We start from the raw sequence: 69,535 nt of genomic DNA, 5'->3' as shown, positions 1-69,535 counted from the left end.
CAGTCTATTATAAGCAGACCTAACTGTGTATATACCTTCCCCTTCTTCCTTCCATTTCCACATATCTGGATTCCCTTTAGTAGGGCTTCGGTTGATGAGTATTTGAAGGAATTGTTCCTCCAACACTGTCTCCCATAATAGTCTCTGTCTCCTCCAAGTTAGATCCCAAATCCATTCGTTCTCTTCCCAATGTCCTACCTCTTGTAGTGATTTTCCTTTACATTCTGATATAGAGTACAGTCTAGGGAACTTATGACAAAGTGATTCTTCCCCTATCCATTTATCTTCCCAAAGTTTGACCTTTTTTCCTTCACCAATCACCCACTCTATGCAGTTGTCAAACCAACGCCCACTCTCAGTATTTCCACACACTTTGTGGATGTCTTTCCACCACTTTGAAGCTGCCCTAGAGGTATTAGCTTCATTGAGTACCCTCCATGAACCATACTTTGAATCCAAGATCTGTTTCCATACTCCATGATCTTCCACTCCCAATCTCCACTTCCATTTGGCTAAGAGCGCTGTGTTAAAGTTCCCAATATCTCTAATGCCTAAACCCCCCATCTCCTTTGGCTTACAAATATTTTCCCAACTTACCCATGCTATTTTCCTAGCTTCAGATCCCCAACCCCAGAGAAAATTTCTTTGTATTTTGATGAGTTCCTTTTCAACACTCTTCGGCATTTTAAAGAAAGACATATAGTATAACAGGAGAGCAGAAATTACCGATTTTATGAGGCACACCCGTCCAGCTACGGAGATTAGTTTTCCTTTCCAACTAGAAAGCCTATCTCTAACTTTATTTATCACTGGTTGCCAAAATTGACTCCTCCTTGGGTTTCCACCAATTGGCATTCCAAGATACATGAATGGGATTTTCATATGTTTACAATTTAAAATATTGGAGAATTGTTTAAGTAATGTTACCTCCAAGCCCACTCCTCCAATTTTAGTTTTGAAGAAATTAACTCTAAGTCCTGAGGCCAATTCAAAACTTCTCAATATAGATTTTATGACCCAAGCATTTTGAATCTTTGCTTCACACATAAAAAGGGTGTCATCTGCAAATTGTAGTAGTCCCACGTTAATAGCCTTAGATCCCACATGTACTCCATAATACAATTTTTTCTTTACAGCTTGTCTGACCATCCCTGCTAGACCCTCTGCTACTATAAGGAAAAGGAAAGGTGCCATAGGATCTCCCTGTCTAAGCCCCTTTTTAGGACAGAACTCCTTAGTAGGGCTCCCATTAACCAAAATGGACACTGTCGATGATTCCAAACATTCTTTTATCCATCCAATCCACCTAGCACAAAACCCCAGTCTAACCATCATATAGTATAGAAACTCCCAACTCACTGAGTCGTAGGCTTTTTCATAATCCACTTTGATTATTGCCAGCCTCTTGTTCTTAGCTCTATATTCTTCCACCACCTCATTGGCTACCAAAATGCTATCTAGTAGTCCTCTTCCTTTAATAAAAGCTGATTGAGAGTAATCTATTATCTTGGGTAATACACTCTTTAGCCTATTTGCAAGGATCTTAGATATAATCTTATACACACAACCAACTAAAGATATAGGTCTATAATCCTCCATACCTAGCGGGTTTCGTTTTTTTGGAACAAGTGCTATGAAAGAAGCGTTACACCCTTTTGGAATTTTCCCTTCAATCTGGAACCATCTTATCGCTTGACAAACATCCGTCTTTATTGTGGCCCAATTATGTTTTATGAATGAGAAATTGAAACCATCCGGGCCTGGGCTTTTATTTCCTTCACATTCATTTATGGCTTCCTCTATTTCATTGTCGCTTACATCCTTTGTTAAATGCCTATTGTCATTCTCTGAAAGGTTTGGGAATTCAAAATTGTGTAAATTAAGGCTCAAGCTCTTGGGTTCAGAAAAACGTTTTTCAAAGATTTTTCTTACCTCCTCTCTTACCTTAGCTGGATCCTCACACCACACTCCATCCATATCCACTCCTTTTAACTCATTCATGCTTCTTTGCCATCTAATCTTAGAGTGGAAATATTTAGAGTTTATATCCCCTTGTTCAAGCCATTTAACCTTTGCCTTTTGATTTAACAGAGAGCTTTCCTTCTGTAGGAGTAATTTTAACTCACTTAGAAGGTGCATTCGTCTTGATCTATCACCTTCATCTAAATTACTTTCATCATCCTTCTGATCTAGCTTCCCTATTTCCGAACTGAGGCTTTGTATCTTTTGTCCTATTATTCCAAATACCTCTTTGTTCCAGGCCTTTAAATCATGTTTAAGCTTTTTTAGCTTTTCTTTTAGAGTTGTCATTGGATTTCCTATCCCAAAATAAGACTCCCACGACTGTTTGACCGTGTTCTTAAAGGATGGATCCGAAAGCCATATATTTAAAGATTTGAATGGCTTAGGTCCCCAATCCATTGTAACCGATTTAAGCAAAAGTGCACAGTGATCAGATACTTGTCTACCTTTGATATATTGTTTACTGTCAGGCCAATACTCTAACCACTCTGGGGAAATCAGTATTTTATCTATTCTACTCTTCGCCATACCGTTATCCCTATACCATGTATATTTTCCTCCAATTAGCGGGACGTCTAGCAAGTCTGCCGTTTCTATAAAATTATTAAACCCTTCCACTTCTCTCATTGCAGTACTACCTCTATAATTTTGTCCTCTTCTTTCACTGGTTTGTCTTACCGCATTAAAGTCACCCAACACACACCATTGTTTACATTCTTCCCCCATCTTTATATTTACTAATTCCTCCCACAAGCTTACTTTTTCATTGAATTCACAAGAGGAATATACATTAAATATGGCTACGGGAATTGGATTGACATTATTACTGCTGTAGAAATGTCCTATCACCCCTATGTACCTATCCCGTACTATTTGCTTTACGCATTTGAATTTTTCCTTATGCCACATTGTTAGAATGCCCCCTGAATTTCCCATTGCTTGTTTGCTCACCCATTCTACGTTGTTATGTCCCCACATATTATAACAGTTGGATTGTTTCAGAGCTTGTATCTTTGTTTCTTGAATACATATCATATCTACTTCCTCATTTCTTAAAAGTCCTTTTAAGTACTTCCACTTGTAACCCCCTCCTAAACCTCTAATATTAATACTAATTATTTTCATGTGACACCTTACATACCCCAACACTCATCTTCCCCTGTTTTCTATCTCTACGTTCTAAAATTTCTAGTTCCTTTATTATTCCTTCCTCATCACCTGAAAATGTAACACCTAGTGCTTTTGCTATATCCCACACTCTAGCACCGTCCGAGCCTCCCGAAACATTATTATTTTGCCAAAATAGTCTATTACAATTAATAATGTTATCATCAGATAAAGAACTGCATATAGAGTGAATTACTGACCTAAGAAGCTTCCTTTTCTCTATCTTCCCACCTCCTTTCATTTTGTTTTTCAATGAACTTTGCTTCTTCTTGCTGGACTCGCCGATACAAAATTGGCGTCAGGCCAGGAATTCCTCTGGGTCCATATTAGTTTCATTAACCAAAATCATGTGATTGTTGGACTTTCTTACCTCACATTCTTGCTGCTGTGACGCAATTACGGGATCCGTGCAAGGAATAGCTTCGTTTGTGTAGTCCAGACCTTCTCTAATTTGGTCGCCACTGTTGTCCACCTTACTCGAGAGTTTCATGTGGTCTTCAGCCCCTTTGCTACCTTGCTCCCGTTGTGATGAGCGTGTCCTGCACAATAAAGAATTTCGCTCCAGCCCTAATTGTTTTTGGTTGCATTCCTTGGTCGCATAAGGAAACATTCTTTTTGTGAGCACCGCATTAGAGAAGTCTAGTATTGTATTTACTGGGCCCGCTGCCATTTGATTATCAACTTGGTTATCTGTTGACAAATTCTGCGCGCACCCCCCTTGTTGGGCTCTTTTTTCGTTAGGCCCACCTTTCAAGCTGCATTCATCATTCATTAATTGCTTGCAGAGTGGGCTGTCTTTGGTATTACTGTCATCGTGAGTTGTTTCTGACTTCCCATTCTTTGCACTATTTTGGCATTCTACACCTGTTACTGATTGTGCACCTACTAGGTTAGATTCAGGCACTGCATTAATTGTTTGCAATCCCCAACGGTCAAAAAATGAGTCGTTGCCATCACCATCAAGCTTCTCCGATGATTCATGGATTTTCCGATCACCATAGACTACCGGCGTTTGCACTGTGCGCTCCTCATTCTCCAATTCATTTCCATTTCTCAACAGGATTTCATTTTCACTCCATTCAGATACTGAACTGGATATGTTCATCCCTTCACATAAAGAATTGCTTTCTGAGGAGGAATTACACTCATTTACACAACAACAAGATGGTCGTGATTCTACAGTAGATTCTACTTCCAGAGCCAAATTGTAAACTTTCCCATTTATCTTCATTCTTTTCTCTGCCCAGACATTGCAGCCAATCGAAACTTTAACAAGTAGTCTTGCATATTCTAAACATTCCCAAGATATAGTTTTCTCATCCACGGTTATCAAGGTCCCTAGTGTAGCCACTACTTTGCCAAAGCATTGTTGTGACCATAGATTAAGTGGTAGACCCCTGCATTTTACCCAGACAATCTTATGTTGTAATATTTGTGCAGAGTTCCATTGAGAGATTGATTCAAAATTTAATTCCCACCATTCCTTGTTTTCTTCGATAAGCTGCTCTAAATGTGTTCCATCCTTGCCCTGAATTTCATGTTTATTTTATTGATTATAGTTTCTTTTTGACTGTAATCTTATTTCTGCAATCGATTTTTCAAATGTGTAAATTATAATGAAATAACCATTTAAAGAAATAATAATAATAAGTAACTAATAATATGAATAAAATAATAATAAATAATAATAATAATAATAATAATAATAATAATCTTTTTCTTAATTCAAAACCCCATTTTCCACTTTCTTCTCTTTTTTTTTTCATTTTTGTCCTTTTCAATTCCTCCAAATATATTCCAATCCAAACACAATGTAAAGGTTGTGTTTGAACTTCAAAGATCAAGTCAAAACCTTAAGCAAATTGAGTTCATACTCTTTAAATTTTAAAATGAACAATAAATGAGATATGCAGATTAACCATAATAATGTTATTTTAACACATTTAAAGTTGAAACAATAATACCTTGTGAGAACAAAAAAAATTGTTGAAGATCTCACATTAATTAGATATAAAATGAATCTATAATATATAAGTGTGTACAAATCTTAAATTACAATTTAATTTTGTAAAGTTAGATTAGATTTAAAGTTCACTTTTTAAGATGAAATATAAGAATCATAAAAAATATATCGGTATGAAATTTGTTATTTGTTGAATCAATAATATCGTTCGTTACTTATTAATATTTAGACTCATTCTTGATGTTGGATATCTCACCTTATAAACTGATTTTATTAAATTGAATCAATAATTCATAAAGTGAACATTTTTCCATCCTTTAACCCTTACCCTTAACTTTGGAACTTGTTTAAATATATTAAAAGTCTCTTTATTATGTTTTTCACTTAATTCATTAAGATACATTTTAAAAATAAAAACACAATAGAACGAACTACAAGCTCTTAAACGAATGATCTATCATGTAATGCTATTTATATATGATGTTATATGATGTTGTCTTAATTGACTTAAAATGAAAATATTACACACATAATTTTTAAATGGTCAAACAAACAAGCTCTAAAATAGTAGTCCAAGTTTTGTAAAAGAAAAATATATTATCAAAGTAACATCGTTATGACTATAACCTAAAAGAAAATCAATTATGCCAATGGCAGTCTTAGTAGAAGTCACTCTAGGTCCTACATATTAGACAAAGTCTATTTTGTGTCATTTTACACAAATCTGTATGTCAAACAGAGGTGAATGTATTATTATTTTGTTGGGGAGACAAGAATATGTTCTTATCAACCTATTTTTTAGGTCTTCTTGATATACATGATTTGTATATAGTTTGAAAAATTCTAGGTCTTCTTGATATCAACATGTTATGTAAACAGGAAAAGAAAATACTCATTAGTCAGACTTAATTAACTAAGTGAATTAAACTTCCACCAATAATCAAGATGAACTAAGTTTTTTTTTTTTTTTCCTTTTTCATCTACCTAATCCCCAAACAGTAGAAACTAATTTATTATCATAGTTGTTTGAAATATTGGACACAAAAAAAAAAAATAAATCATCAGAGCAGAATCAATTGAGTCATTTATTTGAACAACACGATTGTTCGGCCTTTAAATTGTGCATTTGATTTTACGCTATTGAAAGAACTAAATTATATTGGGTAAATTTTATTATGAACTTATTTTTAAAACGTAGAATCAAGAACAACTCAATTTTAACTAAAACTAATTTTGTAATTAAAACCAAAATGTAAATTCCATTTTACTAATATGTCCACTTTGAATCACTATTGATGATTTGTTGAAAACACCGCAAAAAAAAGAAACGATATTCCGCAATAGAGATGTTAAAAAAATTTGTATCCGCAGGTATCTGCGAATAAAATCCACAACGGATAGAAAATAGATATTGTAAATAGATATCTGTAGGTAACGGGTACGAGTATTTTTAATACTCGCATTTTAACGGGACGGGTACGAGTATCATATTATCCTGCATATCTGTACCTGCTATACTCTAATTTAAATTATAAAAAAAACATGATCAAAATATTAACATATTGATTTTGAACGAATTATTTTTTATCAATTAATTTAAAAAAAAAAATCATTTCTTTATAAACTGTCATTTAACAATATTTACTATTTAAATAGCTTATTTGGACTTTGTTTAAAATTTATGAATGATGAATGTTATGTATTATATTTTATTTAAATTTACGATTAAAATATATTGTTAAATATTGTATCAGACATATGTCTAATTTAAATAGAATTTATGTGGATATTTCCACAAGAACATCTATATATCAAATATTATATCAAACATCTGTCTAATTTAAATGGAATTAAATAAAATTATTACAGTCAATAAAGTGTTTTCTTAAATTTTTGAACTACTCGGTATTACCGGAGAGAAACAATATCAATGAGACCTGAACCTAATCACATAAGACACTGACACCACTCTCAACCCAAAACCTTAAGGCAATGAGTTTATGGGCATTGATCCTTATATAGTGTTCTACTTTCTCATTTATGGTCAATGTGGGACTTAGACTCACATTTGGATTCCTAACAACTTTGTCATTCTAATTGTTGGATTATAAAATTATGCACGAAAAACTTGATTAAATATCCATTTAAGCAGTTGGATTAGTCAAAAAATTATATAAATTAATTGAAGTATGGAAGTTATTAAATTTTCCTATTTCATAAAGTTGCTTGATATCATATATGTTCCAATATTCAGTAATGTGAAGATTGTTGTTTTGGCAGAATAAGAAAGTAATGTTCACACCTACACATTAATAAAGTTTGAGAAAATGAAAAGGAGAAGAATACCCTAAGAAAAAGACTTTTTGTTATTACCTTTGCACAAGGTATACGTATAGAAAGCGAAGGTAGGGATATCTATAGCTACACATTTAAAGAACATATAAATACATATGTGGTAATATTTAAAACCACAAGTCTCTGTCTCGTCATCATCAACCAATTCTTATTATTTATTGCACTTCCAATTAATTATTCACTTTATTATGGGTCCCTGTGATCAATAATTCCCCATATAGCTTTGTTTATTACTTTATTTAATTAGAGAATGATTTTATGATCCCCAAGAACTTAATTAAATATTCTTCTGCTCCATCAACATGTATTTACTATCCTCGTGATATCTCCTTCAGCTCTCTTCAATTAATGTACAATGGTCTCTTTCTTTCCAGCTCCATTAACAAAATCCAAAATTTGGTGTGTCAAAGCTTAATTCTTTATACTTTCTCTGATTTGTTCGATCTTACACGAACATTTTCGAGGGTTATGTTATGAACTAAATTTAGTAGAAATTGTGAAGGTTGGTCCAAATCTTGATATAGTCATGTAGAAAGGTACACTTATATTATAATTGGTGAGACGAATTCTTGGTCGGATCCATCTTCTGTTGGCGTATTCCTTAGGGTTTCATTTTCAAACTTTCGACCTGTCTCATTCTTTTTCGGGACAGTTGGGCGTTTCAATTATTATTTTTTTTTCTAGGGCTTTGTTTTTTAGTATATTGACATAATTAAGGTATATATTTATTATGTTATTTGAGATTTTAGTTTTTGTTTATGATTTTTTTTGTGTGAAAGTTTTGTAAAAGGTGTAGAAATGTTGTAGGGCATATCCATGTATGTTAGGGATGGATGTGCATGTAGGTGTTGTAGCTGTCATGGTCCTGGTTGCAAGGGCAAGTGGCTCCCAAACCCATATTTGTCATCATTGACTTCAAAAAGAGAACAAGTAAAAGTGTGGAAGAAAGGGTCGTCCCCACCGATTAGGTCAAACCAAGAACCCTAAAAAACACTTTTTTGATTTGAATCTAAATGAAGGATTTGGCTTGTACCAGTTACAAATTTTGAATTTCTATTGAAAAATGATGAACCTTTATTAGTATCAATTATTATTCTAATAAGATGATTACTTTTTACAGAAAATACATGTAAAGATGGTTTTGATATGTCAAAAAACTAATAGTTTATACTAAATATGATGTAACATACTAAAAATGAAAAAATAAATAAATAAAGGAAAACAAGTGAACTCTTTCTACTATTTCAGGAGGAAGGTCATTCTTAAAATGAAAAATAAATAATTATCATATTTTATTTTTAATATAATAAAAATACTACAGTCTGTTATAAAAGCTTTAATTTTGTTTAAATTTTTTAAATTTAATGTAATTAAATATATATTTGATTTTTAATTTTATTAAAAAAATAATGTTAATAAATAATTAATCTTGAAAGAACCATTAAGTATTTTAATTTTTTTTTTAAAATAGTTATAATTGCATATTAATATTAATTTTGAAGAGTCTTTAGTTATATTAATTATTAAGGACATTTAAACGAAACTAAAACAATTCAAATTTTTATAATAAGATTGTCATTTTTTATTGAATAAAAAATGAAATATACCAGAACTAAATATTTATAAAAAAAAATAATCACTCCTCTTGACATTTTTAAACTATATTCATTTTTTTTTATCTTTACAATGATATCTTATAAGTGTGATATTTTTAACACTAAAACTATAAAAAAAATTAGTAAATAGAAACAAATTTTAGATATAAAACATAATTAGTTATTATATTTATTAAGCTAGATATTATCTTATGAATTAAAAATTATTAATATCTAAACTAGTTTATAAAATATTGGTGTCTAACATTATAAATTAATTTAGAATTCAATTATAAACTTTTTATATATAATAAAAATATTTTAGATAATAATCATTTTAATTTATAAAATAGTTTATAATTTAATTAATATAATATTTTTTGTCTCTAAAATTATTGAAAATTAACGAAATAACCTTATTAAAAAGAGAAAAAGAAAATGTGTGTAATTTAAAAAAGAAAATTGAGATCTGACCCTATTTTGAGAAAATCCAATAAAGTGTAAGTGTAGTTTACTTTCTAAATAAGGTTGAGTCTCTGAGAATGACTTAGTCAGCCAAAGACTTAAAATACGTCGCCATGGTAGTTCACCGGCGTAATTGAAGGCTTCTGGTTGCCATTAAATATAACTACCCATCTCAACATATGCAAACAGACCTCAATCTTCATTTCTTCTTCTACACTCTCACTCTCTCACCTTATAATTACTTTTTCAATTCTTTCTTTTCTATCCGCTAAATATCCACCCGATTTGATTAAGACGATTCCAGATTATTTATTGGTATTTTGATGTTGTATTTTGCTGAGCATTTAAAATATACTGTATTAGTATTTTAAATATTTTTTTAATAAATTTTAAAACATTAAAATTAGTGATAATCAGTGTATTATAAAGACACAGCAGAAGAATAACACAAAAAGATTCGATTTAGATACAATGAAACTTATTGCTTATAAATAGTTATTAATTATAACCACTTCAGGAGGAACAATTTCAACATGTTCTGTTCCATATCAACAAGAAAAAAAAAAACTTAGAGATCTAGGGAACTCATAGCAACGTGACATAACTCCTCCTACATATGTTCATGTTTCCTTAAATTCGTTGTACACTGTTACGGCTTGTTTTTAATTAAATAATGGTTTATAGGAAATTATTATTTAATACTCTAATTTTAATTTCAAATTAGAAAAATGTCTTTAATTTTTTTTTTTTGGCTTTTAACACGACTTTATACGTAAGGAATGACAGTACTAAAGAATGGAATTAAGGAAAGCTACTTTAATGTAACTAGGAAACTTTGCATTCTTCAACAAAAAAAAATCGTAATAAATATATATGTATATTAATTGTTAACGATATTTAATGTTGTATACATGTACACACTTCTTTTAATACTATTATTATTGAAATAGGTATCGTTGGTAGAAGGTAGATTATGAATTTAATTTTTCTTTCTTGTGTTTTCAAATTTGCAGGATGTTGCTTATCTGATCTTTAAAGAGATTCAATTTAGGAATGGATTTTGTTTCCCTACAATAAATGAACTTGGTATGTATAAAAAAAGTGCAATATATATATATATATATATATATATATATACACACTTGGGGTTCTGCATGTAAGCTTGGTGTTTTATATAAAATGTGATGAATTAAAATTATTCACACCTTTCTTTTTAATTGTCAGCCAGTAAATACACTCTAAATAAAAGAAAACGTAACGAGTAAGAATTTTATTTTTATTGTTTAAATGATGGTTTTAGACAAATAAATATATATTAAAACTTTAAGTTAATTAAATACAATAATTTAAATTATTTCATGATATTCTTAAAAAAAGTCATGATATCTCTTAATTTATTTTTTATATTCCTTTTATCTTTCTTTTTATTTCTTAAAATCATTTTTTTCCTTTTTTTTTAAGTAGATATTCCTAATTAGGAGATGGTTGAATCTAGAAAATTTCTATCTAGTCTTAGATTTGACAGATATCGTTTTTTTTAATAGTCCTGCGAAAACATCAATGAGTTTCACATATTTCTAATTCTATTTTGTAAGTATCATAGAATTTCTCAATAGGAATTGACTATTCAAATTGGTTCTTGACTGATATTTTGCTTTATTGATTTTCTGAGATTATTTTCTTTTATGATTTGAAAGTCCAGTTTGCTAAATTTGGTGAAAACAAAAATTCTTAAATCTCTATTTTTTGTCTAGTTTGTTTAATTTGATTTTTATTATGTTTAAGTATTCAATCATGTCAAAATTTTGTTAATTTTATTCAATTTAGTCATTTTTACTGACATCGCCTAAATAGTTAATCATAGAGTGTATAACATGATCCATAAGGGGATGACAACGGGTTGGATTGGACATGAATAGTGTCGACTCGCAACTTGACCTGCAAGAAAAAAAATTCACTCCCTACCCGTCTGTTCACTTGCTAGATACCCGTTTAAAAAATATCCATAGATTTTTTTGAAACCCATGGATATCCGTGGATACCCGCATATCCTTAAATATTTAAAAAATATATATTTTATAAGTTTTTTAAATAAAAATATAAAATATAATATAAATTCAATTAAGTTTTAAATTTAAGCTAATAAAAATAGTTTTAATTTTAATTAAATTTAACTTAATAAAATATAAATTAAATTTTAATTTTAAATTTTTGTATGTAATGGGTATCCGCGAGTATGGGTAATATGATATTTACACTTAATCCATTTATAAGCGGGTATTAAAATATTCACTACTTGCTACCCACGGGTACAATCTATCCGCCACGAATTTTATTCATGGATACTCGCTGACGTGGGTATTTTTGTCACCTACATCATAAAAAACCCCATTCACCTCCACAATTTCAATTTTTGTTTTACTCCTTAGTTTTAACAGTTTTGAGATTCTGCATTTAGGGTAGAGGAAAAGAAATTGGGAAAAAATGTAGAAATATCCAAAAGAACAAGAAATGTACAGATTTTGCTTAAGTGGAAGCAGCATTAACACCAAATGAAGGAGGTGAAGTGTCATATAATAGTAATGGGTCACACGGAATATTCTATCATTAACTATTTAGATCGTGTGAGAAAAATGAGTAAATTAAACAAATTTAATAAAAATTGGGACATGATTGATATTTAAAAAAAATAGGACAAAATTAAATAAATTAGACAAAATAGAATTCAAATTAATATTTAAGCAAAAAATAATAATAGTTTATTCACTGAGACAAGTACTATCTTGTTTGTCCACTATTAAAGATACTGATAAATCAAATACTATAGGAGAAAATTCTTAAAAAATATGAAATGCCAATCAATAATGTTTTATTTAATTATTTACTTCAGAATATGAAAATTTAACTTTTTTATCACTTTAGAAAATTCACATCAACTTTTTCATTAGAAGTTTAAAATTAATTTTAACAATTTCTACAAAAACAAATATTATTGTATGCTTTTGAGTAGTCCTTATAAATATTCCTAATACAAAATAATACATATATATACACCGTAAGAAATACTAGAATTATCAATGATATTTATAGACTAATTTAGCTCCATTTGTAATATTGTATTGCCGACGAATTATTTTAGTTGTGTTTCTAATGGAAACATCTATCAGTTATTTACTAAGAGATTTCAGATTCTATAGATAAATATTACCAATTGAAGAATATTTTTTTCAATTATAAGTAATTATTTAAATTTAAAGGATATTAATTAGGATACTAAAATTAAAAAAAATTATATAAATAAAAAGTTAATAACCAAATCTATATTTTTGCTAATAATAATAAAAATTATTATTATTATTATTGAACACATATATGTTACTAATATATGTATTTAAACTTTTTTATGATAAAAAAATATAATAAAATTATATTTCTAAAAATAAATACAAATAATTTTATAATTTTGTTATATATAATTTTTATTGATTTATACGTAGTATTTTTATTATAAATAATTATTTTAATTTAAAAAATAATTAAATTTTAAAAAAATGTCAGAACTAATACAAGAATTATTTTAATTTAAAAAACAAATACTTATTAAAGTATAAAATTAAAAAATAAATATGTACACAAAATAAAGTGAATTTATAATATAAATATATTATACATTATAATCTAAAAATAAATGGTTTAAGATAATTGCACAAGCACAAAGGCCCAAAAAAGTAAAGCCCAATCCAGTCTACAGATAAAAAATAGAAAATATCGGAAACATGGAGTCCGGGGCAAGTTTTGTTCCTAAGTTTGAAACGTTGAAGAATGGCGACTCTGGATTCCGACGTGACGATGGTTCCGGCCGGCGAACCCTCCAGCAGCGCCGGTCCTTCGTCTAGCAAGAAGCCCAAGCGATTCGAGATCAAGAAGTGGAATGCCGTTGCTCTATGGGCTTGGGGTGCGTCTCTCAACCCTCTTCTAAACCCTAGCTTTAATTTCCTTCATCTCATTTTCTTTTTCTTCTTTTTCCTTTCTGTTGTTGCAGATATCGTTGTGGACAATTGTGCTATCTGCAGGAACCATATCATGGATCTCTGTAAGCGTGTTAATTCAATTTATCATTGTGAATTAACCTTTTTATGAGAAATTGCCTAATTCGTTTTGGTTTTGGATGCTTGTTTAGGTATTGAGTGCCAGGCCAACCAGGCTAGCGCCACTAGCGAGGAATGCACTGTAGCTTGGGGTACGCTCTTCTGGCTGGTCTTTTTCCATCTAATTAATTGGTTGTTTTGTTTTGGAATCTGTTTTTTAAATCTTTTCTTGAATCTTTACTGTCTCGTTGTATTCCTATATTTGTTAAGGATGTTATCGTCTGAAATCAATAAACGTGATATGAGTTATCTGAAATCAATAACTGCTGGTTGTTCCTTCAGCTAGTTTAAGGTTGGAACTTACAGTTATTAGACCTGATTGTTAGCTTCTTACTCGGTAGCTCGTCATCACTTTTTATTTTTTTTGTTCCACCTTTAAACCAATGCACTGTCAGTTCCTTAAGCTTGTGAAATTGTTTGATTAGGCATCATTCTTCTTTATTATAAAAATGTTCCCCCACCCTGCTTTTCCGCATGTAAACTTGAGTTTTTCACTCAAGTGATCCATTCAAATTGTCTATTCAATAGTAAAGCTCGTTAGGAAATGAGTTGAACACTTTTCCAAGGGAAAATCATCCTCTGTGTTCATGATTTCATATATATATATATATATATATATATATATATGTAGGTGATCGTAGTGCAAGTAGTGTTGAAATTTTGATTCCTGTATCCCACATGAATGCAATCCAAAAGCTCAGTTGTAAATTTTTTTTTTTTGGAGAAAATCAAGCAATGAACAGCCTATAGAAACGGTTACTCTTTATCAACTGCAGTTGCAATGGAGATTTTAACAATGATTCGTATGTTTGTTTGTTTTTTATTTGTTTGGTCCTTATTATTAAGGTTTGCATACTTGATGACTATACTGACTTCTAGATTCTAGACCATATTGAGATTGTAGGCTTGTTTAGTTCATCTTAAAGTTTACAGTTTAATGAGATAAGATTTTATTTCAAATACTTTTAGACCTAAAAACTAATTTTACTTTCATCACGATTCACATATGACTATGGTTTGAAGTTTGATGACTTTCAACTTTCTTCGGGCCAATTTTCACTGAAGCAAATGCTAGATCGTTTTTGTTGAAGGACACTAGGTCATGATTTATTGAAGTCTAGCTCTGTAGTCTGTTAACTGTGGCTCTAGGTAGAACCAATTAGTGGTGTAAAATACTTTAGCATAATATCTATATCTGATACTGAAACCTGTGTTACAAGCTTGCATTTGTTTTGGCACATTGGTAGGTAACAGTGTAAGAACGAAAATGCAGAGGTTTTTTTTAGGAAGGGAGGTCTTCATTCCATTCAATATATATTAAATACTGTATTTATTTGAAGCAGAGGTTTCAAATACTGACTATACTTTTAGTTATTTATTTATATATAAATATATTCCATTCAATATATATTGTCAGACCATTAATCTTTAGAATATTATCACATTTGTATATTGTATTGGATACTTGTACCCGTTCCCCGGCACAGATCAGTGGCACAGATCAGCGTAGGGAAAAAAGTCCATATTAAAAGTCCATATTAGGCAGTAGTGCGTAGGTTATATCTCTAGTTGTGTAAGCCTATCTACTTGTTACGTTTTGGCTTGGCAAAAGCAGGATTACTGAAATTGTTACTTGCTCTGGGTGATATCTTGTACAGGAGTTTGTAACCATGCTTTTCACTTCCATTGCATAAGCCGATGGCTCAAGACCCGTCAAGTATGTCCGCTAGGTATGTGGGACAAGTTCCTTTTCCACCCTTTTCTCTGTTTGGATTGAATGAATTATTAGTGATCTTCTCATTTGCTTGGTGTTTCTTTGGTGCTATAGATAATAGCGAGTGGGAGTTTCAGAAATATGGTCACTAGAACTTGGATGCCGCTGAGATACCTTCAACTGGGGACGTTTGATTGTATCAGTTTCTATCAAATATTTATACGTTATTGTCATTGGAGTTTTACTATCTTTCAAAAGAGTCCCTTCTAAAGTTTAATCATGTCGTTACTCTCCAGTTCCACGGTTAATCACATCATTCAAACCTACTAATGTGGTAAATCCGGTAGCGTAAACCACAAAAAAAAAAAAAAAAAAAAAATCCGTCTGCGTTACTCAATTGTATATGCACTGTTATGTCACCTACTGTACTGCCTATTTTCACAAATATGATGTACAAAAAAATCTTTTTTAACGTTAAGTATCATGTATTCTACTGAAGTAGAACCTTCTATCGCAGTTTGTACTATTTTAAATAGATACGAAGAATTATGAAAATCTGATATTAATCGGAATTTCATTTAGAGGAGAAAGTGATCTATCTTGTTGTAGTGTAGCATAATTGGAAATGGCAAGTAGGAAGAGCAAGGCCTAGTTAAAATACCTAATATCAGCATTGTTTGATATATACATATATATATATATATATATAGGTCAATGGGTTGGGTTAATGGTTGAACAGATACGTTTTCAAAGTCTATAATTCACTGATGACTGAATTGGTGTATTTGTTTCTAAAATAATTATAGTAAAGAAGGAAATTTAGTATGTAATACAATAAATTATGAAAGTAATTTTTTAACTACATTTTCCGTGATAAGGATAGAAATAAAAAAAAAAAAAAGTGTAAAGAAGTGTATGGGTTGAGATAAAAAAATTGGATGTAATGAGGAAAACAATGAAAGTTATTACATAAAATGTATTGTAAAAACAACATTATTGTTTCCTAACTGTCATAATCAGAATCCATTTCCTTTTGTCAAATGATTTGACAACTAGATAATAAAGTACGAAAACGGGGTATGACTAAACTGGGTTATTAAGAATTATCATTTTTCATTAATATAGCAAAAACTAAACCGCTTTTCATAGTTAGCCCTTACTACATAGCTCTGTAAACAAAGTTGCGAATTCAACCAGGGGAACCCATATGGTCCCGGTTTTCAATGTTTTCACATTGGACTTTTATTCTACACGGGTGTGGAAGAACTAAATGAGATTGGAGAAAATCAACCCCAACAATTGTTGGCAATGGCAAGCCTACGTAAAACTACCACTCACACATTGCAAATTTCAATAACAACCATAAATGTGACTGGAAAAAGGTTAAGTAGGGGCAAATTGTTCTGACCAAAATATTTCACCTTCGTTTGACCATGGCTAGCTGGATTCACTGTAGTTCGGAACTTCCTTTAAAACAAAAAATAAAATAAAAGCCTTGGCTATTTTGCAATTTATATTTCTTATTTTCACAATATACAGAATCAATTTGAATGAACGAATCACTCTATTTGTCATTGATCGATCAGAATAAGTCGAATTACTCTATTGTGTTATTAAGTGAAATTTGCAGGATAAATGACAACAACTTTTATCATAGATATCATTGAAGCAAAAACTCAAATTTTAGTTAAAAAATAGTAGAGAAGAAAAGTATCTGAGATGTTGCACCTAAAAGGTTTTGTGTAGTTCACACAATGTTTTCAAAGTTATGAGTAATATTAGAGGTGAGTGAGTTAGCAGGGCCAGCTGGGAAAAAAAACCTAAAAATTAAAAGTATAGTGCAGTTAAGGAGAGATTGAGGCCAATTTTGTCTCCCTCAATAAATGTTTTGGGTTGAAAGAAGAGTGTGATAACGAAAATAATGGCCTCCAATTCAGAAACCAAATCTCCTTCCAACCACAAAGGTCAACGCCATTCTCGGTCTTCAATTCGTTGCACGTTCTCTTCTTCTCTCCATTACCAACGCCTCATTCTAATCATTCTTTTCTCCCTTCCCTTTCTCTCTCTCTTTTCTAACACTATTTTTTCTTCTTCTTATACTCTCTCATAACACACAGTAAATATAATTTCAAACTCTCATAATTTTTTTAACTCATAAAAATCATAGATTTTCTAATAAAAAAAGTATGACCAACAAACATTTCAGATTGACTCGTCTGAGTAAAAAAACTAAGTAGCCGTTTATCTAATTGACAACGAACATGGACACCTTAACCAAATAAACAGTTTTCTGACATTTTTTTTTTGTCATCACTTCTTTTTTATATTTCCATGGTATCATATTTGAAAACTCTTTGATGTAGACATAGAGTGGTCCTCAGTGATATAACACGTCTATTAATTCTCCATATTACATAAGCAATTGTTATTTTATTCTAGATCTCACTCCAATTAAAAATAAGATATAAGTTAGTCATAAAATTATATCAGAATTATTAACATTTTATCTATGTTTTCTAAGTTAAAATAAATTTATAGCATAAAACTTAAAACACCTAGATAGTATTAGTAACGTTGAATGTTAAAAAATGATGACTTATATCATTGCCCCCTATATTTGTCTCACTCTGCTGGTTGTGTACACTGACATGTATCTAATCACAGAACATTATTCTAAGCTCAATGTTATAAATCCCTCCAGAGAAGAAGTCTCTCACAATCTGAAAACAACACTCTCTCTCTCTCTCTCTCTTGATGGAGAATTCTCTGAATCCTTCTACGGGAAAAGCAGTGTCTGGAAGTGGCAATGAAGAAAGCGGGTGGACTTCTTACTTTGAAGATTTTTCTAAGGGCATGGATGAACAAAGTTACTGTTCCAGCTTGGGTGGTTCCTCTTTGGTCTCAGATGCAGCTTCTTCTGCTGCATGGAAACTCTCACATCACAATCACCTTCTGTCATATCCTTCTGTTAGAGTTAGGGACTCATCTAACAATAATGTCTCTAAGAAACTTCGTTTCAAGAAGACAAGAACCCAACAGATATCAGATGATGATCCTTTGGAAGACACTGCTAGCTCCCCTGTCAATAGTCCCAAGGTACACCATGTGCAACATCATATCATCTCTTCTTTTTCTCATATACAAAAAACATAACATTTCATCTTTTTTTCTTTTCTTCTGAAAGTCCCCCTTAACTAAAGATAAAGTCATGCAATTTATATTTATATATCAGATGCAAACTTTATCTTACAGGTTAGTTTTACGGTTTTGAATTAAACTTAAAGATGAAATTTTTTGTAACTTTCCATCTTTTACGACAGGTAGGGGACTTGAAGATTTCGTGCAAGATTGATGATGATCAACTTGACGGTTCTACTTCTAGGGTAACCCTGCTAAATTTATGGTGTTTGTGATCAGAATGGAAGAAATAGTAACTCTTTAAGTACTTGTCTAACCAAGTTATGATGATGATGATGATTGTGTAGGGTAAGGGTTTTCATTCAGAGCATTATACAAACCTGCTGCAGACTGATGAGTGTGACATGAATTTTAACGAAAACAACGTTGAGTGCACCGCAGACTTGAAGAAAAGGGGTCTATGTCTTGTTCCTTGGTCGATGTTGGTTAATTATTATGGGTGAATGCTACTTCTGTCTACTTTGTGTTCTTCTATGTAGCTTGACTTCTCAGGTCACGTTGCTGTAAACATAACATGATCAGTGACAGAAAATCCCTGTATTATACCAATCATTGTTAACATGATCATAACCTGAGACCATAATTTATGTTTTGTTCGTTAATGTTTGGGACATTCTCCGTGGGAAGTAAATATATCTATGTTCTCAATAGTTACAAGTAACAGTAAGAGAAAGGTAATATAAGCTGTCTAAACAAGTGAAACCGTTTTGGTCAAAATTTATATATATAATGAACGAATAGTATTAAATATGGTTAAATTTCAACTACAATATATTTTTAAATTAAAACTAGATTAAATTTTAATTCAGTATTTTAATTATGTATTATTTTATTACCCATTGCAAAATCAAAGATTAAGAGTTACTGTTAATTAATTGAACGATGAGACTTAATATTGATGGGTGGACCAAATTTTCAAATGGTTTGAAAACTAAGTATGATAGGTGATAAATGAAAACTTGAATAGAGCCCTTGTGTAGAACATTGAAAAACGAAGATTCGTGGGTAGCAGTACTGCATTTAATATTAAACATAAAATAATAGTGATATATGCTTTTGATTTTAAATATAATATGTACTAGACATTATGTATTAGTGGACAATAGTTTACAAAGTAGTACTGCAAAACATGGAAGAAAAAACTGTCATCATGTCACAATGCATTGATCTAAATCTTTTCATATACTGATAATAAAGTTATGATATCTCATTATCTTAAATGAAGCGTGTAGAAGAAACCTAATCATTTAGGCAAAAACACCAATTCAATACACTTTTATTAAAATTATTTATCTGACTATTTTTTTTTTATAATTACTTTAATAACTAAGACATGTTTGGAACAATTTAATAAAGAAAAGGATTGTGATTTTAAATATTTCCTTTTTATGGCAAAGTCGTAGCAAAATTCTAATAATTTTGTTTTTTAATTTATTTAATAGTAGTGCTTAGAAATATAATTTTAATTTTTTTCTAATAATTAGAGTGAAAATTCATGCTTATAAATATAATTAGAGTGAAAGTAAGTGTTGTCTGTTAAAAAAAGATTAGTTTGTGCAATTATATACTTTCAAATATTTTTAAACTGAAAATGTGACTCTAAAAATAAATGGATCATTATTAAAAAGAGAAAAAGTGAAATAGTTAAAAGAATAGTTTCTACAGCCAAAACCCTTCACAAGTACTTTCTTTAATTAACAATTATAATTACACTCAGTTTTACATTCTTAATTCTAAATAATCATTGCCAGTTTTGTCCAAACGTGAAAGACAATTCTTGGCGATTGTAACCAACCACAGATTTCATTTAAAAGCTGCTAAATTCTATTATTCAATTGGATAACTTCAGATGGAAATTCAATAACCTAGCATAAATTTAAATCTTAAATAATTAATAGATTAATGAATTTTTTATAAGTACTTAACTTTTTTCATTTATATTATATTCAATTTAAATTTTAAACATATATACTTAAATTCCTATCCATACTCTTATTAAAATGGAGTTGAAAACACTATGATGATGTCGAGCATATGATCTAGCAGAGATCAGACAAAGACACTTTAACCAAAGAAAACTTTAGTCATAATTAAGATAAAATTACTTTGACTAGGGACAAGTTAAAAATATTAAATTTAAAGTCGAATTTTGTGAGAATAATGATTTCTGAATGTTGAAACACATATATTCTATGAATATATATGTTGTCTGCAGATTCCATGTGGAACATTAGTCCCCTTTTGAGACTGGTATATATGATTTATTATAATTGACAATTAATATATGAATATACTAATTATGACTATATATAGTACTTTATTGTTTAGTAATATATATGATACCTACTCTAGCAGAAAGAAAATCAGAACACTGAACCAACCACGAAAAAGAAACATTCGCAGGCTTCCTTGTACCCTGTCAAGTGTTTGATTTCTGATAGAATGCATAAAAAAAAATCGAAAGGGAAAAAAATTAGATTTATAGATTTAAAAAAAGTTAGTTTGGTTTCATGCCTCCAACTGGCCCTTCATTTAATAAGAATATTCTGAAAACGGCTGCAGCAAATGCTCCTCCATGTGCTACCTCTACCATTTAGAACAGGTCAGCACTGATGAAGAACACCAAACACTTCTTTAAAACTTTTGCATACAAATACTCCACATTCATAATGTTATCTTTCACCCTCTTTAGATTTAATTAGAGGTTCTTTTTATAATACATTTGATAGACTATAACGATTAGATCCACCGTATTTGATCACTTAGTGAATCAACTTAATTCGGCTCACTTATTAGCGAGTCAAAAAAAATTCAAATCTGAACCAACCCACCACGAATTGGTGGATTAAATGGGTTGGCTCATGGGCTCACTTAATTAAAAACATATATATTTTTTTAACATTTTTTTTCAATCAAAACTAAACTATAATGATAATTAAAATCTAAATAAATTTTAATACAATCCAAATACAAACTAAAATTACAAAAATGTCAAATTATCTATGTGTTGGCTAAAAGAACAACCTGACCTAAATGCAAAGTCGAACTTAACAAAAAAACACTTACGTAACCCTTTATTTGCGAGTTGGTGAGCCAACCCGACTCACCACGGGTTCAACCCGGGTGAGCTGGGTTCTAAGTGAGACGGGTCAAAAATCAATCCGTATTGAAATTTATAAAAAAATTTCAACCCAACCCGGCCGGAACCTGCGGTAGACGGAGTTGACTCGCGGATTCCAACCCATTTTGACAGTTCTAATAACAATGAAAATTATTTTTATGTAAAATTAAAATCCGTTTTTATCCTAAATTTTGATATATTTTGATTTCAAAATTTAAAAAAGTAATAGATTCAATCCTTTTAATTCAACTTAAACGTGTCAAATCCATTTTATAATAATATATGAGTTGTTCATATTATTTTGATATGTTATGATTCAAATAACTTAATTTAAACGGATTACATGTATTTATTTTTATTGATCGAAAATAAAAATGTATTAAAATTTATGATACGACGAATATTAATTTTACTTTCAAAAAATCGAAAACATATTTAACATGAATATTTATAAATGAGTATAAATAGGAATAAATCAAAGTTATCCTTAGATTAATTTGATTATTTCGTAAAAGTAATTAAGATTCTCTCCTGTCAAAAGTAGCTATAATGTGCCTCTAATGTACTGGTTCTCATTTTGTCAGCATCAAGTTATGGTTGAAATCTTCGAAATGAATCAATGTGCACAATGGTGAAGCTCCGATTAATGCATGCTTTGTATATAAGCTTTGGCTGTCGACATCACAAAGCAATAATAGAAATGGGAGAAACTGTTGACAACAATCTCTGTCTCCTTGCATGCCATGGCAATATCAAAGTTTGCACATCGGTTCGATTGGACCGATACATAAAGTAAAAGAGAAATGAAATGCAGTTTTATCAAATAGAGCATAAGAATTTTTGTGGATAAACATATAATAATGAAGTAAAATCTCCATTGAATTTTGCAGTTGTTTCTATCTTTGTTAAAATCATATTTTTATTATCAATTTTCGTATTTAATATTATTTGTTTTGAAGCATGATATACTTTTTATTGTTTTGATTTTAAAAGGTGGAGATTAAAAGAGAAATGTATATTTAAAACGCTTTTAACTTCTGTTAGGAGTAATCACAGCATCCAATTGATATTGTATGTTTCGTAACTTGAAACTTCTATTGTAGTTTTATTTTTAAAAAATATCTCAAAAAAAAATATTTAAACTCTTCTTAATCTTAATTCCTTAATGATATAAAGTTATTGAATATTCTGAATGTTCTGAACTCAAATTCATCAAGTAACATCGTTAGAATCAATTATCGCATTCAAAGTATTGTCCGTTTTGAAATTTGAAGTTTCATCATGGTTTTTTGCTTAAAATGTGTCTTAGAGTATGAAGAAGGAATGATTACTTAAATTGTCATTACTTGAAACTCCTATGTGATGTTAGACTATTGAGTATATTAGAACAAGACCCCAGTTGAGATCTAACGGAGTTTTTGTATCCACAAATGGTGTCAATGTTCTGATCCTAAATCCGTAAAGTGATATTGTTAGGATCAATTACCACATATGAGATATTATTTACTTTGTAGGCTGAAGTTTTGTCACAATTTTACCTTTAAAAATATCTCAAATGATTAAAGAAAAAATAAATATTTAAATCGTCTTTAATTTTGACTCTTAAAAAATATTAAACTATTGAGTATACTATAACCTTGAGAAAGCAAGCATTAATACATATTTTTTAAAGTTTAGTCGATATTATAATCAGAAAATAACTATTATTTAACAACATGATAATTCAAATAACATACAATCTTGACTCAATAATCTTTTATCACTGAACAATTGATACACCCTGCTATATTTTGTTCTTTTTCAAAATCATGTTTTAGCATCTAAAAATTCAAGTAAAATACATATAGATTCACTTTTACTTGTATTAGTTAACGCAGTGTGAGGGCTAGTTTGAAAAGTTAATTATTTAATCTCCACAAAAACCGGTTTACATCACTAATTTGGTAAGCAGTCAAATACTTAACTGCCACTAATGATGTGATTAATGTGATGGTGGTAGATCAAACGTCGAATCCAAAGCTCGAAAAGCTGACAAATTTGAACTTCACCTTTGATAAGAGGTGTACATTAATTCTACAAAAATCCATCAATCCCATCATTCTCCAACATTAATCTCTTCACTGCAGCGACATCACAATTCAGAATGCTTTTTTTGTTTCAATGTATCTATACAACCTGACACACTTTCATGATGTCAGGTTCAATGATTTTGACTGTGTTTCAATCACTGTACCTAATAAATTACCAAGTTAAATATAGAAACAGAATTCGAAGCATGAAAGATATCATATCATGTTCTTTTCATTTCTCAGATATCTAGTTATATTGTACATGCATTCCACAATTGAATATGGTATTAATATAGAAGTTGTTTCAATTTACTATGTCAGTTCGTACCCTATGACTCAATGAATGCATGCTTATTTTTAGGGTTCTTTAGGTCACTATGTATACGTAGGGTAACTAGGTCAAAATAATTCTGTTTGAATTGCACTTCCTGTCATATTATTAGTACTGCATGCTTTGTATGAGTTTCATTACATTTTTTTATAATTACAATCATGCTAGTATAATACAATTAGTTTTGGTTATAGCTAATCTTCTAATTATATCACTGTAGTATATTTTTGTTTTTAAAAAAGGTTTACACATAAGCTAATTTTAGTGATTTTGAACCTTTTTAGTTTTATGTTTAAGTCCAACAGACTTCATCTTTAGGCTATGCGGAACTTTCAAATTACTATTTTCTATGTAGTTTGTTAGATTGAATTTTTTAATATCATTTTAGAAAAAAAAAATTATGTCATACTATATTTTGGTTTCATCCCATAAACCTTATACTTGTATGTTTTTATTAACAAATAAAGAAAAAAGATAAAATGTATTTTAAAGGTTTTACGATTTTGCGGAAAATTGTTTGAAAAAATATATATATAATGTCTAACTAAAAAAAACTGTATATGTTAAAATGGTATTTTTAATTAAAAGTTCTTCTTCCTGTTCAAAGTAATGGATCACATTTACTCTCTTTTTTTTCTTCCCTTAAACAATGCCAAACAGTGAAATGGATCTGTGTGTGAATTCTTTTATTGTTGTCTTGAGTGTTAAGGAAGTTCGATAAGAAAAGGAAAGAACAATATTCTCAGGCATGAAATATATTAACAAAAAATAAAAATACTTAGCTCAGATATCAGATGATTCCGAATTGTTCTAAAATTCTTGGTACTGAAGTTTGACTTCTCTCTTAGAATTAACCAAATTAACACAAAACTATAAAATAGAACATATCACTGCTAACCTTTTGCAAAGTTTCGTTCTAAAAACATTATTCAAAAAGAAGATACATAACATAAATTTATATATTTTTTAAAATCATAAGTTTTATCCAGAAACTAGTCTTGTTGGCAGTACTCATGAACTGTTACTGATTTATCGAGTTTTTAAGAACATAGTAATTAATAGAGAACAGATTCTCCTCTTATAATCCTACAGCAACATCATCCCTAAAGTCATTGCCAAATGCAAGCAACCACCAACTCTTTTTTTTCATCAACAATAACTAATATATGTAAATAAAAGATTGAAACTTCAGAGATGTCTCAACTCATGTACGATACCAAAAAGAGATGAGAAAATTAACCTATAATACTAAATTTACTTTTAAACATACAAACCCTCAAACAACACCCAAACTTCACATAGGATAAAACACAAATGAGATGTATTTTATTATCTCTATAGACCCAAAATATTACAAAAAATATATGTATATAATTCTACCATAGGGTTATCTCCTACCAAGATAGATCTAACAATCTATATATAACATAAATTAAATTTGCAAAAAAACTGAGATTCAACACATTCACGTAAATCAATCTTTCCACAAGAATCAACAAGAAATAATTTCTTTTACAGATTAGCTTGTTTCTAATAATTCCAAAGCATAACTATCTCCTTTGTAATAAGTTTGCATAAAAATCTTAACAACAAAACAACACATAACATAAGTGATGACAATAAGGGATTAGAGTAAAAGATACTAATATTATAGCATAAAAAATTCTTATTTTTATCTTATTTTTGAACTAATGTACTACAAATTGAATACATAATTTTGGACAACCATCAACTTTAACTTTCCATTAAAGTTGAAATGTGATTTAAGCATTCCACTTACTCTTATGTTTTTTTTTTCTTATGTTCTTTTATTATAAATATATCAAAGGTTTTTAATGTGTAATGTTGTTGAAACTCCAATGTAGGTTAAAGACAGAATCAATTTATAATATATGTAAGTAAAAATCTTATTTTATAAATTGATTTTGTAGAATTAAGATAGGTTTAAAATTCAATTCCTAATACATATTCAGAAAGACATCGTATATATGTAAATTTTGGTGTATGGTTATCCATGCACATAGAAGGCCAAACCAATAAAAAGTGAATGAAGTGCAGATTTTGGATAGCCGAAAAAAGAAACATATATTGAGTTTTGAAATCATGGTCCCCCACCAAGTAACTGAACATTAATTAGCATGAATCATGTTCCAGCTTCTCACACTTAACCTAGTCACATTCTCTTGTGTGAATGAAATTTTGTATTGCTTGCTGATGTGTGCTGCATTGACTTTTGTAGGAACATGTTTCTCCTGTGCCCCCGCCACAAGAATTAAAGGTCCCAGTGAAACCAAGCAACTTGGTACAAAATCACAACTTTTTATGTTTCTTACGTTCAACTTTCTCCACCATGCAAATTTTTTAAGAATTAATATATGCCAAATGCTACTCTTGCCATAATTTTATGAGCACGGACTATATAGTAGATTTACACAAATCTTATCTAATTTCCATTGACATAAAAAACGGACATATTTTGTTATTTGACGGGGTTAAGAATTTTAGTGTGAATCTAAATCTCACATTTATTAGAAATAAGAAAGTGGAACGCATAAAGATTTATAAACCTATTGTCTTAAGATTTTAGGTTGAAAGTGATATCAATGTCTTATGTAGTTAGACTTGGATCTTACCGGTGTTGTATCTGTACTAAAACTCACTTTGTGTAAACCTAACATATGATAATGTAGTTTTACTAAATAGCATGTACTGATACCTGCATGTTACAAGCAACCATAAATTGGACTGTCTCTTTTAACACTATAGTTCGTAGAAGAAAAGTCTAGAAGGAAGAATAATGATTGTAAAATTATTAGGCAACAGAAAAAATAAAATAAAATAATAAACAAGATTCACCAATTTAACAATCTTTCTAAACTCGAAGAAAGATAAAGATAAGGCTTATAACTTAAGCAGACGTCATTAAAAAACTGTTTTAGTTTATCGGAGAATATAAAGTGTTCTCTAATTAATTAGTTTATCGAGAATATAAAATAATAACTAATTTAGATGTTAGTTTGTTTGATAACAAATTACATAATGTCATTGATTGATTTAGAGTTTAACTATCACACCAATTACAATGTTTTATTTGTAATAGAAATTATTTTAAAGATTAATAATTTTTAATTTATAAATTAGTATTTAAATAAGTTACTATAATTATTAATTATTTTTTGTCCTAAAATTAGTTGTTATTTAATTTTTTTTTACAGTGAATTAAAGAAAAAAGTGAAAAGATTATTTGATTTGAATGTAATATAAAATTATATTTTACATGCATCTTTCTGTGTAAAAGTTAATTAAGTATCTATCATATACTTGATTATATACAAATTTACGACGAATGAAGTCTAATCAATTAATTGTGAATGTCATTTAATTTATCACACTAACATTATCATTGATTATGTTTAAATAATAACAATTTCAATAATGAAATCAATTATAATGTTCAAAATCTAATATAGAATTACTTTACTAAAGTAAAAACAAAAAGGGTCAATAGAACTCACAAAAGGGCTCCTAGTGATGACATAAACTACTGTAACAGAGAATAGAACTCGGAAAAGTATGAGAGATCGAAGAAACATGAAAACTAGTGTGTTCTGTCTTCCCCACCTCTGAAGCAGAAAAATAAGCTTATCCTTTTGTCTGAAATGCGAAGAGAAGTCCAACTTTTTTATTGATTTTTTTAGTATTGTTCTCTATTAAGTATTAAAAGTACATTTGGTATTATTTTCTATTAAACATTAAAATACACGATAATATATTAGAAAGACACGTCAGATAAATAGTAAAAGAAAATCCAAATTCTGTGTACAATGGTTTGTTTAGAGGATAAAGAATGTTATTTGATGTATGTTTATTGGTGGTGACATTGTGTGTGATTGTATATGAAAATGGGCGGCAAGTAACAACCTCTGCACAAACTGAACAACTTTTTAGGAATAATATCCATTCTCACTTATAACGTATCTTTCTGGACGGCAAAAGGGGAGCTTAAGCTTCGGGATTTGGACCACATGTTCTCCTTTTTCTTCCTCTGTGTATGCCTCAACCTAACTCTAATATTTTAATTCATCTTACTTTCTAACTCTGGTTGGTACTTCAAGACAAAGTAGGGAAGGTTCCATGAATTAATATGTGACTGTGCCTTAGCCTACCCATGTGGAGCATAGTTAAATACTCCATGTTTCTGCACACACAATATTGTAGCTTATGATAAATTAGTGTCTCTGATGCATGACAAGTGTCAAAGGTCTCCTAATTAATATATAGCCTTCAAATTCTAATGAAACCAAGAAATCTATTGTCTTAAAGTTTTAGCTTAAAAGTGGTGTCAATGTCTTTGGGTTTAGGTTTCATTAAAGTTGTATCTTTTCAGTGAAACCTCTCTGTAAACCTAACAAGTGGCATCACCGGTGGTTAAAATCGGCTCAGACGAGTGCAATATAATCCTAATATCGAAAGTCTTCCTGGCAAGGATTCCAGGTAAGCGTGGTTGGGAATGCTTCCGCTGGAAGAGTGTACCAATATTGTTGAAGGGACTCACTCTTAAGGGGAAGATTGTTAGGAATCCAAGTGTGGTCTAAATCTCACCCTTAAGGTTTTGGGTTGAGAGTGGTATCAATATCTTATGTGTTTGAGCTCAGGTCTCATTAAAATTGTATTTCTCCATTAAAACTTCCTCCGTAAACCTAACAAAAAGTTGTTAAACTTGTTGCACTTGTTTTAAATTTGTTGCACTTGTTACCGTATATATAATATATATATATAAGTGGACGTAGAAAGTAAAAAAGAAAAATCGGACCAAATATACATCACAACTAATATATAACTTTTTGTTCATTTTTATCTTTGCAAATTCATTTAAAATCTCTTATAACGTTTTATTTTTCATTTAAAGTATTCCTTTTACTTAAATTATTATTCTCAATTTTCTCACTTTTGCTACGGCTCATACACTTTGATCCAATTTCATGAAATTGTCACTTCAAGGTTTAATATTTCATATCCTATTAATATTTTTTTTTTCACAATCTTCTATATAGATTTTTTTCTGATGAAAATGAGATGGGTCAAAGATATTTATACGGGAAAATTTCCTCCTTCAATTGAAAGAAGGGGCTTTCTTCCTCACCCCACGTTTTTCTACCAGCACTCCCAAAGTTTCCTGCAATGCCAAATATATCCCTACCAAATAAATATATAAAATGTTAAATTAATTATTCAGTAACGCTGAAGCTGTTATATATTTACAGATCGTGCACCTCCAAGTCATTCTCACAAACACCTTCAACCGCGTTTAGTATTTATTTTTAGGTTTAATTATGCCTTTAGTTCCTATTTTGGAGTCAAAATCTCAACATGATACCCAAATTTTTAAAAGTCTCAAAATAGTGCCACGTGTCAGTTCCTCGATTTTTTGAATTTTTTTATTAATTTTTTTTTTGAATTTTTTTTTATTTTTAATTTTTTTATTAATTTTTAAAAAAAAATCAAAAAAATTGCCACGTGTCAGTATTACGCCACGTGTCATTTTGTTAGTCTCAATTTTATCCCTTTATTTTAATTTGTCTCAATTTAGTCCCAATTTTTGTAAAAATGAGCAATTTTGTCCCCCTTCAAATTGAAACAAAAATTAATTTTATATAAATGTTATACAAATATTTTTATTAAATTTGATATTTGTATTCAAATTGATATTTTTATTATATATTTTTAACATAGCTAAGTTTAGTTAAAATTATGTTTCACATTCAACTTTACTTAAAATTGTTTTAAAATTTTAAATTTATATGTGTTTTATTGTAACATGAACTAGGTAATTTATGAAATTTTTTTCTATTAACATTATTTTCTATTAACAACTTTTAAACCATTTTAAATAAAGTTCAATGTAAAATATTAATTAAATGAACTTAATTTGGTTAAAAATATTTACTTGAAATATCAATTTTGATGGAAATATTTGTGTACATTTATACAGAAATTAAAATTGATTTCAATTTGGAGAGGGACAAAATTGTTAATTTTTACAAAAATTGTGACTAAATTGAGACAAATTAAAATAAAGGGACCAAATTGAGACTAAGAAAATGACACGTGGTGTAATACTGACACGTGTCACTGTCACTGTCACGTGGCACGATGACAGTTTGACACGTGCAATTTTTTCAATATTTTTATAAAAATTCAAAAAATAAAAAAAAATAAAAAATAATTCAAAAAAAAAATTAATAAAAAAATTTAAAAAATCGAGGAACTGACATGTGGCACTCCCTCTAACGGCGTCAACGTTGACTTAACGACAAGGACAAACGTAAGACGTTTCAATAAAAAAGGGGACCATTTTGAGACTTTTAAAAATTTAGGTATCATTTTGAGATTTTGACTCCAAAATAGGAACTAAAGGCATAATTAAACCTTATTTTTATTATATTTAGCATGTACCAAATTTCAAAACTCAGTTAGCAAAAGTATTGACCGCATTTTGAAAAAAAGAAGGAAAAAATGTTTTATTAAGCACCATATTTCGAAATTCAGTTTAGTAATTCAACAAATTTAGGAAAGCATTAACTTTTGAAATTTGATCTAGGAAATCATCGGATTTCGTAATCATATTCAGAAAAACACCAAATTTTGAAATCATGATAAGGATTCTATCGAATTTTGAAACCCAATCAACAACAAAAATCTATACCAAATTTTGAAATCCAATGAAAATAAAAAATGAAATTCGTAAGGTTTCTTCCAGCACCACACCAGATTTGTTAAAATTCTTAAGATTAAACGCTTAATATTAGACCAAAAGCTATCAAGGCACAATTCTTATTTAAGAATGTAAGAGTCTAAACACCATGATTCAATTATGACCCGACTCACTTGATCTCTGTTATCGTTGCATAAGGTTTGGAACAATTATGGTGTATGATATTCATTAGATTCCTCAATGTTAATGAAAGGAGAAAAACCGCCTTAAAAATAATAAAGTCGAGAGTAATAAAGTCGAGAGTGACGCTAGGTAATATAAAATATGATCTTATGTTCAAAGGTAAAAGTATCTATTATTGAAATTAGATAAATATTTTTTCGGGTTTTGAAATTAAGTTAAATATTCTTTTGAATTTTAAAATATGGTTAAATATTCTTTCAAATTTCGAAATCCGGTTAAATATTCTTCAAAATGCGATTAAATATTCTCTTAGCTTTCGAAATTTGTTGAAATGTTTTTTTGACTTTTAAAATTTGGTTAAATATTTTTTTGGATTTCAAAATCTAATATTGGTTTTTTTTTTCTTAACTGAATTTTGAAATTTGATAGCCCTGTGAACTGAATGTCAAAATCCTATGCTTTCCTAAATTAGGTTTTGAAATCTAGTTTAACCTTCCAAATCTTGTGCTTTTTTCCTGAGAGATCTCACCTCCTATTACGAATTTCCAAAATCCGTTTATGTTATCGACCAAAACTAATAATTTAAATCCTCGAACTTCAAAGTCTTCAAATTCGGTTCATCCGTAAATTATTCACAAATCAGTAAGCTATAACATAAAAGAGTGAGCAGAGGAAAATGATTGTGATATTGGGATGCGTGAAGGAGAAATTTGTAAGGTAAATAGAGAGTGAGTCTTTTGCGGCACCACCGGATAAATAAGACGGTGAGTTTTGCTCAAAGGGAAGAAATAAGGAAAGAGAGGCTACTAGAGTAAATGTGAAAGGGAGGGTAGGGAATAATAAAGAGAGAGATTGTAATTATGTTTGTACCTACTCGATCAAAATCAAAGAAAATGTTATTATTGGGATTTAGAAAAGTTTGGGGTATAGGAAGAAAACTTGGAGGTGCAAGAAGAAACCACCTTGAAAGAAATGTCTACTAAATGGATTTTCAAAGTGCCATTGTGTATTCGGCCTTGGATATGTTAAATTTAAAATTCTAATTTCAAACTAATATGAATTTATTATATTCAATTTTGATTAAATTTGGATATGTCTCATATTGTTTTATTTTAAATTTTTTATATCTAAATTTAAAAAAGATTAAATTAGTCTTTTGGTTCTTCTATTTGTCATGAAATTTCAGATTGGTCCTCAAATTTTTCGTTGTCTCAATTTGGTCCTCATTTTCTTAAAAATGACTCAAGTTGGTCTTCACCATTAACTTTGACCAGACGGTGTTAAGTCAACGCCACATGTCAATTTTTTGTTTTTTTGATTTTTTTTAATATTTTTTTTAATATATTTTTTTTTGACACTTGTCACTTCATAATTGTGTCACATGTACTCAATTTGGTCTCTATATTTGTTTTTAGTTTCAATTTAGTCCCATTTTTTTGTAAAAATGAAGCAATGTTGTTCTCCTTAGATTGAGACTCAATTTAATCTTTGTATACAGGTTATGATGATATTCTTAATAAAATTGACGTTTTTATTAAATATTTGTAGAAATATTTTTAAATAAATTTTTTATTATAGTTAAATAAAGTTAAACCTCAAACTTAATTTCAAAAATTAACAATTTTGTCATCATATATAAAGGCATCAAATGTATCATATTATACAAACTTAGTAAAAATTAAAAATTAAATAACTTGTCACACATAAGTTTAGGAACTAAATTTCAAGTTCAAAACAAAATCAAAGTCTAATGTTTTTTCTAGAATTTAAAGTTAATTTAAAATGTTTATAGAAATATTTAATAAAAACATTAATTTTAGTAAGAATATTACCATAAAATTTATAAAAAAGTAAATTTAGTGTCAATTTAAGGAAGGACAATATTGCTTCATTTTTACAAAAATTGGGACTAAATTGAAACTAAAAACAAATATGGGGACCAAATTGAGTCACTTTAACACGTGGCACAACTGTGAAGTGACACGTGTCAAAAATAAAAAATATTAAAAAAAATATTTAAAAAAAACAAAAATTGACACGTAGCGTTGACTTTAACATCGTCTGGTTAAAGTTAATGGTGAGGACCAAATTGAGTCATTTTAAGAAAATGAGGACCAAATTGAGACAACGAAAAATTTGAGGACCAAACTGAAATTTCATGATAAATAGAAGAACTAAAAATTAATTTAACCTTTAAAAAATGAATAGATATATAGTCCTTTTAGTTTTTTTTTTTTTAAATATTAGACGATGTTTCAGACATACATTCAAATTGTAATATATCAAATAGTATATACAGCCCCATCAACCTGAAATATCATTTGATATATAAAAAAATGGTTAAAATACCTTTTTAGTCATAATTTTCGTCAATTTTTTTCTAATAAGTCATAATTTTATTTTTGTGCTCAAATAATTTTCGTCAATTTTGTTGAATTTGGTTCTTTTTTAGTAATACTGTTTAAATCATTAACCGCAAGGAATAGTGACTGCCACGTGTAACTTTATGATTTTTTTATTTTTTTAAAATTTTTTTAAAATGTACACGTGTCAACCCGTCAAAGTCAATATTTATATTCGATTTGGTCCCTATATTTGTTATTTTTATTTAATTTAGTCATAGTTTTGGTTAACATTGACCAATTTTGTCCCTGTCAAAGATGAAAGATGAGACCAAATTTAATTTTTATATAAAAGTTTTAGTGATGTGAATTTTAATATATTATATAAAACATTTAATAAAAAATGTGAATTTTAATATAAAAATTAAATTTGGTTGGAGAGGGACAAAATTGGTTGATATTAAAAAACATTAGGACTAAATTAAACAAAACTAGAGAATATAGGAACAAAATTGAATATAAAACATTGACTCTGACACGTGACATGTTGTTGGGTTGACACATGGACATTTTAAAAAAAATAAAAAAAAATTATTTGTTGACACAGGGTCGGGCCGCCACTGTTCATGACCGTTAATGATTTAAACGGTATTAGAGAAAAAAAGGACCAAATTAAACAAAATTAACAAAAATTAGGACCTATTTAAGCACCAAAATAAGATTAGGATTGATGTGACAAAATTTGACATAAATCAAGACCAAAAAAGTATTTTAACCTAAGAAAATTTAACATATTTAACAAAAATGAATGTTGTTTCTTGAATTTTCACTATAAAAAAATTATTAAATAACAACCAATTTTGATGACAACAAACAATTGGTAACTATAATAATTAATTTAGATACCAACTTATAAACTTAAAACTTTTAATATCTAATATAATCTCTATTTCAAATAAAAAGTTATAATTTATTTGTAAATTAGATTCTAAATTAATTACTAATTAGATACCAGAATTTTAACTATTAAAAAAATTATTTTAACTATTAAAAGAATTAATGTCTAAAATGTTAATTAATACATGTGTAAAAACTAATATCTTCTACGCTACCAGATTCCCAACGGTAACATTGCTTTTGATTAGAATTTCATCATTTTCTTTCAAAACTTTAAAAAGCCTTAAAAAAAGCGGAAAAATAATAAATGAGTTCACTTAACGACAATTACAGTAACTCAGCTATTAATTCCACATATTTAATGACATTAAATATGATATAAACATTAATTATTAAATGCAAAACTGATCTGTAATATTAATTCAGTACATATTAACTTTAACTTTAAATATAGTTAATCATATCTCTTTAAATACAAAACGAAACTTAAAGCATTATTCTTTATATTTTTCCTATTAGATTTAGGGTGTGATCGGTAATACCAATAAGTTAGATAATAACTTATTTGGTTAGATTATAAATTAATTTGACAATACAAAAGTATTTATTGAAAACAGTTTATTTAAAAGTTTTTATAAGTTTTAAGTTCCTTTAGCTTATTTTTAATTTGTAATTTGTTTAATTTTCTTATCTAAGTACTAGAAAAAACATCACAGGCAAAACTCTAAAAAAACAATTGGTTTGTAGGAGAGTTTGAAAGATCGTGAATTCATTCACCTATTAATATTTGAGAATTACAAGATTGATTTAATAAATTTAAAAAGAAATATAAAAGAGACCGTAAATTTTAACTCTTACATTAAGATAATATTAATTATGTGTTTGGTTTCAGGTTTGGAAGCTAAATCCAAATTTATTTTGTAGTCACTTGACAATTTTTTTTTCAATTTTGTTAAGTCCCAAAGGTGGGTTGCTCTCAAAGCAAAACTATCAAAATTTTCAGTTGAAAATTTTCGGTTTAAAGAAATTTTCTGTTTCTTTCGACCAAACTTAATTTTTTTAATTATAATCCAAACACATACTAATAAGTTATATTTGCGGATTAAAAAAAAAGAAAAAGGCAAAACCTCAATTACAAATGAATTGAACAGAGAAAAAAAGGGTAATAGTTATGCAAAAAACCCCTTGACTACAAGCAATCAAAGCTTAATTTTGGCACTGCATTTGCTATCAACATTCCTAGAGGTTAAGTCAATGGAGAAATCACAAGTGCTATAAACAGTGGCTTTCAACTTCAAAATCTTGAGCATTTCAACTTTCCCAGGCAATGCAGCTGTTGATGTGAAATTCAACGATCCACTTAGAACATCTGCCCAAAATCTGGTATCAGTGACCACCTTCTGTAGCATCAAATTGGCCCAAGCGTCCACTACGATCTGTTCACGTGCTGGCACAAACTCTCCCTGTATCGGAACTTCACCCACAATGCCACCATGGAAATTCACATAACCCATGGCTTCGGGGTATTCAAAGCTTCCAAAGTTTGGATTCACCATAGTGATCACCATTGGCAGACTCACATTTGCAGTCAAATTGGTCAAAAGAGACAAGTTGAAGTGTTCAAGACCAACAGGTTGGACCATGATGTTTGGATCCTTGGGTTTGAAAACTGTTAAAAATAAGGTTACCATCCCAACTGAAACAATGACGAGTAAAAACAGAAACAAGACCAAGCAAATCTTGAGACCTTTGTTACTCATGCTTTCTGATTCAATTCTGAAAAGTTTGTGATTGTGTGTGGTGGGTGAGTGGGTCACTGTTTTATAGATATATGGTTTTGTTTTGATTCAGGGATTCTAAAATTGATTTTTTTTTTCTTGATTCAATTGATACTTATCGAAACAAATTTTGGGTCAAAACCGTTTGCACTTGATTCCTTATTTCAGAAACCCAACACATAAACAAATAAAATATTCTTTGTTACATGATCAGTTTTTTGTTCCTTACTACGTACGTTTTGCAGGACCAGTACAAAATGAAGCATAATACAAAAATGCATTTATTTGACTATTAATGCAATACACAAATGGTGGCGGAAACAATAAGAAAAATCCACAACTGAAAAAAAGAAAAGAGCGTTAACTTTAGCACAACAAGTGTAAAGACATTCATTTTTTTTTAAATTTTAAAGATAAATATAAATAATTTTGTAAATTTAATTATAAATATTTTATTTATTTACTTTGTAGATATTTTATTTTACTAAAAGTACTTTAAAAAAATTAAAAGAGTGAAATTGTTAAATTTAATAAAACAATTACTTAAAAAGTAAAACAGTTATTTTAGTTTAAAAAATATTATTTATTAAAAAGTAAAATTAAAAATAGAATTGTGAACACCAAGATTGAATATCTTTTCATGTATTGATTTATAGGTGTAGAATTGTAAATTTATATTTAATTATTTAATTTATTAATTTTTTTCGGATATGAATTATTTAAGTTATAGATTTATATTAAATCATTATAGAAAACTCGTATTTTAATTTTAAATAAATAAAATAAATATATTGATCTTAAAGAAAATGTTACGTGTTTTTAATAATAATTATTAGTATAAACGATAATTTTATATAATTAACTAATAAATTTAAACAAAAATATCAAACTAAAAATAAAATTTAAAACATGCTTAGAATCTATAAATAATAAAATATTACTTTCGACTTACATAAAATAATTATAAAATGTTAAATATATTTTTAATTCTTAAATTTTGACCTGTTGTTAAATATTATATTTATTGTAGTTTGATTTTTCAATTAAAGAAAAAAATTAAATAAATATATATTTTTCTTTAACATTTTTTTTTTAACATAACAAATGTATTTAATGCTAACATTTAATATAAAAGATTATATTCATAATGTGCGTATAATAAAAGGAATCAATCTTGACCAATTTTTTTCCCGTTTTTTTTTATTTGTAGGCAAATTTGTCTCCTTTATTATAAAAATATCAAAATTTTTAAAAATTATAAAATAAGCAAATCATGCGATCCCACACATTTTTAAATTAAGAAAACATGTTACACGTTTTTAAATCAAAGTCGGACTGGGGTTAGATAATTTCAAGCTGAAATCGTGGGAGTTAACGTTTTCTATTGTAATCAATTACGATTTTTTCGTAAATGATTACGACTTTGATTACAAAGAGTGTACAAATTCAAAAAGACAACATGTGGGGTTCCACATTTCCTCTATTAGAAAACGGATGGGGTCATGACGTTTTCTTAATCATAAAACATGTGGGGGTGTGACATTTTCTACTATTTCTACTTGCACCCCATTTTTCCTTCAAAAGTGAACCATCAACTTCTATTGGTCAAGCTATATAGGTCCTAATCTTATACAATACCCTCAACCAAGTGTAAGGCTGTCCGACAACCATCCACTTCAAGAATCCATAACGAAATGGATCAACCAAATCCGAATAAACCCAAAAAATGTTCTTACTGTCATATTGAAGGTCATTATAGGGGTCGATATTCATATCGACAATGAATTGGGTTGCTTTGTGATTTTGAGTAATATTTATTGTAATTCATTGTCGAAATGGACTTGACTCTATGATGACCTCCAGTACGACAATAAAAATATTTTTTGGGTTTATCCGGATTTGGTTGATCCATTTCGTTATGGATCCTTGTAGTGGATGGTTGTCCAAAAGCCTTACGCCTGGTTTGAGAGTCTGGTATAAGATTAAAACCTATATAGCTTGACCAATAGTGCACATGTGTCATTCACGTACCACAAATGAAGTTGGTGGATGACTTTTTGAAGGGAAAATGGAGGTGCAACTAGAAATAGTAAAAAATGTCGCACCCCCACACATTTTTTGATTAAGAAAACGTCATGACCCCACCTATTTTCAAATAGAGAAAATGTTACCCCACATATTATCCTTTTTGAATTTGTACACCCTTTAATCAAAGTCATAATCGATTACAAACATTTCGTAATAAATTACAATAAAAATCGTTAACCCCCGACTTCAACTTGAAATCGTCTACCCCCAATTTGCCTACAAGTGAAAAAGAAAAAAAAACAACATTTCCACATATCTCCATTCAAAGACCCACTCCTCATCCTCTCCAACCTCCATCTTCATCACACACAAGAGTGTTTCCACTTTTGGTTCTCTCACATTATTCAAATCCCCAAATTTGATTCCCAAACCCTAAACCCATGCCCCCAAGCACCATATTATTATTTATAAAATTATAATTTACAAGAAAATGTTCAATAAATATATTTTTAATACTTTTTGCTACAAAGTTATATTAGCAAGAAAAAAATTATATAATTAACATATACATAAATAAATTTGCAGATAATTATGAAATCTGTTTTTTCAAATAATTTTACACAAAAAATATTTCATGTAGAAAAAAAATACTATAAAATCTATAAATATTTCATGATAAATACATTTATATGTAAAAAGAAATGCATTTCATACTATTTTTTAAAGAAAAATGTGCATGAATTTATTGTTGAAACAATTTTATAAAAAATTTATAGGTAATGAACATTTTTCTAGTGATGAGTAAAACTTGGGTAAAAACTGTTTGAAAAAAAATAATGGTATTAGGGAGCAATTTAGGCAAATACAATTTGTTATAAGAGGGCAAATACATTGTGAAATAAATATGGCTATAAAGATGTAGCTGGCATCTGAATATAAATTTATAAATGTTATTACTGGAATTTAGTTGGTTTGGTTTGAGGTGGACTGATTTTTGAGTAAGAGGAGAAGTTCACGGACTTCGAAACTCAAGTCAGTAAAAAATATTTGAATATAAAATGAGTATTGAGTTAAAATACATTTTGTGATTAAGGATATGTATAGACTTTTGTGGGTTGATTAGTAACAAATAAGATAAATTCAGATATAACAACATATTTAATATATAATAATAATAATAATAATAATAATAATAATAATAATAATAATAACTGTAATCAGTTTATTATATCTCAATTTTGTTTATATTATAATAAATAAGGTTAAATATGTTTTTGGTCTCTTAACTTTCAGTGAAAATTGGAATTAGTCCCTCTCCAAAACCTTGACCTAATTTAGTCCTCCAACTTTACCAATGTTTGACTTAGTCCTTTTAACAAAATTTTGTTAAGTTTAATTGATGTTTTAAACGTGTTTCAAGACAGTTTCTTAGCTAACATTGAAGCAGAAATATGTCAAGCGGAATAAACAGTCAAATGCTCTCATGAAACACGTTTAAACCGTTAAATAAATTTTAAAAAATTGGTTAAAATGACTAAATCCAAACATTTCTAAAGTTAGAGGACTAAATTAAGGTATTAATTCCAATTTTCACTGAAAGTGAAGGGATGAAAAACATATTTAATCATAATAAATATCATCTTTCTTTGATTATATGGGTGTTAATATTTCATATAGATCTCACACTTGGATATTGTACTTATTACGTCGTTTTAGGCCTCATAATAATAATATTTTTTGGGTCGCAGTTAGGTACAAAAGCCCATTGAGCTCGAAAGTTAATAACTGTTACAGGTGGACCAAGATATTAAATGAACAAGTTTAAATGTTGTTTTTAGCTCCTTATACTCAGTTTTATAAGATACTCTTAGCTCTTGGACAAATTGTGTGTTGCTTTTAGCTCATTGTTGGGTTGTACTCAGACACTTATAGCGTCATGCTTTTAGACGCTTAGTTTATACTCGATTTTTTTTGGTAAGTTCAAAATTGAACACTCGTAAGTCCATGGTTGAACACTCGTGTGGTACTTGTAGTGTTTTCCAAGTGGGTCCATGGTTGGACACTCATAAGATACTTGTAGTGTTTTTCCAAGTGGGTCCATGGTCAAACACTCATAAGATAATTGGAGTATTTTCCATGTAGGTCCATAGTTGTACACTCATGCTCAAATTTTCCAAGTAGTCACATATTTTGATGCCTATGTTTGGATTTATCGAGAAGTCACATATTTAGACACTAGGCTCGAGTTTACCGAGTAGTCGCATATTCGGACACTGGGATCGAATTTATTGAGTAGTCGCAAGTTCAGATGTCAGGCTCTGATTTACCAAGTAGTCACAAGTTCGAACGTTGGGCTCAAATTTACCGAGTAATCACATATTTAGATACTAGGCTAAGATATTCCAAGTAGTCATATTTTTGAACATTATTCATGTACTTATGAAACATAAAGTGTATATGGTGTCTCGTTAAAACCTTGCACAACAAAATAATGTTTCTATGGGGTAGTCAAAAGAACGAGCAACAACACGGTTGGAGGACAAAACAAGCAGCCCGAAACTACAAACAAAACCGCAACAAAGAACGAAGTTCAAAACCACGAATAAAACAACGAACACGAATATAAATTGCCTAACTTATTCTTAGGAAATCATATCAAAATAAGCGAGGAGACAAATTAATTTTTGATTAACACAAATCAATCAATGAATTGCCTAGCTTATTCTTAAGAAATCATATCAAAACATTTAAAGAGACAAATTAGTTCTTGATCAACAACTCATTTGTATTAAGGTGCTTCTTCATCCTCGTGTGATTCAAATGAGGGGTTCAGCCTTGTGAATTTTAAGGGATGTGTTTCTCATTTCTTACTTCAAGAGATGTGCTTTCTTTTTTATATTGTTCTTACTCATATTTATAATTTCAGTTTATTTTAGAGTTTAGTTAATAGACCAAACATATAATATTTTAATATAAAACAATATACAATTTTATTTTTCCTTACCCTCTTTGACTAAGTGTTGTTATCCTAAAGAAGAAGATTTTATTGTAATTTTGATTTTAAAATAGAATTTTTTAAAGTATAAATTTTGTTAAGAAACCGATTCATCCCTTGATTTTTGTCTGACGTAAATACCCGTTGTGTTATTCTAACCAAAATTAATCATCCATAAATATGATAAATATTTTACAAGAAAAAATGTATATTAAACATTATTATCAAACTTCTGATTTAGAGATGAATAATTAAATATTTAATTGCATCTTCTTTTGGGGGGAAAATGCACTTGACAAATGCTAAAATATATGTGTCTAAGAATGGTATCATGTGCCAAACCTTTGAATAAAGGTACTCACAAGTCAAAAGTCATGGAATCTCAAGCATACAATGGAGACAAGTTTTCATTTTTTGTTTTAAAAATTTTGTTGATTTCTAGCTGGATACAAACTCAACAAAGAGAAAAAAGTGATGTTCATTCCGCATTCATTGCAGAGGTTTCAGGTTGTCCAAAAGCCAAACCATAATCAATAAGTCAATTTTCACATATCATTGGTCACTCTCTTTCTTCCTCCTTTAACTTCATCATATGCCTAATATATAAAAGATTATTTTTCTTAAAGTTACCTTATCAATGAACAAAAACAAGAAAGCATTTTGCATAAAAGTTGTTCTTCAAAATTACAAGGACGAGATACTTTTAATGTCAACAATTTCATGAATGCTTGTTAATTTTTAATTTTTCACAAAAGTTATATTTTAGTTTCTAGTATGAAATGATAATATAAATAAAATGGTTAAATGTGTACAAATCGACATGACAAAACACGAATATCACGAGGTATTAATATTTTCTTTTTATATTTTCTATTAATTATGCATTATTTTAGTATAAATTTAGAATAATTATTACGGTCAATAAATTTCAAACATGACAATATAGTCAAATGATATTGTAAAAAGTATGTTTACTTTTTTGTAGTTAAAAGTTTGAGTAAATTGAGTCTTTAGATAAGTCTCGAAAATTAAAAGATATTTAGAGATATTTATTGACAGAATTCTTATACCAATGAACTTGGTTTGATACGGAATATTTTATATTTTATAATTAACTTTATTAATAACTGAAATTTGTGGAAGGAAAAATAACTTTCTATTTACAGATTTTGAAATAAAAATACTTGTTTAAAGATTGAGACCTTCCATCAACATCTACTTTCGTTTTAAAATGAATTTTGAAAGGGAATTATATCATTAGTAAGTTTTATTTATATTCTAAAAGATATTAAAATTGTAAAGATCATCAATTTTATAATTTAATAATAAATTAAAAAGTAAAAAATAGACTATACGAATACGGAAATGGAAGCATTTATTGTTTTTAAAGAAATTGTTTGAAACATATAAGAAAACAAACAACGAAACAATCTAGTATTTTAGTTGTGGGCCCAGTTCACAATGTCACTGAAGGGTAAATATGTAAGTTCAGCGACTATTTTTTTTTATTTGTAAAAGTACAGGGGTAGATCGATAATTCCCAAATTAGAAATTGTAACCCCTCAAACCGCAATTCTTCCACCACCAACCAGGGCGGCACCGACGACCTCAACAGTGGCAAAAAAAACCGCACCTCACTCAAATGCCTCCACCGGCGACGGGAAACCTCCACACCTCCACCAGCGACTCCAACAGTGGCAAAAGAAACCTTCACTTTTCTCTTGGATTTAGGAATTCTAGATTTCCTTATAGCGGCTTCTAAATCCGCTTCCTACACTTCACTGTAAGTTCCATCCCCATTGTCACTTTCAGTTTTGAAATTCCGATCTGATCTCACTTTTTTTTCTTTACCCTTTTTGTCCTGTTGTGATTTATGCCTTTACCGTTTTTGCCCTTTCGTGGTTTCTTCCTTTACCGTTTTTGCCCTTTCACATTTTGCCACCTCAGGGTTGTCAAGGGGAGAGTCAAAATAACATCTCCCAAAACAAAAAACAAAATGCATTGTGAGAGAGTTCGTGGGTTGCCCTGCCTTGCTTCGCTGTCGTTTCGCCGGCCAAAGACACAACAATTATTGCCGTTTCACTGTCTGCTTTGGACATCTCTTTCTTCTCTCTGACAGATTGATTTGACAATTCACGATGAACGACCTTCTCACTGTAAGTTGATATCTGTAATTCCCTCTTTCGATTTCAAATTTCGATTTTGATAACTGGGTCTTGTAGTTCTGTTGCTAAACTTATTGTTTTTCTGTTCTAATTTTCTGCCATCACAGTGTCAGATTCATACTCTGTTTCATTTCATTTTATTTTATCTTTTTTTCTTTTTTTAAAACGACATTAAGGGGTGCCCAAATTTTTGCCTGGATTCTAGTGGGATACGAATAGGAATCAACGTGTTCTGACATTGTAAGCCGTACAATTCAGTTCATCGCTGAACCACTACATGGCTAGTGGAAAATTTCCGAAAGGCGGTGTCTTAATTTAACTCAGATCATAGTTAATCCCCAATTAGATTGCAGGTGGCTATTTTTTTTGTGGCATAATTTTTGGTTTTGGATTTATTCTGATAGTGATTCTGGTGTTTTTGTTTTGTTACTGTTAATTCATTAATAGGAAATGGGTTATGTTTAGTACAATGTTGTTGTGTTATAAGATCAAAATCTAAGGATAGTTTTCTTTTTCTTTTTACTATTGTCATTATTATTTGACATTCTTTCTTGCAGGATTCATTTGTTGGTGAAGCTAGTAATGGCCAGCCTTCTAGAGAAAGTGACGTTGAAATGGGACAGGTTCCGAGAAGCAACTCTGATATGGGAATGGAAGCCTTTAATAAGCAGGTACACAATGTATACGCTTTTTAAAATTTTAGAGCATTTGACTATTTAAGATAGCAATTTATTACCTGAGATGTTGTAGGGTTTTTTGTTGTTCGGATATTATTTTAGAATAGGCTGGGAGTCGAACGATATTGTTGTCCAAGGGGATAATAGAACTGATAAGTTTTACTGTTTCCATAATCAACTTTTTGTTTATGCAGTTTGTTCAACAGTGCAGTTAATATCCTACATGTACTGATATTCTTTGTTTCGATATTAGATCCATGAGGCTGATAAACAGATCGATAAGCTGGCGGTGCTACTTCAAAAGCTAAAGGTATCCATTATCTTCATCGTTTGTTACTTTCCAGCAGCAAGATCTCATTTATAAGCTAAGAGTACTTTTTTCCAGGAAGCTAATGAGGAATCGAAAGCTGTTACAAAAGCATCTGCCATGAAAGGTGTGTTACAATGCAATGTTATTTTTATGGTTACATCAAGTGCAATGTTTTTTGTTTTTAATTGAAATCATCCATCTTGAATTAAGTTGTAAGATTTTCTGGTATTGGTGCTGACAATTAACTTGGGTGTGTCAGGCACTTATAGCCAGACACATGACAGTTTTTTTTTTTTTTTTCTTAATACTGCATTTGTTGCTAATATTAAAATTTGATGCTCTTTAGAACAATGAATAAAATCTGTTACCAAAACATGTGTCATTAAGCGGGTGTTACGATGGAATGATATACTTTAGTTGAACCATCCATTTTGAATTTCGTTGTAAGGATTTTTTGTATTGGAGCTGAAATTATATTAATTTGGGTTTGTCAGGCTGCTATAGCCAGACAGACACATGGTAAATTGTCTTTTCCGCAACAATGGCAAGTTACATAAATATTTATGCTTCAAATTTAATTTTTTTGATATACTTTTGGAATTTACAATATATGCGAACAAAACTTAATAGTGTTAAACCTATAACATTACTTTCAGGTATCAAGAAAAGGATGGAGAAGGATATTGATGAAGTTGGAAAGATTGCTCATGGTGTCAAAACAAAGATTGAGGCTATAAACAGAGATGTATTGAGCTATTGGCTGAATATAGTTTTATTGGATGTTAATTTATTGTAAAATTTCAGACAAGTATGAAAATTATTTGATCATGAATTGTTTTGTGCAGAACCTATCTAATAGACAAAAGCCTGGCTGTGAGAAGGGAACAGGTATTGACAGAGCAAGAATGAATATGACAAAGTAAGTTGGTTGTACAAGTCTTTATCATTGTACTTGATAAAAGGACCCAGAAAACTGAATTATTTACTTTTCCTTGAAACCATAGTGCCTTGGCTAAAAAATTCAAGGATCTCATGACAGAGTTCCAGGTATGTTTAGTTTTGAACACCTAACAGCAGAAGCTGTTTTTCCATTTTCTTGTCTGTCTTCTCATCAATGTGTTGTGTTTTAGACTCTTAGACAAAGAATACAAGATGAATATCGTGAGGTTGTGGAGAGAAGAGTTATAACAGGTTTGAACTCTTCATCCCAGTGGTACACTATGGCAGTACCATTGTTTTTTATTATTATTTTAAACTTATATATTATAAAGTGTTTAATTGTGTTCACTTTGTGACACTGTGATTACTTGATTTGATTTACAGTTACTGGGACTAGGCCAGATGATGAGGTGAGCTTAACTCATGAGTTTGTGATTTGAGATGAGATATTCACTGCATATAAATTTTGTTGTAATTGGACATCATTGACTGTGATAGACAATAGATCACCTGATAGAAACTGGAAACAGTGAGCAAATCTTCCAGAGAGCAATCCTAGAAGCAGGCCGAGGACAGGTACTTGGTTTGTGATTTTAACTAGAGTTTATCTTTTCCTCTCGAAAAGTTCAACATATTATGTTATTTTTTCTGTCTTCCTCTTTTTGTTCAGTACATGGAAAAAAAGGCTTAGTGGAAAATTAATTCACGATTGAATTGATACATATTATTCTATTTACACTAACTTTATTTAGTAAAGTGAGGTTTCACATTTTTATCTCATGGCCAAAGATGATAATTTTTTTTTCAGGGGATTGGGGGAGAGCGTAGTCAAACAAATTGTTTCATTTTGGAAACTTGTAGTTATGATTTCACTTCACTTGTTTGGAGAATTAAAACATAAGAAAACTTGGATTTTGCAGGTAGTAAACACAGTAGAAGAAATTCAGGAGAGACATGATGCTGTGAAAGAGATTGAGAAAAAACTTCTTGATTTACACCAGGTTTGCTTACACGAAGATCTCAGTCTTAAATATTTAATCTAGCTGTAATAATATAGCATAGCATGTCTAACTCTATTTTACCATTTCGCAGATTTACCTTGACATGGCAGTCTTAGTTGATGCACAAGGAGAAATTCTAGATAACATTGAAAGTCAGGTTTGTTCACTCTGCGCCTATCACACCCTTAATGTTGTGTTTGTATGCATGTGTATGTGGAATACAGGGCATATTTAGTTTGATTTTGCGTTAATGAGAGGCTTGTTCAGGTCAACAACGCAGTCGATCATGTCCAGAGAGGGACAAGTGCACTTCAAAATGCTAAGAAACTCCAGAAGAACTCACGAAAATGGATGTGCATTGCCATCATTATACTGTTGATAATAGTAGCTATCATAGTTGTGGGTGTTCTCAAACCTTGGAAGAGTAGCTAGAGGGCTCGAGTGTGTGGCCCTGTGTACCTTTTGTCTATAACATATGCATTTGTGTCAAAGGGACATCTTAGAGCGGGATTTTTAAGCCTTCTTATTTTGTATGATCGAGATGCTTGTTTTGTGTGGTGTGACTGATTTCTGAATACATTCATTGTCGTGTCTCACGATATAAATTCATATTCTTTGTAGCCCTCAAAGGTTTATCAGGGTGTTGTGTTTCCTTGTATTATTCTATAAAGCTGTTTTTTCTGTCATTGTCTAGTTGCAATCTTGCATTGATATTCTTTATTGATAGAAAGCACATCCGTAGAGAACATTCTTTAGTTCTTCATAGTTCTCATTTTTGTCAGCTGGTTTAAGATAGTGCTCCTCGGTAGTTTACCAAAAATACAAGGTTGTCCTAACAATTTTATTAGCGTACGTAATAACCTTGTATAAACGTGAGAGAGTAATGAAGAGTTCCATTTTATCTTGGACCATGTGATTTCGTTGGCTAGGACTGAGTCAAGGTGCACATAAATTGGTGAATACCTGTGAAAATGTTTCTGCAGCTTCTATAGGTATTTCAAAGGCTCATTTTCTGATATATTTGCTTCTTCTATTCACTAACTTTTTTTTTTTTCTGTGACAAGTTTCATTTTCCACTTTTTAATTTCTTACCATCTTATTTCTTAACCCAATTCTTTGTAGGATATCATATTATGTATATTCATCATCTTCTTTTTCTTCATATAATAAATAATAATAATAATAATAATAATTTTATAGCATAATTTTTATTACTATTATTATTATTATTATAAATATTATTATTTTAGGCACTTACGTGGATATCAATATACATTATCCTCTATATGTATAAATTAGAAAGTTATCTGGCTACTTTGCGAACTTTTTCACATTCAATTTCAATGAGATTTTATTCTCTCAAAACAATTATGAAATACGTTCCTCCTCTGAACAGCTAGTTTTTGTCGTTCTTAGGAAAAATCTCCTAGGATCTTTCTTAGTATTTTTATCCTTATTTGAATTTTTTTACTTCTTCACGAATTCTTTTTATCTTTCCTTGATTCCTTCATTCTTTTATTCAATATATTTTTTCTTTCTTATATGAACCATTTTTTTAATTTTAATTTCCTAAAAATAAATCATCTTTGTTCCTTTTCATATTGATACTAATTTTAATTGATTTATCACTTGTTTTTTATGTTTATTTAATTTGTTACCTAACCTAATTTATTTCATGATCTTGACCACATTGATTATGCCTCGAAACTAATTAAGACGAATTCATTATTGAACTTTAATTATTTATTTATTAAAAATTAAGTTTTCATATATTTAATGTTTTCCTATAAACAAATTTATTATTTTTTATTGGTTTGATTTACTTTCATTAACTGATATTTTCATCTTTTATGTTATTGTAATTGTTGATTAAGTGAGTACTTCTAACGGTGGGATGCTGATTCTATTATTAATGATAATTAATTATTATAAAATATTATATGTATTAGATAAGCAATTATTATATCATAAGATATTATAAAATATAATAAAATCTAATTGTTGAAAATATTTTAGAGATACTTTATAGTATTTTAGAGGTATTTTATAATATTGTAGAAGGTAGTAGAATAAACATTATATATTGGATTCGACCTATTGCAATGAATGTCTTTATGAATTTTATTTGAATTTCAGAAGAAAATGCATCTGTTAGAATTCTGAATTAGCTCTTGAACTCTTGCTTGGTCATCCATCTATGACTTATTTTCAATTGCTAAGACTTACTAATTTGAGAAAGTGATAACATCATTATTTTACTAATTTTTCTCTTCTTATGCCTACGAATAATCTAAGTAGGAGGTATACCAAAAGTTGAGGGTGAAAGTGAAATAGGAATTTCCCAACATATTGCTTTTATGCCTTTTACTTTTACCTTCGGTTACGTTTGGCGAGGATTAGAGAAATGGAAAAGGTGAGTGAAAATAAATATGGTAAAAATAGAAATAGGAGTGAAGATAAAAGAAACACTTTAGTAATGTGTTTGGGATTGAATAGGATTAGGGATCAGTTTTTCGTTTCTTGATGTTTGAACTATACATTATGTGATATAAAATTTAAATTGCTTCAATTGTGACAAATATCATAATAAAAAATTTATTGTTTCATCAAATGTTTATTATTATAAAATCTCTTACACTTTCTACTTGTTTCTTTGCATTCTGTTTGTTTAGTACAAAACTTACATGATATTTTAGGTATTATTGTTCATAGTTTATCTTCTTGGTGCACAAAAAACAGCTTTAAATAAAATTGGAAACAGTATCTAAGCACATACAATGATTATTTTTCCCTTTCATTTCTACCTATCCAAATAAGCACCTGCAATATGTGAGTTTATTTTTCTTCTTTTTATTCTACCTATCTGAATAAGGAAAAACAAACTTCACCTTTTGGATCATTTTTACCTATTCAAACAACACTTTTTATCTCTTTATATTTGGGCTATTTTCACACTCGTTTTAGATATTTAGATTGTGAAAGTTAAAAACTATAGCATTGCTAAGAACAAAAAACTTGAATTATACAATTCTTTTACCATTGGTGCTTTTTAATCTCTGCTAAAACAACAAATATATTGCATTGTTGCCTCAGATTTCTACCATGGACGTACAAAACCTACTTATAATCTCGTAATTGATTTTTTGAGCTTATACCCTTACCCTTCACTGTTTCATCTTATAACCATGAAATTTTAAATATTTATATATGTACCTCTTTTTTCGGTTCCTATCTTTCTTATGTATGAGCATCTTAAAAATATTTCGTAAAAATCAAAAGACAACATATGCACTAAAATTGATGTGCGGATAAAATTAGTTGTATGATAGTGGCTACATCATATTATATGTTAAAGTATGAATGCTTTCAACAGTACAAAAAACTAAAGTTTATTCCATTGCTTAAAAGAGTGATGACTATTGTGTACATTTGGTGCGAGTTCCTCTTGTGTTGAGTCTTAATACGTTACCAACTTTGTTTTACTTGTGCAGAAAATTGTTCCTCCCATTACTTTATACCAGTTATGCAATTTAATAAAATTACTCCAAAAATAGATATTTCCTATCAAACCTATATATAATCATCATATTAACTGTTTATACTGGAGGAACTAATTTGCATCAGTAGCATTTTCCATGTTTATTGTTTGGAAAGAAAAATGTAACTACTGCATCAATTGCAAAAGATTTGAACTACTAGGAAAATATTTACTATTTCGGACATCTAATCATGTCTTTTTAAAATGCCATTCTGTAATGAACAGGTGACAAATGCAACTGATCATGTGAGACTGGGTAACGACGCTCTCCAAACTGCAAAAAGCTTGCAAAAGAAATCAAGAAAATGCATGATGATTTCCATTATATTGCTCCTGGCCATTGCCGCCATCATCGTACTCGCTGTTTTGAAACCATGGAAGAAGTAACCAGAGGAGAGGAAAGTAATTTTATTGCTTAGATATAAAGAACAGAACTATAGATATTCCACATTTAATTTGTAAGTGCAGGAAAAAACTCAATTGTTACAGTAGTTACTTTGATTGTAGTACCTTCTACATTGTCAAATTGGCTTTTAGTGTACACTTGCACGGCTAATGCATAATAGGTTGTCCACTATTTTTCTTTAACTCTGAATCAGGAGCAAGAGCTTTTATCCATTACTTTTTCGTTAATAAAGCAATTCAAACATTTCCCAATACGTCACTCTGATTAGCCAGCTACCAAACTTACTTAAATCTACCCATATTTAACTACCAATGCTAAAGTTAGCTGGTTGTGTAATTATTGGTTAAATAGGACTTTAGTTTATATATTATAAGTATTTGAGATGAAGTGTGAGAGGTGTAAATGACTAGTACTATTCTACTTCCTGTGTAAACAAATGATTGATTTGATTTCAGGAGAATTAGCATGGGTAATGCATTCAAAAGTTGAGTATGCAAATATGAGGTAAGCTTGAATAGTTGAATTCTGTTAAATTGGTCATTGATTGTATAAACAGCAATGGTTGAGAATTATTAATCTTGTGGTCGCAATTACTATTTAGACACTCTGGCTCAGTGTTGGAGCTTCTTTAGGGTAGAGGGGGCAGCTGTTATACCATCATTGCTCCTAACTTATCACCTCTTCCATGTTGATATTAACAAGTCATAGTATACACAATCTAATTGTCAATTGATGAATAACTGATGTCAGAGATAAAATAGTCTCATGGGCAACATAAGTTAGCTTAGAGACAAGGAAAACCAGGAATTTTCATACTTGCTGTTTCTTTTTTTTAGTTAATAAGACTAACTTAAGAACTTCCCTGTACTCCATCTTTCTGTCTTCGAAAGATAAAGGGTTTTCCATACAGTCCCTTAAATTCGAGTAGATAAAGTTCATGATGGGCTTTAAAAGTAGATGAAGAGTAAACAAAAGCAAGAATGTAAGTATATGTTGTTACGTTCTTATCATGACTTCTGAAGCCGAGAATTGTTGAATGTCTTGAAATTGAACATGTCTTCTTCTAACTGTTAGTTATTTTTCTTTTATATATATATATATATATATATATATATATATATATATATATATATATATATATATATATATATATATATATCCATCTAGAGCTCATCATTTCCCCCAAACAAATATTCGGCACTAATTTAACTTTAATCATGTAAGGTACTTGTCCTCATAAATTCTTAGAATACTTTGAAATTTTGACAACTTTATCCCTTATTGTCCACACAGCCGGAATATCATGGGAACTTTTGTCAGTAGAGCATCTAGACCTCAAGGAAAATAATTGCCAAGAAAATTCTCACATCAGAAACAATAGGAGGTAGAGAATTTCAACAATCACAGTTATCTTAATCATCCTTGCAGTGATTAAAAAGACCATGTAGCTATTGCTTGTTTGTAGCCCAGAGGGTTAGAGAATAGAAACTTCAGTATCCATTCGGCTTGACACTAGATAGGCAATGTAGTTATGGACTACACTTGAGTTTGATATTTTCATATAGCTAAAGATTACACTAAAAAGATATACGGGAAAACCGGAAAACTCCAAGTTACTATTACCCACCACTCACCAAATGGTCCCAACTTCAAATGTCTATTCTTACCCATTGAATGTTGCCTCCAGCTATATGGCAATATATTTCACTTGCATTTTTCTCTTATCAAGTTTCATCATTAAATAAAAATTTCTTATATCAAGATAAAAGAACTAGATTTGTTTTCAATTAGGCATGTTGTCAAGAAGCATGTATATTCAAGTTTAAGGAACTTCTTATCTCTCATTGATAATATAGTGAGACATGTAACCAGAAAATCATGTTCTGTATAGTCATTTCAACAACTTTAATCACTCAAACCAATCTGAATTTCCAGATAAGGGAAATCCTAATTCTTTAAGTTTATATTATCTTGAGGTCACAATGATTTCCAAGGTTGGATTTTTCACATTATACAGTTTATTTGTTACCATGATATTTAGTAGGCGTTCAGCACACGAAGCGACATGAATAACGCTTATCTAAGACAGCAATGTGAGTAATATCTAACAATCAATACCATAAAACCATGTTAAGCAGATACTCCTTTTGATTGTTAAGGGACCGGAAGATAGCACGCAACAAACAACCATATGTCAAACATCAACCAGCCAATATCCAATATTTGAATTCACTCACTGAAATCATAAATCCACAATTTCTATAAATAACAGACAGGGGCAATAGAAACTCAATGTTCGTCAGCTGAAGAAGCAGAAAATACCTGCAATCCAGTACAGAGAGCAATCTAATATAGCATGAACAAACTCAGACATCTAACATGTTAGGATTTATGATTGCACAGTCCAGAAATTCCCGTTTGCAAAAGACAAATGTGATTTTGACAAAACAGACGTTGAACTTTAAGTTTAAGAAAGTAATATACGTGTAGCTGAATTCAAAACGTCATGTATAATTAGTCTATTAATTTTCATAATAATAAATTAAAAATAGTAACCAATAATGATTTCCAATTAGTTGACAATATAAAACTCATACTTTTAAAAAAAAAAAAACTCCTATTTATTGAACTAAGAAAAAAAAAAACTGTATAGGGTTGAAAATTTGATACTAAGTTTCATAACAAACTCGCATTAAAAAAAACAAATTTTCAAACAAACCTTCTGTACTTACCAATACCAATGGTAAACATTTTCCAACACCAATATGCAGAAAACCCATTTCTGCAAAGTGAAGATTATCCGACACCAAATTTGCAAAAGCTAACCCATATTCCAAGGTTTAGGGTTCTCAACCCACCTTCCTGTTCCAACATTCTCTCTCTCATGGATAAAAAGGAGCTCTCTTGAAGTTAACTCCGGTAAAAATTATCCCAAAGCCACATATAAACCTACAGAGTAATTGACCAGATCCAGAATTTCCTGAACAGCATATGAATTTGATCTAGTTCGATTTCAAGGTTAGTAAAACAGAGGTAAAGTGAATATTGCAGAATCCATAGAAAGACAAACATTGAATACAGAAACATTAAATATAGAAAAAGTAGGTTCGATGGAAGCCTTAGAAAGCGATACGAAAAAACAGAAGAGAAGAAAACAAAGCTGCGTATACCTTGAAAAACACGGATTTCACGTTTGGTCAGAAATTGTGTTGCGAGATGCTTGATGGCGAATCAGCTCCCAACTTCTCACCTCATCCACTCAGATCGCTTTCTCTTTGTGCTTGAAATTGAAATTGAGAGAGAAGAGAGAGAGAGAAAACGATAGTTCATTTTAAATTTTGTTGTTTATACTATTCTTTATTGTCTTAATATATTATATATTATTACTTCTTATCACTTTACTATTTTATATTGAAATAAAAATAAATAAATAAATAGTAGTATGGTGCTCATAATTATTTTTAGACGCATTATTTTAAACACTGTTAAGACAAATATTTCTTTTTATTCTTCGTCCACTGAATTTTTGCGTTTATAAATTTGTGATGTTATAATAATTTAAAGAAAAACTTATAACCTTAATTTTGACCATTCATGATATATTTATATATAGTAATTTTTTAGACATACTTATTATCATTAGCAAAAATTTATTAAAATTAAAATTTTTAATGAATCTCACCTATTATTTAATACTTTTTTGTGATTTTTGTACTTTTTGATAAGTTTTAACATATGTATATGGAAAAAAAAAAACAAATCTTTTAGGTGAAACTATTGTTTGTAGCTGTATGTAACATCATATTATATCCACAACACTAACACCTTTTCTTTTAGGTGTGTTCCACTCAACCCTACAACGAACGATGTGGGACCTAGCGCCACCACCCATTCTATATATATGAAATGAAAAGATCATTCAATCAAGTGGTGCTTCTTAGTTAGAGTTTGAAAGATGATATGCAAGAATAACACACCAGAATCCCTATGCAGTTCTGATATGAAGAATTGGACTGGTTCAATTAATACATGAGAAAGAGAAACGAAGAAAGTGAACACCACCAAGTAACATTTGAAGATGGAAAACTATTACACAAACCAGCTTTTATAGTTGCTGTTTCTTTCTTTTATAGCCAATACAAATACAAATACCTATAAATAAATAAGACCAACTTTAATTCAGTTTATGTCCCACAAAATCACTCCCACAACTTAACACTAATTGTTGCACCCAAAATCTTGTTGCTCATCCTACACTGAACACCACCAATAAGTAGTACTCTGCCACTTCATTCACGAGAACTCGAGAGTCTCGAAGTCCAATACTTCTCTATTTCATCTGCTGTTCTTCCAGGAATTCTTCCAGCAATCAAAGACCACCTAAAAACAAAAACAAACACATTGCTTTTATTCACTACACTTCTTCAAAAGGGTAAGTTTCAAAGCATGTTAACAACAATTTTTTCTCACCTTTTCCCAACCAGTTTATACATCCTGATGATAAGAGTTTCCTCGTCTTCAGAAAATTCAACCTTCCCTGAATCTAAACAGGTTCTGTCATCTTTCACTAAAAAACCATGCAGAAAAGTAGCTAGCTAACTACCAAATTTTTGGTTTGTTGTTGTGTCAACTCTAAGAGACTCAAATTGTTATGATACGTGTGAACACTATTCACTTAACATTTTCATATATATGATGATTGTAATAGTTTGATTGTAGTAATTTCCACTTTTCCACAACCATATGCATGTCAGTTAATAATTGGGTATCTGTCATAAACTCTAGAGTGTTTTTAACTACCTTTTTCTATCAAAAGTTGTCTTTTTTCACATTCTTTATTACTATTGTTGTCTGAAATTATTAAAAGTTATAAATTTTTCCAATTTTCAACTTCAGAAGTGTACACCAGACAGTGCTATTAAAGAAAACTTACAGCAAAAGCAAGTTAGCAATCAAAGAAGATTTTGAAATTAGGTTCCAAAAGTAGTTGGTGTTCCATGAGAAAACACTAAAAGAGTGACCCACAAGAAGAAAAAAACTGCAAAGATTAATGCGTGTGTGTGCACTCTCAAGTTTGCAGGTTTAACAGCTACATGAATTTAATATGATAAAAAAAGCATTGAAATATTTGTTTTGCATGGTAAGTAAGATCTGAAAAAGAAGGAATAATAGAGTGAAAATGAATATACATACCAGAAGAATGTGAAGAAGTTTGAGTGGAAGAGGTATTGGAGTCAGCCATTGGAGGAAGGTGGTGGTTTGAGTGTGGTGGAGGATGAAGTGTGTGTTGAAGAGAAGGAGTTTTGTTGAGAGGTATTAATAGAAGGAGAAGAACAATGGTTGCTGTTGAAGATTTGGGAGGGAGTGGAAAGAAACAGAGAAGAACGGTAGTTGAAGTTGAGGTGGAGGTTGACCATTTATGTTTAACTTTGTTAGGTAGTTGGACAATTTATTGTTAGTTGAAAACTGTTGGGTATTGGGCTCCCTTCCTATGTGGAGAAAAGGCCCAAAATTTGAGAAGCCCATGTCTCACTTAAACCTAGTGGAGAGGAGGCTATAAAATAAAGAGAGAGGCAGAACAATAGAGTAAGAATACACTGAAAGCCCTAACACATAGAGGGAGAGGTAGAGGGAAAATTCTGTTCACGTTTTTCATAGAGCTGTCGCAGTAAATTCGGCGCTGCGGATTCGTTCACCGTTGGATCGGGCTGAAATTTTTACAGCAGGTTCGGAACTCATTGCTCTTCATTCTGACCGGTCGGATCTTTGATACGAGGTCTGAGTTGGGAGATATTAATTTCGCACTGCAGCAGTGATTTGTAGAGGTTTTCCTCTCTTGTTCTTCTCTATTTGAAAGCTTTGTTGCTTTGTTATTTGGTTGGGTGTTGGCACTAATTTGTGCTATTGATTGAGACTCTTTTGTACTCTTGTTGATCATAGTGAAGCTATTTCTTTGGTCTGGACGACTCGTGGTTTTTACCCTTGATTTGAGGGGTTTTCCACGTTAAAAATCTTGGTGCCTTTATTTGTGCTTTTGGTGATTTATTATTGCTGCTCTTTGATTATTGCTCCTCATAGATTCTTGCAAGTTAGGGGAAATTATATCCGCTGCATTCTCTGGTATATTGTTTGTTGTTGTTTTCCCCATCAGAGTGGCATCAGAGCTCTTGGTTGGGCTATATTTACTTGCTTGAATGATGGAGGCAAATGCAAAGATGATTACTTTGAATGGTACAAATTATCATTTGTGGAAGGGCAAGATGAAAGATTTATTATTTGTCAAGAAATTGCATCTTCCGGTCTTTGCTACACAGAAGCCAGATTCTATGTCTGAAGAAGAATGGGACTTTGAGCACCAACAGGTATGTGGTTTTATTCGGCAATATGTTGAAGATAATGTTTATAATCATATTGCTAATGAGACACATGCCAGAGCTTTGTGGGAGAAGATTGAGTCTTTGTATGCTTCTAAGTCGGGCAATAATAAATTGTATTTGTTAAATTGCTTGATGAATTTGAGGTACATGGAGAATTCTTCTATTTCTGATCACTTAAATGAGTTTCAAGGGCTCCTAGATCAATTGTCAGGAATGAGCATAAAGTTTGATGACGAAGTTATGGGATTATGGTTGCTTAATACTCTACCAGAGTCTTGGGAGGTATTTCGGGTTTCAATTACGAACTCTGCCTCGAATGGTGTTGTTTCTTTTCAGATGGCAAAGAGCGGTGCTCTTAATGAAGAGATGAGAAGGAAGGCACATGGTTCTTCATCTCAGTCTGAGATGCTTGTTACAGAAGCTAGGGGGAGAAGTCAGAAAAAGGAACATAAAGGTGGTAGAGAGAAGAGTAGGAGCAAGTCCAAGTCAAGATACAAGAATTTAGAGTGCCATTTTTGTCATAAAACTGGACACATTCAGAAATACTGTTTTAAGTGGAAAAAGGAGAACAAAGACAAGAAGGGCAAACAGAGAGAGAATGATCATGATGATGATGATCGTGTCACTACTGCTACAGATGGTGATCTTGTTCTTCTTCGTGACTTTGAGTCCGTTAATCTTGTATCTGATGAGAGCATGTGGATTATTGATAGTGGTGCTACACTGCATGTTACACCTAGGAAGGAGTTCTTCACATCTTACACTTCTGGTGATTTTGGAGTGTTGAAGATGGGTAATGATGGTGAGTCTAAAGTGATTGGTGTTGGTGATGTTTGCCTGCAAACCAACATGGGAGTGCAGTTGTTGCTTAAAGGAGTCAAACATGCTCCGGATGTTCGTTTTAATTTAATCTCTGTGCAGTTGCTTGATGATTGTGGTTATGACAATCACTTTGGTTCTAGTAAATGGAAGCTCACTAAAGGTAACTTGGTTATGGCCAGAGGGGAGAAACAATCTAAATTGTATTGGACTAAAGCTTTGGTTGCTAAAGACAGTGTGAATGCTATGTATATGGAGGCATCTTTGTGGCACCGGAGGCTTGGTCATATAAGTGAGAAAGGGCTTAACTGCTTAGCTAAAAAGGATGTGCTTATGGGATTGAGAAATGCAGAATTGGAGAAATGTTCTCATTGCATGGCTGGTAAACAAACCAGAGTATCTTTTAAGAAGCATCCACCCTCAAGGAAGTCAGAATTGCTTGAATTGGTGCATTCTGACGTTTGTGGCCCATTAAAGGTAAAGTCATTTAGTGGTGCACTTTACTTTGTTACTTTTATTGATGATTGTTCCAGGAAGCTATGGGTCTATGCTCTTCAGCGGAAAGGTCAAGTACTTGAAAAGTTCAAGGAATTTCATGCTATGGTTGAGAGGCAATCAGGCAAGAAGCTGAAATGCATCCGTAGTGATAATGGTGGTGAGTACCGTGGACCTTTTGATGTTTATTGCAGGCAGCATGGTATTAGACACGAGAAGACTCCTCCTAAAACTCCTCAGTTGAATGGTCTAGCGGAGAGGATGAACAGGACCTTGGTTGAAAGGGTTACATGTATGCTTTCAGAAGCAAAGTTGCCTAAGCACTTTTGGGGAGAGGCATTGCTTGCAGCTGTGCATGTTATTAATCTCAGTCCCGCAGTTGCTTTGAATACTGAGGTGCCAGACAAAATTTGGTTTGGTAAGAATGTTAGCTATGATCATTTGCGTGTCTTTGGTTGCAGGGCATTTGTTCATGTTCCTAAGGATGAAAGATCCAAGTTAGATAAAAAGACAAGGCAATGTATCTTTATTGGCTATGGTGAGGATGAATTTGGCTACAGGTTTTATGATCCTGTTGAGAAGAAGCTTGTTAGAAGCCGTGATGTACAATTCATGGAAGATCAGACCATTGAAGACATTGATAAGGTGAAGAAGACCACACCCGAGAAAGACAGTAATCTCACTGATGGTAATCCGATGAGGTTGCCCACTCACAATTTGGAGAATGTTGAAACGGAAGCTCAAGACAATGAGCAACATGGTGATGTTGATGATCAACAGTTTGGAAGTGGAGTAGAGGTTCCAATTGATGATGCTCAAGAGGAACATGATGATGATGACGATCTTGGTGATATACCTGAATCACCTCAAGTCCAACTCAGGAGGTCTAATAGACAGAAACAACCTTCTACAAGGTATTCCTGTGATGAGTACATAACCTTGACTGACGGTGGAGAACCTGAGTGTTTTGAAGAGGCTTTGGATAGTGAAGAGAAGAAACAGTGGCTGGATGCAATGCAAGATGAGATGAAATCTTTGCATGATAATCACACTTACGACTTGGTGAAATTGCCTAAGGGCAAAAGGGCATTGGAAACTAGGTGGATTTTCAGGGTGAAACAAGATTCAAATTCTACACTTCCAAGGTACAAGGCCAGATTAGTGGTGAAAGGTTTCAGACAGAAAAAGGGTGTTGATTTCAATGAGATTTTCTCACCTGTGGTGAAAATGTCATCCATCAGAACTGTGCTAAGTTTAGCTGCTACTCTTGATTTGGAGGTTGAGCAGATGGATGTGAAGACAGCTTTCCTTCATGGTAATTTGGAGGAAGAGATATACATGAAGCAACCTGATGGTTTTCTTGTTAAAGGCAAGGAAGAATATGTGTGTAGACTAAGGAAGAGTCTATACGGTTTGAAGCAGGCTCCAAGGCAGTGGTATAAGAAGTTTGAGTCTTTTATGTGTGAGCAGGGTTACATGAAGACTACTTCTGATCATTGTGTCTTTGTTAAAAGTTTTTCTAATGATGACTTTATTATCCTGTTATTATATGTTGATGACATGCTTATTGTTGGAAAAGATATTTCCAAAATTGACAGGTTAAAGAAGACACTTGGCGAGTCTTTTGCCATGAAAGACTTGGGAGCTGCTAAAAGGATTCTTGGCATACATATCTCACGTGATAGGAGAGAAAAGAAGATTTATCTATCACAAGAGCAATACATTAGGAAGGTGTTGCAGAGATTCCAGATGGAAAATGCTAAAGCTGTGAGTACTCCTCTTGCTACTCATTTTAAACTGAGTGTTAAACAGAGTCCTTCAAATGAAGTTGAGAAGACCAATATGAGTAGAGTTCCTTATGCATCTGCGGTGGGCAGTTTGATGTATGCGATGGTGTGTACAAGACCAGATATTGCACATGCTGTTGGTACAGTTAGTCGATTTTTGTCAAACCCAGGTAGAGAGCATTGGAATGCTGTGAAATGGATTTTGAGGTATCTTCATGGTACAGTTGATATGAAGCTTTGTTTTGGAGGTGATAAACCTACTTTGATGGGTTACTCAGACTCAGATTTGGCTGGGGATATTGATTCCAGAAAGTCCACTTCGGGCTATTTGATAAAGTTTGCAGGGGGAGCTGTGGCTTGGCAATCAAGACTACAAAGGTGTGTAGCGTTGTCTACTACAGAAGCAGAGTTCATTGCTATTACTGAAGCATGCAAGGAGGTGTTATGGTTGAAGAAATTCTTGCAGGAGCTTGGTTTTAGGCAAGATAACTATTCATTGTTTGTTGATAGCCAAAGTGCTATCCATCTTGGTAAGAATCCAACTTTTCATTCTAGATCCAAACATATTGATGTGAGGTATCATTGGATACGTGATGCTTTGGATGCTAAGTTGTTGGAGTTGAAAAAGGTTCATACAGATGATAATGGTGCTGATATGATGACTAAAGCATTGCCAAGAGGAAAGTTTGAAGTTTGTTGTGAGATCGCCGGTTTGGCGGTTATCTCCACATAGTTGTGAGGGGGAGATTTGTTGGGTATTGGGCTCCCTTCCTATGTGGAGAAAAGGCCCAAAATTTGAGAAGCCCATGTCTCACTTAAACCTAGTGGAGAGGAGGCTATAAAATAAAGAGAGAGGCAGAACAATAGAGTAAGAATACACTGAAAGCCCTAACACATAGAGGGAGAGGTAGAGGGAAAATTCTGTTCACGTTTTTCATAGAGCTGTCGCAGTAAATTCGGCGCTGCGGATTCGTTCACCGTTGGATCGGGCTGAAATTTTTACAGCAGGTTCGGAACTCATTGCTCTTCATTCTGACCGGTCGGATCTTTGATACGAGGTCTGAGTTGGGAGATATTAATTTCGCACTGCAGCAGTGATTTGTAGAGGTTTTCCTCTCTTGTTCTTCTCTATTTGAAAGCTTTGTTGCTTTGTTATTTGGTTGGGTGTTGGCACTAATTTGTGCTATTGATTGAGACTCTTTTGTACTCTTGTTGATCATAGTGAAGCTATTTCTTTGGTCTGGACGACTCGTGGTTTTTACCCTTGATTTGAGGGGTTTTCCACGTTAAAAATCTTGGTGCCTTTATTTGTGCTTTTGGTGATTTATTATTGCTGCTCTTTGATTATTGCTCCTCATAGATTCTTGCAAGTTAGGGGAAATTATATCCGCTGCATTCTCTGGTATATTGTTTGTTGTTGTTTTCCCCATCAAAAACTACTACTTCTGTACTTAGTATATCAGTTAAGTGTAATATTTTCACTGGGACAATTTTTTTTTAAGATTTATCTTTATTTTTGTTTTTTTTAAATCCTTTAATTTTTTATCTTTTAACTTGTATCGATTTAGTTATTTAAAAATAATAATGTTTTCAATCTTGAAAAATTCTTCTGACTGATTTATAGCAGAAATTTATACCGTGAATTATATTCACTTTTAGATGTTTGAATAGATACACATAAGTAAGTAATCATGAACATAGTGAAAATTTTCTTACAAGACAATAAACAATGTAGAGATTTAACAGGGGTGAATTGAATCTCATGATAACAATTTATTATTGTCCCTTTTTGTTTTTTTCTGTGTATGAATAGTTCTTTGTTGTTGAAGATAAGTGGATTTTTTTTTTCTGATTAATTAAATCTCTCACCAGACGAATTTGATGGAACAAATTTTTATGTTTTGAACGAATAAAAAAAGTTCTAAAATGGACACTGGTCTGATTTTAGAAAAAATAAATATACTCACCTTTTGGTTACATTCCGAAATGAGTGTAGTTTTAAAGTGTTTTACATAGACTAAGAAAATTTTAAGCATAATCAAGTTAATTCTTTTTTATAGAATATTGAAACAGTGATATAAAGATATAAATTTAACAACTACTTTATACCCCGAAAGATTAATTTAATAATAAAAATTTAAAAACATAATAACCTTTTATACTATAATATTCGAATGGTTTAATTAAGTTTTAAATCATGATAATTATGAATATTTTTAATTAAGTCTTTTTTTTATTTATTGAGCATTCAAAAATTTTATATTTTTTAATCGGGTGTTTTCTGCTTGATCTACCCTTAGTTTAATGATATAACTATTATATTCTCTATCATTGTTTATTGTTTCAAGTATTAAAATACGTGAGATTTTATTGTTAATAAAAAATAATATTATAATTAAAAATTATGAGATTTTGTTGTGAATATAAATGATATCAAATGGAATAAAATGTGACTTTTGTTATTTTTATTGAAAACGTATTAGATAATAAGAATAATCTTACAGGTATAAAAATAATAAAAGTATAAGACATAACTATTATTTAACATGTTTTCAATTATAATAAAAATTATTTTTTGTTTTATAATATTATTTTATATTAATAATATAATTTTATATTCTTTTAATATATAAGTAAGTAAGATAACATAATTACACTCAAATCTCTTAAATAATGAAATTAAAATTACAAGAACTCAATTAATTTTTTTTGAATACTTAATAAATAACAAATATTTATTAAGAACTGAAAAAATATATAAATTTATTAAACATAATTAAACTTATTAAATTAATGTTTTACTTATTTTTAGTTTTTTAATGAATATTTTTAAACGAATTGCATAATATTTTGTATTTTCTTGATTGTTAAAATATAAATATTATCTTAAGTTCTTCTTTTCTTGCTTATATGCTGTAAAGAAAAATAAAACAAAAACTATTCAAACCCACTTTGTAGCTTATAAATACAATGTTATAAAACAAACAAAAAAATGTATAAAAAAAATACAAAATGATGTAATAATGCATGGTTACGTACTGTATAAATTAAAAATTATTATAATAGTATTTAGTATTTTTTAATATGATCAAGTCAAGCTTTATGATGTAATTAACAGTAATCATTTCGAAGTTTTTTATACATCGACAGTTATCTTTATGCATTAGCCCATTACATTTTACTCTTTTTTTTTCCTTTCTCTCTCTATCTCATTACTGTATTCTGTATTGTATAATTTTTGAGATAAATAAAATTATTTTGGACATGAAGTAAATGAACTTTGTTATTTAAGTAGGAAAACGTGTTTGCCACAACACAATCTATTCCTAAAAAAAACATCATTTAGGTACATATTTAATCATTAAAAAAATCAGAAATTACAGAAAGTCATTATCTGTTGATAATTACAAAAATGTGTCAGTAATCCTATTTTTTGGACAGGTTTTGGACGAGTAAAAATTTGTTCATAAAAACACAATCAATAATAGAGTATTAAGGAAGTATTCTAATATACTGACTGCTGCAATAACATCACCATTAGCGCCATTTGGACATTGATTTACGCTAGTGCAGGACGCGTTGGGCGTTACTAGTTTTCCACATTGTGTTTTTTCAGGAGAATGAAAATTATCGTTTAGTTAATTATTAGATCGAATTGAAAATTTAATATAGGGTACTAAACATAATTATTTACTTTGATAGTTTGAATATTCAATAATCATTTATATTTATACAGTAGAATAGGTTTTGTGCTGAGAATAACAAGAAGACATAATTTAGAGACTTTCGTTTGATTTAAGATGTGAAAGAGATTAATTTTTTGAGTGATAGGATAAAATCCATTAACAATAACTTTACAAAATAGTAAAATCACCGTAAGTTCATGTCTATAATGAATCCGATATATATATATATATATATATATATATATATATATATATATATATATATATATATATATATATATATATATATATTTATTTATTTATTTCTAAATGCTTGATTGTTAGCGTAAGGTGAATTATAGTAATATGACTATTGAAATGCATTGCATTGTGATGCAACATGTATCATTTATATATGATATTTCTTTTTCAAATTAGCTTATCATTTTTATTGTTTCGTTGTTGTGTTATTTTAGCATAATCATTATTTATTGATGTGAACAGAAGACTATGCAATGCACATCTGAAAATTACACTCACAGGTCAAGTTGTACATGAATATAAGTGTAAGTAACATCTAATCTTTTAAATTAGATGAACAGAGACCAATATTTATTTTTGTCGCTGTTTGTTTGTGTTTTAAATTATCAAAACAACTTTAGGTTATTAAGATTATATTAACCATTTTGTTTCATAGTTGTATAATTTATTTTTAAGACACATTTAATTATTTTTATATTTTTTATAATTATTTAACTTTAATCTAATTGATATATTTTATTTGATAATTATACAATTATAATTTTTTTTCTTGATATTTAACATTCTTTTACTTTTGTAAAAAAATATTTAATTAATATTTATAAAAGTTAAGATGAAGGTGTATACAGGTTCTATAGATACCACGAGAATGTGACAAATTTTACACCCACCAAATATAAAAATAAAAATAAAATTATTTTGAAAATAAAAATAAAATAGTCAAGTATGTACCGGTCTCGCCTTTACCTTCTCTCTAAGAGTTAATAAAATGAATAATATATTAAAAATAAATAAGTTATATGATGTAAAACACTTACACATCATTTAAATAAATTATAATGAGCGTAAAAACACTTTATGGGAATGTCTCCTCCTCTACGACTCCGCATTTCAATTTCTTCTTTATATAAATCTTCGCATATAGAAATTACAACATTTTAAACTTTTGTAAAACAAATGTAGTGATTATATTTGACTTTAAGAGACATTAAATTTAACAAAATATAATAAACTATTGTTTATTTAATGTTGTATTCAATATATTATGATACATTATTTAAATTAAAGATATAAAAAGCTTTTTGAAATACGATATTCTTTGTTATCGTACATGGTTTACTATTTTCACAAATAATAAGTATTTTCAAATTTGGTATTCATTCTACACTAAAAAAGTATGATTTTAGAAGAAAGAGGTCAATACGAGAGAATGACTATCAGAAATAGAGAATTATTTTATTTGAATTTTAAAAGAAAAACTTGAATAAAAAAGTACGAGACTTATTATTCGAATATTTATATTTTCTCCATGATTAATGTTGTATTAAACCAGTGTTCAAATGACATTTTTTGTCAAACTTATACACAATCAACCTGGTGTGATTGCATAAACCATTACTTTAATCCATGTCTCTAAAAAGTATTATTGGAATTTCAACCTTACAAAAATGAGCTTGTGGTATTTATATCATTTAAAAATTGTTTTGATCCACTTCCCTTCAACTTCACTAATTCCCTTCATCTTATTAACATGAAAAACTTGAACTTAAAGTATTCTTTTTATTTTTATGGTATAATGGACGAGATGAAATTGTTGGTTCCATCAACTACTTCCAAAATTATGTTCAAATATTTCTTTAAAGAAGTGCAATTTGTCAAATTTGACAATGGTTTAGGGTAAAGAAAATTAACCAAATAAAAGATATAATTATCATCTATATCGATTAGGGGATCTTTTAGAAATTCAACAACATACTCACTATTTTAGTATGTCATTTGCATTGTCTTGATACATTTTTGTTTCAATCTCATGGTCTTTTATTAATTTTAACACTTTGCAAATCTAGAATAAGAGAAATTTACAACATCATTTATTATACATTGTTTGCAACTTTAGATATAGTGGTAAAATTTGTTTAAGATTCACTTCAATAATTAAAATCTTTCTTTAACATTATTTTTCTTATTCTTCAATGTCCCTTTATATTAATAATCTCTTGAACTCAAAATTTCTTTCATTATCCAAAAAACCCTTTATTAACTTTGTCTTAAGTGTCTCTCCTTCATTACGTGACTCTTCTCATATTCTCAAAGGTTACTATTATAATAACATTAAACCTTTGCTTATTACATCAGCTTTTTACCTAATGATTAAATCGATATTGGGCCTAAGACCACACAATCCCCTTTAGCTTTAGTCTAAAAAAATGTTATATATTTTCCAACCACTAATTCAATCGATCTTGGATCTACTACCACATAACTTCTTAGCCTTAGCCTAAAAGAGCGTAAGACTAAAATGTTGTATCTTTATCCTTTATCTATTATATGTTGACTTTTGTCTTTGTCTAATAGTGTATATTTTCTTATGTCACCTTTTTTTCTTTATAGGTGTCTTGATAGGTGGTTTTTCATCTTCTTTAGGTACATTGAAAAGTTGCCATTATTTCTTTTTAGGTGCCTTCAAAGGTCGTTAATATTTTTTCTAGTTCGCCAATATTTTGTAGTGTCTTGATAGGTCACTTTAGGTGTTTTGAAAAGTCACCCATATTTTTGTTTAGTGTCTTGAAAGATCACTAGATGCCTTGAAATGACATCTTAATTTTTGAGTTCCATGTCTTAAAATGTCACTAAGTGTCTTCAAAGATCATTTTAATTCTTGAGTTCAGTGCCTTGAAAGGTACTTTAATTTTTTTGGCTCGGTATCTTGAAAGGTTATCTTAATATATTAGTTTTTGAGGATCATTAATTCTTCTTAATGAACATATTGATAGAACATTCCGAAACAAGCTGGTTATCGATTTAAATTGATCTTTAAATTTGACTATAAAATCGAAATAAAAACCTCACATTTACATATATATATATATATATATATATATATATATATATATATATATAAAAGTATTTTGCATTAGTTATTGAAATAATGTTACAATTTAAAATAAATAAATGAATATTTGTTAAGAAAGTAGTCTTAAAAGAAAACTTTAGTCTTGGATGTAATAACCCGATTGCTTAATCTTTTGTAATTTACCTCCAAATGGTTCTGAACCAAATTGGGTGAATCTCTGATATAATTTCATCCTTGTTGAGAATTGGTAATCAACAAATTCATGTTTTCCCACACATTCCAGTAACAATGAAGTTCAATGTAAGCCCTTGCAGCCCATTCAAAAAGTTAAAAACAAACAAATACAGTGGTTTGCACTTATTTTTGCTAAGACAAATCAATCACGCCATGCCAACACCGCAATTTCACTACCCAATTTGTGATATGCAGTCCACTCAGTGAATTTATACCCACCAGCAAATGAAAAGGTATTGTCAAACTTAAGAGACCAATCAAGAACCCAAAGTTAACATTAACTAGCTTTTTATATATATATATATATATATATATATATATATATATATATATATATATATATAAACCTATATTCAAAATAGTTATTTTTGGGTGAAGATTTAAACGGGTTCTTGTCTGAAATTCTGCAAAGTGAAACTGTGCGCAAACGAAAACGAGAGTGCAAGAGATGGAACCTGCTACGGGAATTTCTACTGCGAACTCGGCGTAGTAGAAAACGGAGAACAAGGCAGAGACACCGGAAACGACGTAGGAGATGACAATGGCGGGTCCCATTTTTTTTTTGTTTTCCTCGTTCGCAATCATGGATATGCGAATTCCGTTTCGTTCTGCCATGAAGCTGGGAGCAGAAAAAATTTCTTCAAGATTCTCGTCGTCGATGACAAATCGGAGCTACACGAACACAGTCGCAGGTTGTGCAGACATCGCGCTTCCAAGGGCAACTGATCAATGCACTCTTTAAGATAAGACCATGATTGGCATCGCGGGGCTAGTTAGGTAATGGACGGTATATAGCATTTATTAATGAGTATTTGTCATTAATAAAGACTATGGACGATATAAAGAATGTGTTATTTGGTGAAACACTTAAGTATCTATTGTTCAAAACTGCCTCATTAAATCATGATTTTGAGTCACATTGATCTATCATGATCTTTGAGTGCCGATTTTGTTAGAATTTAAGTATACTTCTATAATTTTCTTTGACAAACATTTTATAAATAAATTTGTCATTTTTTCACAAATTTTTTGAATCTTTATATCATAATTTCTTTAAAAATCATGACTTAATTTTTTTAGAAGAATATGTTTTGTTTTGTCACCTTTAATATTTTCTTTGTTCAATTGAGAAATACATGTACTATTGTTTTCATATATGACTGTTGATTTCATCTTTTTTCATGATAGATCACAATTTTATCGCATATATTAATTATAGACCTTAACCAAATATATTCATGACTTGTCTCATGTGATACTAAAATTTAAGCATGATTTGACAATGTAGCTGTTATGGTTTGTTTCACATATTGCTATGAAATTGTTGTGCCACTGCAAGTGAACAAATTTCTTATTTATGATCGACCGTGAGAATTTGATAAATAACTTGTATATGCAAGTAAAGTGTATTTTCATATTCTTCTCCTTAATTTTAAATGATTCCCGGTAGAGTTCAATAAAATTCAATAAGATGCTTTGACGTAGGACAAGTACGTCTTTACTATTATAACAATAAGATATATTTTCATCTAATTTGCCATAAATTTCACTTGTTTATTTTTCCTATTTTACCTTATTATTCCACTTTCATTGATAAAATTTTTCTTTGAATTTTTCTTCATGACCATATCCATGAACATGAACACAAAAATATGAATAAGACATTGTTGCATTCACTTATAGATATGGAACATAATCAATTGGAGAAATCTCATGACTTTTCGTCAATATATCATTATTTTATGCGGTCACAAAAAGTCTTGAAATTAATTTAGAATATTTGTAAAAAAAAAATACTTTACTTTTTCTTTAATAGTATCACCTAGACTCATTGTATCTAACTATATGTTAACATTTTGTACGGTTAAAAATATTTTGATCACCTCATAAAAAAATATTAATAATAATAATTTTTTATATATAAAATTATAAAATTAATAAAATAATATTAATTTATAATAAATAATGTAACCATGTGAAAAAATTCTATAATTCGGTCGATATGTATAAAAATAGAGATGTTCTGTAGTTTCATTATCAAATGTTGTGTTGCCTACAAAAACTTCCTACGTCCAAATCTTTCATCTCCAAAACAAAAGAAGCACTGATCTGCAACTCGGCTACTCCATCTTCTTCAATCCGCAAACAAAGAAGAAACGATCCAGAATACGTAATTGAACTGGGGCTTTGATTCCTCGTAACTCTTCTACGTCGTACGAGGTAGGTGCTTACTTCCACTTGATTTTATTGATGACGTCCAAGTGTTCGATGAAATGCCTATCTGAGAGGAATTTATGTTTTTCCATTGCAGGCTGGATGGAGGGTATGAGAAAGATGGCGCGGTACGGTTTCGTGTTCTCCGGTAACCCTCCGAGGTTTTACGGCACGAAAGTGGACCTGAGAAAGCTCCGGCCGATGATTCTGAAGAGAATCGATAATCGGGCACAGAGTTACCCGGTTCGCGCAATGGTTCCGGTTGCAAACGAGGTTCTCCAAGCCAGGAATGTTCTCATCCATGGCGTTTCTACACTCCTTAACTTCCTTCCTCTCATGGCTTGCAAGTGAGTTAATTATCCTTTTTCTTTTGGAGCGGGTTTTAAATGCATTTTTATTTACATTTGATGCACATTTTTTTTCAGTATAATTTTGATATGTAAAGATAGTAGTCGACTTGAGCATGTCACCTCTCCTAAAGCGTACCTATGATCTGCAACAAAACAAAATGATCTCAAATGACTTTTAAAGTGTTTTTGCGAGATACAGGATTTGATGTCAACATTTGATAACACTTTAAAAAGCCTTTACACTATTAGTGTATTTTAAATAAATTCCTTTTTTTATTTAGTGCTAATATTAGTAAATTGTTTCCACTTTGTTGGTCTATATTAGAGTTTAATTTGAATTTGAGTGTCACAAACAGG

General features: G+C 30.2%; 6 protein-coding genes and 1 long non-coding RNA gene across 10 annotated transcripts in view; 4 read left to right on the top strand and 3 right to left on the bottom strand.

The window, feature by feature from the left end:
• The first annotated feature begins 13,328 nt into the window (after positions 1 to 13,328).
• LOC114183876 (RING-box protein 1a) lies at positions 13,329 to 15,927 on the top strand. Of its 2 annotated transcripts, XM_028071038.1 has the most exons (5): positions 13,332 to 13,522; positions 13,610 to 13,660; positions 13,748 to 13,807; positions 15,374 to 15,445; positions 15,544 to 15,927. In XM_028071038.1, the coding sequence occupies exons 1-5, from the start codon at positions 13,390 to 13,392 to the stop codon at positions 15,579 to 15,581; spliced, it is 354 nt and encodes a 117-aa protein (XP_027926839.1). In that variant the 5' UTR covers positions 13,332 to 13,389; the 3' UTR covers positions 15,582 to 15,927. The 2 variants fall into 2 exon arrangements, with proteins under 2 accessions (XP_027926838.1, XP_027926839.1); XM_028071037.1 differs by having other exon boundaries at positions 13,329 to 13,660.
• A 2,160-nt stretch (positions 15,928 to 18,087) lies between these two features.
• LOC114182937 (vascular-related unknown protein 1-like) lies at positions 18,088 to 19,197 on the top strand. Its single transcript, XM_028069748.1, has 3 exons — positions 18,088 to 18,525; positions 18,750 to 18,812; positions 18,915 to 19,197. The coding sequence occupies exons 1-3, from the start codon at positions 18,184 to 18,186 to the stop codon at positions 19,068 to 19,070; spliced, it is 561 nt and encodes a 186-aa protein (XP_027925549.1). The 5' UTR covers positions 18,088 to 18,183; the 3' UTR covers positions 19,071 to 19,197.
• Positions 19,198 to 35,428: 16,231 nt separating this feature from the next.
• Positions 35,429 to 36,179, bottom strand: LOC114186246. The gene has a single exon (XM_028074289.1). It carries the CDS (start codon positions 36,043 to 36,045, stop codon positions 35,485 to 35,487), a length of 561 nt encoding a protein of 186 aa, XP_027930090.1. The 5' UTR covers positions 36,046 to 36,179; the 3' UTR covers positions 35,429 to 35,484.
• A 6,473-nt stretch (positions 36,180 to 42,652) lies between these two features.
• LOC114184447 (syntaxin-132-like) lies at positions 42,653 to 46,864 on the top strand. Its single transcript, XM_028071757.1, has 14 exons — positions 42,653 to 42,869; positions 43,034 to 43,242; positions 43,809 to 43,922; positions 44,182 to 44,238; positions 44,314 to 44,362; positions 44,895 to 44,983; positions 45,084 to 45,157; positions 45,243 to 45,285; positions 45,369 to 45,429; positions 45,562 to 45,587; positions 45,676 to 45,753; positions 46,098 to 46,178; positions 46,270 to 46,335; positions 46,446 to 46,864. The coding sequence occupies exons 2-14, from the start codon at positions 43,225 to 43,227 to the stop codon at positions 46,608 to 46,610; spliced, it is 921 nt and encodes a 306-aa protein (XP_027927558.1). The 5' UTR covers positions 42,653 to 42,869; positions 43,034 to 43,224; the 3' UTR covers positions 46,611 to 46,864.
• A 5,356-nt stretch (positions 46,865 to 52,220) lies between these two features.
• Positions 52,221 to 53,453, bottom strand: LOC114184448. The gene is made up of 2 exons (XR_003604592.1): positions 52,855 to 53,453; positions 52,221 to 52,444 (listed from the first exon to the last, which is right to left on the bottom strand). It is a non-coding gene; the product is annotated as an uncharacterized LOC114184448 (long non-coding RNA).
• A 714-nt stretch (positions 53,454 to 54,167) lies between these two features.
• Positions 54,168 to 55,524, bottom strand: LOC114184091 (transcription factor CPC-like). Its single transcript, XM_028071330.1, has 3 exons — positions 55,316 to 55,524; positions 54,593 to 54,689; positions 54,168 to 54,502 (listed from the first exon to the last, which is right to left on the bottom strand). The coding sequence occupies exons 1-3, from the start codon at positions 55,362 to 55,364 to the stop codon at positions 54,412 to 54,414; spliced, it is 237 nt and encodes a 78-aa protein (XP_027927131.1). The 5' UTR covers positions 55,365 to 55,524; the 3' UTR covers positions 54,168 to 54,411.
• A 13,132-nt stretch (positions 55,525 to 68,656) lies between these two features.
• The window catches only part of LOC114183929 (APO protein 4, mitochondrial), a 2,801-nt gene continuing 1,922 nt past the window's right edge, over positions 68,657 to 69,535 (top strand). For all 3 annotated transcript variants that reach the window (XM_028071124.1, XM_028071122.1, XM_028071123.1), the window contains exons 1-2: positions 68,657 to 68,834; positions 68,926 to 69,175. In XM_028071124.1, coding sequence (XP_027926925.1) covers positions 69,118 to 69,175 — 58 coding nt within the window. In that variant the 5' untranslated portion in view covers positions 68,657 to 68,834; positions 68,926 to 69,117. The remainder of the gene's footprint in view (positions 68,835 to 68,925; positions 69,176 to 69,535) is intronic.

This window comes from Vigna unguiculata, chromosome 5 (assembly GCF_004118075.2).
Source record: "Vigna unguiculata cultivar IT97K-499-35 chromosome 5, ASM411807v1, whole genome shotgun sequence".
Taxonomy (NCBI): domain Eukaryota; kingdom Viridiplantae; phylum Streptophyta; class Magnoliopsida; order Fabales; family Fabaceae; genus Vigna; species Vigna unguiculata.
The sequence above is the reverse complement of the archived record's forward strand: the minus strand, read 5'-3'. Positions and strand labels throughout refer to the sequence as shown.

Bases quoted from the DNA above. Each gene is read 5' to 3' on its own strand.
- LOC114183876 (XM_028071037.1), top strand. From the start codon at position 13,390: ATGGCGACTCTGGATTCCGACGTGACGATGGTTCCGGCCGGCGAACCC. The intron at 13,808-15,373 runs GTACGCTCTTCT...TATCTTGTACAG, and splicing joins GGAATGCACTGTAGCTTGGG to GAGTTTGTAACCATGCTTTT. The intron at 15,446-15,543 runs GTATGTGGGACA...TTGGTGCTATAG, and splicing joins CCGTCAAGTATGTCCGCTAG to ATAATAGCGAGTGGGAGTTT.
- LOC114182937 (XM_028069748.1), top strand. From the start codon at position 18,184: ATGGAGAATTCTCTGAATCCTTCTACGGGAAAAGCAGTGTCTGGAAGT. The intron at 18,526-18,749 runs GTACACCATGTG...CTTTTACGACAG, and splicing joins CCCCTGTCAATAGTCCCAAG to GTAGGGGACTTGAAGATTTC. The intron at 18,813-18,914 runs GTAACCCTGCTA...ATGATTGTGTAG, and splicing joins TTGACGGTTCTACTTCTAGG to GGTAAGGGTTTTCATTCAGA.
- LOC114186246 (XM_028074289.1), bottom strand. From the start codon at position 36,045: ATGAGTAACAAAGGTCTCAAGATTTGCTTGGTCTTGTTTCTGTTTTTA.
- LOC114184447 (XM_028071757.1), top strand. The intron at 44,984-45,083 runs GTATTGAGCTAT...TGTTTTGTGCAG, and splicing joins TTGAGGCTATAAACAGAGAT to AACCTATCTAATAGACAAAA. The intron at 45,158-45,242 runs GTAAGTTGGTTG...TTGAAACCATAG, and splicing joins GCAAGAATGAATATGACAAA to TGCCTTGGCTAAAAAATTCA.
- LOC114184091 (XM_028071330.1), bottom strand. From the start codon at position 55,364: ATGGCTGACTCCAATACCTCTTCCACTCAAACTTCTTCACATTCTTCT. The intron at 54,690-55,315 runs GTATGTATATTC...ATGGTTTTTTAG, and splicing joins AACTTCTTCACATTCTTCTG to TGAAAGATGACAGAACCTGT. The intron at 54,503-54,592 runs GTGAGAAAAAAT...TTTTGTTTTTAG, and splicing joins TATAAACTGGTTGGGAAAAG to GTGGTCTTTGATTGCTGGAA.